This window comes from Ahaetulla prasina, chromosome 2, assembly GCF_028640845.1.
Source record: "Ahaetulla prasina isolate Xishuangbanna chromosome 2, ASM2864084v1, whole genome shotgun sequence".
Lineage (NCBI taxonomy): Eukaryota > Metazoa > Chordata > Lepidosauria > Squamata > Colubridae > Ahaetulla > Ahaetulla prasina.
This window is the reverse complement of record NC_080540.1, coordinates 94,991,511-95,063,599: the sequence shown is the minus strand read 5'-3', so window position 1 is coordinate 95,063,599 and position 72,089 is coordinate 94,991,511. Positions and strand designations below refer to the sequence as shown.

General features: G+C 37.5%; 1 protein-coding gene across 1 annotated transcript; it reads right to left on the bottom strand.

Annotated features, from left to right (window-relative positions):
- Positions 1-28,623: 28,623 nt before the first annotated feature.
- Positions 28,624-43,391, bottom strand: CXCL14 (C-X-C motif chemokine ligand 14). The gene is made up of 4 exons (XM_058171275.1): positions 43,060-43,391; positions 42,046-42,151; positions 35,439-35,549; positions 28,624-29,711 (listed from the first exon to the last, which is right to left on the bottom strand). The coding sequence occupies exons 1-4, from the start codon at positions 43,121-43,123 to the stop codon at positions 29,696-29,698; spliced, it is 297 nt and encodes a 98-aa protein (XP_058027258.1). The 5' UTR covers positions 43,124-43,391; the 3' UTR covers positions 28,624-29,695.
- Positions 43,392-72,089: the final 28,698 nt, after the last annotated feature.

The following is a 72,089-nucleotide window of genomic DNA, read 5'->3' as shown; positions in this document are numbered from 1 at the left end:
CTCTAAGTGGTTTACAGAGTCATCATATTGCCCCTAACAATCTGGGTCCACATTTTACTCACCTCAAAAGGAGGGAAGGCTGAGTCAACCTTGAGCCGGTCAGGATCGAACTCTGGCAGTAGGCAAAGTTAGCCTGCAGTTCTGAATTCTAACTACTGCACCACTATGGTTCTTATAGTTGAGTTTTATTCCGTGATGTCACTCACGGTTTTCCACAGTGGTACTTCTCTTTGAAGATGCTATAGCCATGATGGCGAACCTATGGCATGCGTGCCACAGGTGGCACGCAGAGCCATATCTGTGGGCACGTGAGCATTGCCGTAGCTCAGCTCCAGTGCACATGTATGCGCTGGCCAGCTGATTTTCGGGCCTTCCGAGCCCACTAGAAGTTGGGAAATGGGCTGTTTCCGGCCTCCAGAGGGCCTCGAGGGTGGTGGAGAAGGCTGTTTTTGCCTTCCCCAGACACCAAGAAAGCCTCTGGAGCCTGGAGAGAGCAAAAAATGGGCCTACAGGGCCAACCGTGCCATCACGTGCCAAAAGCAGGGTGAGGGGTTCGCGCGCGCATGCGCAGGGGGTCGGACACATTAAATTATGAGTTGGGCACATGCGTGAGCGATCCCCCTGTGCTCCCCCCACTTTTGGCACATAATGGCAAAAAGATTAGCCATCACTGTGCTATACCATCGAGTTCTGTCAACAGCCACATCATCCAGTTCTCTTGGTTGAATGTCACAGTAGTCTAGGGTTTCCTTCACGGTGTCTTAGTAACACTTGCATATATGACTTGAGAGTTCCAGTTCACAAAAAAGCAATTGGCAAAAATATGATGGATATTCATTCTAATGACATGGCCCATCTACTACATATGGACTCTGATTAACCACCTAATTCTGGTGAACTTCACCTGTTTCAAGACTTTTAAGTTAGATACACTTTCTTGCCAATGAATTTATTTATTTATTTATTTATTATTCATACTTTTATACCGCCCTATCTCCCTAGGGACTCAGGGCGGTGTACAGCCATATAAAAACACATAAATATACAAAGTAAAACATTAATCTAAAAAACTTATTATGCCACAGATGGAGCAAAGGGTGTGTATGTGAAATTTCTCCAGTTATTTGATTTGTTGTCAATATCTATATCTATGTAAGAGAAGGGATAACCACAGCTCTGTAGACTTTCGCCTTTGTGGAGGTACGGACACTGCGTTGATTGACCACTCTGGTATGCAGCCATGCAAGAGCCTGCCTGGTCTTGCTGATCCTAGAGTCAATTTCGTTGTCCAAAGACCCATCACTCGAGATGACCCTTCCCAAGTATTTGAAGCTGTTTACATTTTATCAGTTGGGTGTTTTCAACAGTGATTTTTGGTTCTGTAGAGTTAATATATGGCACACTCTAATAAAGTAAAACTATAATAGGTAGTCCTTCAGATTTGCAGAAGACACACTGTTGTCCAGTTCTTCTGTAAACTCAGAGGTGTCTCTGCAGTCCCAGTCTGGAAGCACAGAATCTAGCACAATGGGAGCACTTTTATAGTTCTATAATATAACTGGAAGCTTATAGTTTTATATACGGTTCCCCACTTAGTTTATGGAAGTCTATAAATTATGGATAATTTTTAATTACAGGGGAAAAATTGTAATAAGGTAGATATGCAGGTGATAAGGAAGCTTTTAATGGACAGGTTAACTGAACATTTGGGGTGAATTTAGGGCCAGAAGAGGTGACTGACCTATTCTGGCTCAAAAGAGAGGGGGTAGGAATTTTTTATTTGGTTGTTTGTCAGATGGAGGTCATTATTTTTCCCTTTCTCTCTGTTAAATTTTACATCCAAATATCATCAAGATTTTAAGGAATCATGCCATAAAGTTTCAAATGCAAGGAGAAGTAAACGATCTGGAGAAGCGTGGCCTATTTTGAAGTTTATTCCCATCCAAACACTTCAAAAAGGTCTTCATACAGCACTTCTGTGTATTTCTATTAGGTTTTATCAAACAAGATAATAGGTGCATGCCTGTAGCTGGCTATATCTGAAGAGAAGGGGAAAACCCCTCTTTAAAATGCACATTAATTTCTCTGTTAGACAAAAATGCTAGTTTTCTACTGCAGATTGTTCCTTTGAAAGGTCCTTTTCTCTGATGAATGGAACGTACATTGAGAAGAGACACATTTTGGTCTCCTCTTGTAATGTGTATTTGTGTATGTGTAATGGAAATGGAAAGTGCCCTGCAAAAATGAAGGTAAAAATCATGGCTTATGGAACTGTTAATGTATTTTTGTTATTTAAGTCTATTAATTCTGTTTTGCTCAATTAGGGTAATGGGACCTACTATAGCTTATATCAAACATTCAAGGGCAAGACAGTTCTTTAGCTGGTGTCGGCCTACATATGCATCAAATTCTTATCCAGAACCTAGGATGTTGTAATGTGTTGGTGTGATACTTGTGTGGATTGAAACAGTGTGGCCTTTTGTAGCACTAGCAATAGCACTTAGACTTACATACCTCTTCATAGTGCTTTACAACCCTCTCTAAGTGGTTTACAGAGTCAGTATATTAACTTGGTTCCTAATTTTATCAAGCTGGGAAGGATGGAAGGCTGAGTCAGTCCTGAGCGGGTCAAATCAAAATCCTGGCAGTGAGCAGTGAGTTAGCCTGCAATACTACATTTTAACCACTTTGCCACTATGGCTCCTCTTATAATTGACAGATGGAAATTTTCTTAATGTGCATATTTTCCAAGTGCTGTCCAAGTTTTTTTGTATGGCATATAGTGTGCCAATAAGAGCACCAGCGTGCCTACTGTTCCTGTCCTAATGTTCCCTTTAGTTGTATTCATTTTATGTTTTCAATTTATGCTTATATATATATTATTTAATATATATTTGACAAAATAAATAAATAAATAAAAATAAATTAAATAAATTAACTACTGGGGCCTGATTTATGCTATAATATTTCAACTTCAGTTTTCAGATCTTAACACTTTGTGATCTTCTCCAATTCTCTGTCTTCTCTTCTAATATCTTCTGGTAGTGCCACATCAATTATCCACTCTTTCTTTTTTTCAATTATAGTTAAACCTATTATTATTATTTACTTTATTCATTAAACATGAAACTTAGTCAACTGAACATTCAAAAATGCATCACAAATACCATTGACTGGTCCTGATGGTTGATACGGGTTGCTGCCAGCGTCCTACGTATCAACCAAGTACCTTCTTAAGATATATGATGTTCCAAATAGCGCAGTTTTTTACAGTTCTACTGATGTTATTGCAGGAAGCTGCAATTTGTTGATGTATCTTATAAAATTCTTGGACATGGTACCAAGTGCCCCGATGACAATGGATATCACTGTTGCATGTTTCATCCATGTTGTTGTTGTTGTTGTTGTTGTTGTTGTTATTATTATTATGGTTGGTTGCAAGTCAGCCAGATATTTATACTTGACTTGACATTTTTATCCACCTATTGCATCCTTCCCAAGGATCTGGAATAGACAGATGTTGTTTGATGAACTTAAATTTACATCATGGGATGTAGGCTGTTTCAAGTAAAGCTGCCTTTTGCAATTGAGTGATGATTGTCAATGCCAATGATGTTTAAGTAGTGCTCTAGATGTTTTATGATTGCATCCAAGGTGTCTATTACTACTGATACTTATTACTAAGTGTGGGTAACTTATAGTTAGAGTCACAATCTAAGACTAGTGAAAACTGAATTCATGTTCTAAGCATGCACATCTAAAAACCTCCATCTTCTTCTCCTTCTCCTTCTCCTATTCTCCTTCTCCTATTCTCCTATTCTCAGTTGAAGATTAGATTTTTCTATTCAGAGAAATTTCAACTAATGTAGAGCTTGTGCATTGAGATTGAAGTAAGCCAGTTTGTAAGCAGGTGTTCAAATTATTTATTCCAGAAATGTAATAAACATTGGAATAATATGAATGAATAGACATTCTTTCTCTCTCTGTATATACTGCAGTCAGAAGTATTAATAATCAAGTTGTGATGATGTTCTTTTGGAGTTGTATGTGTGTGTGCTTTCCCTATAAAATCCCTATTCAGTCCTGGGTACTTTAAATCTCAATTAATTCATGAGGTGGTCTAATTCACAGCTGTGCCACAGACCAATGCTTCCAATAAGATGTGGATTAAATTTCCATTAAACTAAGACCAAGGCAACAGAATTGATGCTGAAATCCTTTTTTATGCCTGTTATTGTAAATTTGGCTATCTTGGTAGACTGTGGCAAGGCTGGTAATCTGGATTCTTGAATAATCAAGAATTTAAGAATTCCATGAGTTTTCCAGTTAGCAGAGATTGGAAGATGACAGTTTCTAGACACAGAAATTGTAAAAAATAGACAGTTGGAGGAAAAGAACAGAGTTTAATTAGAGATAGCTCAAACTGGGTGCAGTTTTAACATTGGCTTAACGTATTCACATTCTGGGAAATTGTTACAGGATTAGCTGTTCTGCTTCATTTTTATGAATGTGCCATTAAACATGACTCCATAACTGCATTTCTTTGCAGTATCCTCTAATGAAAAGATAATTAAAATTGATAAAAATGCCATCAGATTTTATATTGCTTTGTGGTAGTAAATAGCACATAAAAACCAGGTCTCTTTTAATTTCACTTTCTATAACTGCACTTTTAAGATTGCTTTATGGGTTGCAAGATGTGATCTTGAGCTGTAAGTCTCAAAATAATTTCCTTCAAAAAGCACCTGTGACAAGACCTAGAGATTTAAAGTGAAGATATTAGGGTCAAACGGGCAACTGAATTTTACTGAAATTAATGGCAAGGTCTCCAAATTGCAGCGTTGCTCATTCTTGCTCCTCAACAATGCCAAACATGGATTTTGTACAGAATAAGAATCAGAATGGATGATTAACAAATATATTTGTCCTGCTAAACTCTTGCAAGGTGGGTAAAGTTTTCATACTTGCACTATTGCTGTAATATTGGGAGGGTTCATATGTTTAGAGATAGACAGCTTCAGACAAAAGGAGCCCCCAGTTTCTCTGTGTTAAGTGACACCAGATCTGTGCAGTAACAGTGTGTTTGCAGTTCTAAATTGTGTATGAGGCTTGGAACATTCCCAATTCAGGCAGTGTGGATCTTTTCCTCTATACTTATTTTTTTTTTAATCTTCAGCTGAACCATATGGTATGGAGAGTAAGAACTAGGAATGGACAAACAATAGGGAAATTGAGAAGGAGAGGTCAGTGGTGCTGAGCGGGTGGGGCTTTAGGCCCCCCTTCCAGTCTAATGAAGCCGTTGTCTGGGGGTAATGAGGCACACGCCTCAAACCCTCTGCTTGGTGCGAGAGTCTCTCTCCCCAGGACGTGATTTGTCATACAATCCGAAACTTTGCGAGGAAGGGACCCGCCTTCTCAAGATGGAGATGAGCCATATGTCCACTTGCTTTGCATTTGAGAAGGGAGGGGGGAAGAGAGAGAGAAAGAGATTCTTGAAAAGGTTCAGTTTCTGGCAAAGCTTCAGGCATTATCTCCATTATCTACTCCAATTTCATGTATACCTTATTGGTGTTAAATATCAACTCCTACTGGTATATAAATCAGAAAGCGTTTTGTATTTTTATAGATCTAATCTTTCATATGGGCATGCAATTGTTTTTATTTAATAGTCACAGACTGTGTTCTTTAGCATCAAGGCTGTTGGAATGCCATTTAATATCTTGCCACCAGAGACGTGTCTGTTCTGCTCATATGGGATCTAAAAGTATAAAAGTATATTAAATCTATGTGTTGGAAGCATTCTGTGTTGTAAAGAAAAAAAATGTAATTAAATTCCACTGATTTCAGTATATCGGATCAAGACTGAATGCATTTTCATATTTAATGCATTTATTTTGCACTTTTTATATCTGAATGACCTACATGGGAACACACACCAGTAGCATTATTAGTATGCTCCAGCAATAAATAAATAAATAAATTTCCTAGTACTGAAATACAATTGATACAAAAGATCCATCTGTTTAATCTGAAAAACCGTGGCAGGAAAAAAAGAAAGATAATACTAAATATGAATTAATCATTTTTTGGTAACCCTATATTGAAGCATCCTTATGGAAGTTATAAAGAAAAATGAAGTGCAACTAATGCATCAGTAGAAGCCAGAACCACCTTTTTCTATATCTGCATCTTCGCTTACATTCGGTTGGACAACATGTGTCATAAACAATCCTTCTATTGCCTCTGGGGTATTTAAAGAGAAGGAGGTGCCATTGGATCTAAGTGAATAAAAGCAAGCTGTTGTTTGCGTGTCACCTACTCAAAGAAAACATTCCACATCTTTCATTGGCAAGGAAAAAGAGGGCTGGTTTCTTTTTACCTTTCTGACAAAGAAGTTCTCCTCTAGGGCTCCTGGTGCTGTCCAGGGTCTAATGCTGAAGTTTCACTAACTGAGCTCCTCTGACAGATGACCAGCCGAAAAGAAAAGAACTGGACATGATAGTGCCTTCAAGCAGTTTTCCCCAACTTTTGTGGACCACTTGACCAAGGACTGAAATCAGGAGTGAAATCCAGCAGGTTCTGACAGGTTCTGGAGAATCGGTAGCAGAAATTTTGAGTCGTTTGTAGAACAGGCAAATGCCACCTCTGGCTGGCCCCAGAGTGGGGTGGGAACGGAGATTTTGCAATATCCTTCCCCCAGGAGTGGGGAGGAAATGGGGATTTTGCAGTATTCTTCCCGTCATGCCCACCAAGCCAAACCACACCCACCAAGCCACGCCCATAAAACCAGTAGTAAAAAAAAATGGATTTCACCACTGACTGAAACGACTAGAAAGCAGCAAGCATTTCGATGATGTAGCATTAGGATTTATAAAACTGAGTGGAAGAGGTGATTGCTTCATTTTTTGAGGTATCATCATGATAATAAGATAGAAATCGAAGTACCCAGTGTGGTTTGGTTCGATCATATGGTTTTTGGAAGATCTTTTTTCAAAAAGAGTGACTGTTAAAGATGCAATAAAATTGTCAGGTATCTATTTCTTTGTTTAAATTTATATGCTATTTCAGTCTCAAACAACTCTAAATAGGTAACACTTTGAAAGAGATAAAACAATAAGTTTAACAGAACATCACAATAAAATTCTCTTATGATACCACACTAAAACACATTCCATAAATCAATAACTTTGCTGAAAGTGGGACTCCAATCCTATTAGTCTACAAAGATCTTCTGGGATATAGGTCTTTCCTAAATTACAATGAGATTGGTGTCAATCTAATCCCAGGAGAATATTGTTCCAAAATAAGGTGGACAATAGTGAAAGATGCCCACTCTTGTGGCTTCTGATAGCAATACCACCTTGGAGTAAGGACCCAAAGAGAACCAGTCCTCTCTTCTAGATCTTAGGTTGTTTCATGGATATTCATGAAACGATTAAAGCCTCTTTAGCTATGTTTGGATACTATATTTCCAGTTGTCTGTGCAAAAACCGGTGTATCCAAGCTACTAATTCTGGAAAGCTAATGGTACAGTACTTTCTTCCTTTCCTTTTCTACCTTTGCAGGAAGTAGTAAGGTTCCTTCCCACTCCCTCAATGTCTGCAGCAAATTCTGAGAAGTCCTCTAATGCAGTGCTAAACTATTTTTAGTTTCCCTTCTACAGTGAAGGCCTTTCCTCATACTCTCTTTTTCTGCCTTCATCCCTGGAGATGCTTACGGTAAATAGAGAGAACTTTGTCAGTGGCTGCAAACAGAAGAAATAAAACTGGAAGATTTGAGGTGATGAAGGAAGAAGTTTTAGACTATAAAAACTGAATTAACAAGTCAACTATTACAGTTATAATATTCCTGATTACAGCAGAGGGGTTTCTTTGAAGAAGTAGAAAGAAGCGGGAAGAAAACTTTACATATTGCAGAAGTGGGAAGAAAACTTTGAATATTTCATCAGAATTCTTTAGAATAAGGTGCAAATATTGTTTCCCGCTGCTGTTATTTTTCCTAGCAGACTTCCACTTTAATTGTAGCATTTATCCAGTTTTGATTCATCTCAAATTAAGATGGCAACAGAGGAACTGAAGGCTAAAGATTACACAGTGAATCTGTGAGTCTGAAAATTTTGGTGTGATATTACTAGTATGGTCCCCAAAACATCTAATACTTAGATCTCTTATAGAGAGGGCCTGAAGAGATGGAACTCACTTTTTCTTTCCAAATTGATACTTCCCATGTATTGTTTATGTAAAGTCAGAATAAGGGAAAACCAGACTGCATTTTTATAATTCCTTACAAGTCATTAGGATGGAGGATGTAATCCTTAAACCGTTACTGATTAGTTGGCTGGACCCAGTACAAAGTAGGTGGAGCATTGTCTTAGCCAAACAGTTTCCTTAAAGAAGCTAGATCTCTCTTATATTCCTACTTTTGGTTAAGAATGGACATATTGCTCAGGAGATAAGAAAAAGAAAATGAAGGGGGAGTAGGGGGAAGGACAAAAATAAGAAGGACCTGCCTGTGAACAGCCAAAGACAAGGCCCAGAAGATCTCCTGTCATGCTCTCTGCAGTGAACTTGTGCTAAAACAAAAAGTCTTCTTCAACGAGGCAATAATACATTTTGGAGGCTAAATGTAAAATCTTTATTTGGAATTCTGTGTATATGAGTCTGTGTTTTCCTGATATTTCTCTTTTTCCAATAGCCTCCTTTTTATATCTGTAGATTTGGGCTCACCAATTTTATAAGGGAAGTGCTCCCTAAAACTCCTCATGTATCATGATAGGCACAAGACTTGTTAATTTCTGTCTTCCCAGGAATTGGACAGCAGGAAATCTTTCTTTCTTTTCCCCTAGGTCTGGACTTAAGGAAGAAGTTTTAGATAGAAGGGCTAAGGACTCCTTAGCTGAACAGACATGCTGCTGTCAGGAGATTCTATTATAATGATCTTTTATTAGAGAAAGCTTGGAAGGAAGGGCTTGCCTGGATGTTTTTAAAATTATTCCCCTTCCCTGTTTCTAACAACATCCCAAAAGAAGCAATGGCAAACACTTTTTGTGTTGTTTGTAAGACAACTACATGGATATCTACCAGTTACTATCAAGTGTTAGGAAGGAAAGGAAGGAAGGAAGGAAGGAAGGAAGGAAGGAAGGAAGGAAGGAAGGAAAGGTTTATATTTTATCCACAGTGATTCCAAGATCTTAGTCATCATCAGTCCAAGCCAAATCTCTACAAATAAAGCTGGAAATCTTATGCTTATTGAGTCAATGTTGATTGACTTCATAATAAATGACTTCATAATAAACAACCATTTGTGCAATCACAAAATGGCTGCTGTAGGAGAGCTCATTATAATTTAATTAAATTGTATGTGCCTAGTGACAAAGTACCCATTTCACAAGAAAGTCACTTATGTGATGAAGGCTAGATGACTTGTTCAAGAAATAGAATGCAAGGGAGAGTAATAGTTTAGTACAAAACAGAAACCTACTTTGATTATTTTTCTCAATCAGAGAGCCCATCAATTGTCACTTACATTTCACACTCCCGTCTGGGGAAGATTCAGAGGAACAACTGTTCTTCAGGCTTGATTTCAAAAAAATGTCCCTGGATTCACCTGTGGTCCAGAACTACTTTTTAGGATACCGGTGACAAGCATCTGGAATGCAACACTTTGCAACACTGAAAAAAAATGGTCAATCAGAAAATCAGGAGGGACCCAGGAAAAGTGTCTGCAGGTCTTTGGGCTTTCTCAGGATTTTTAAACTATGCTATTTTCTGGGTATTATAAATTATATTCATAAGAAAAGAACTCTAGTGATTTGGCACGACGGCTTACATTGCTTTTGACTTGCAAAGGTTTCTACAACTAGCTATTTTCAGGCTCTTGAAAGCCATACGTGATCAAGCCATCTGGGTTCATATCCTTAAAAGGGCCTTCCTCACTAGACAGTAATTTGTATTGTCAACAGCAAAGCCAATGCATTTAAGTGAGTTGTGGTCCAACACATTTGAAAGTATCAGGTTGGCCAAGTCTAGCATAATCAAAATTGCTACTGAAGGAGAAGAATTCAAGCACTTTACTCATAACAATAACTCATGATAATAACTCATAATAATTTACCCTCCAACAAATAGAGATGTTAGGTCTATGATACAGCAGAACAAGCACATTCTTTTGCAATCCTAAACTAACACATTTGTTATGACATAAATAAGAAACCACATCAACAGATTCATAGAGTTTAATTCTCATTTGATAGAGAATTAAACTCATTTGTCACCACCTAGCAAACATGAAATTTCAGGGAATGAACCTTTCATCAAATCAAGATGGCTTGGGACCTGGGTACTTACGGGACCGCCTGCTGTTACCTCATGCCTCCCACCGACCCGTACGCTCGCACAGAGAGGGCCTTCTCAGGGTGCCGTCCGCCAGACAATGTCGGCTGGCGGCCCCCAGGGGAAGATCCTTCTCTGTGGGGGCCCCTACTCTTTGGAATGAACTTCCCCCTGGTTTACATCAAATACCTGACCTTCGGACTTTTCACCACGAACTGAAAACATATTTGTTTGTTCGTGCGGGGCTTTCTTAAATTGTCTGGTTTTAAATTTTAAATTTCTTTTTAGTTTTAACCTGGGGTCTTTTAGTTTTTTAACTATTTTAATTTCGGCCACACGGTATAATAAGTTTTTAAATTTATTTTAACTGTACATTGTTTCTTTTTTACTTTGGCTGTACACCGCCCTGAGTCCTTCGGGAGAAGGGCGGTTTATAAATCTAATAAAATAATAATAATAATAATAAAATAATAAAAGATGTCATCACTGGTCCCACCTCTCCTCAGATAATGGATCTCACCTTGCTCATGACCCATTGTGATTTGTACAGAGACTGGAAAAGTCCTCCTAAATGAGATAGGAAATTACAATGAATTAGGCAGATCCCAAATAGATCATTCGATTTTCCCAAAGCTAGCATGTTTATATGCTTTGTGCTTTGCCAGTTGAAAACAATACATGGAGCCTCTTCCAACAGGACAATGCCTTAATCACTTGATCAAAACAAAGGTGCTTGTTTTTAATCTATTGATTAATTCATATTGCTCTTTTGTCAGCATTTCTATATAGTCAAAGACTGTGTAGTTACTGTGCTTGAGCGATGTTGTCACTGATATGGAATTATTGATGATGAAAATGTCAGTAACTTTTCATTATCAGTAAAACACCTGTTATATCCAGCATGCTGCTATTTCAAAGCATTTTTATGTGCTTTAATTGTAATGATATGGGTACAATTCAGCTTCTCCATTTCTCTACTTGGCAGAGGACACCGCCATCTGTTGGTCTTCCAATAGCTTGCATTTAATAATAAAGTCAACTAACTTTAATTTTGGCCTTTGGCATTTTCAGAAATCCTGTGAGAATGTGTTTTGACATTTTGAAATGATCTTCTGCCATATTCTTTAACTACTTGGCCAATGCAGAATGTTTAAAATATTACTTTAAAAAACCCCCACACCATTCTGTAGACTTTTTGAGTGACAGAATTTTGTCCCATTTTCAAAGAAATAAGTACATAGGTTCTGAAAGATCTATGTATAGATTCCACCCATGGGTTTTACCAACAACGAGACAAAAAAGCACCATTTCTTGCACCGCAGATTTCTTGCACAAGAAGCAAGCAGCACAAAGCCTCTTTAAAAGAATAGTTCAAACTGATAAAGGCTACATAAAAAAAAAATCAACCCAGTAGCATTTTGCTTGTAGGTGCTAGCATCAGTGAATGTTCACCCTGTATAGGTAGTCCTTGACTTATAACAGTTCATTTAGTGACCGTAAAAAGTTACAACAGCACTGAAAAAAGTGACTCGTGATCATTTTTCACACTTACGACTATTACAGCATCCTCATGGTCACTCCATGGTGATTGACATTTGGATGCTTGACAACTGTCTCACATCTATGTCGGCTGCAGTGTCCCAGGGTCATGTGATCATCTTTTGTAACTTTCTGACAAGCAAAATCAACGGGGAAACCAGATTTTCACTTAACAACACTGTTACTAATTTAAGAATTGCAGTGATTCACTTACCACAAATGTGATGGGAAAAGTTGTAAAACGGGACCTCACTTCTGTAGAGATTCTCAGTCATCCAGGTCATGGTTGTCCCAAAGGTGCTTTTTCAGGAGGCAATTGAGCTTTCTTGTTTTTTCTTTTGAAGACGTCTCGCTTCTTGGATAAGAAGTGAAACATCTTCAAAAGAAAAAACAAGAAAGTCCAACATAACTGTTGGTCTCAGTTGTGCTTGTGAATTGAGGGCTACTCTATTCCATTGGTCATTGTTTGTGAAGAGCCCCTCCCAATGCACTCTGCATCCACAGATAACACCCCACTCCCATTCCAGTAGGTGGGGAGGAAAACTCTGAGGTAAAAGCAGTGTTAGACACCGAATGAAGCAGGTTGAATACCCAGACTCAGAAACATCATGGATGGCAGCAACAGATATTCATTGCCACCATTGGCACACTATTTTCATGACCAATATCCCAACAAACCCCATCCTAAGAAGCTATCAAACTTGCCAGAATCAAAATAAGGAACAGAAACTTTTCCATGGGATGGAGAGATCTTTGTGGATACCAAAAGAGAGACCAAGTGGGGAAAAATGATTCTGCTTCTTCCACATCAGGCATAAAAAAACCTGAGAGGGGTTAATCAGCAGATTCCTAAGAGAGTGGCAGCTGTCACCTCAACTGGAGCAGATGAATGACAGGAAGTCCTAAGTGCTCCTGGGAAGTTGCTGGGAGAACACAGCTACATTTTGTTCTTACATTCCACAACCTACTCAAAAGCAAAAATGAGTATGAAGGGAATTATGCAATGGAATGTGTGTATGACCTCAGTGAGCAAGATATGCCTAGGAAACAATCAGACAAGAGAGGCAGGAGCTTCCAATGCCTTTAACAGTCAGTAAATAAACGCGGTGGCTTAGTGGGTAAGATGCTGAGCTTGTTGATCGAAAGGTCGGCAGTTCAACGGTTTGAATCTCTAGTGCTGCGTAACGGGGTGAGCTCCTGTGACTTGTCCCAGCTTCTGCCAACCTAGCAGTTCGAAAGCACATAAAAATGCAAGTAGAAAAATAGGGACCACCTTTGCTACATGCCAGCCACATGACCATGGAGACATCTTCGGACAGTGCTGGCTCTTTGGCTTTGAAATGGAGATGAGCACCGCCCCCTAGAGTCGGGAACGACTAGCACATATATGCGAGGGGAACCTTTACATTTACCTTTTAAATAAACTTTGAAAGGACCTACCCTAATGGATCAAGCAAGTGGCGATGGAAAGTTTGCACTTTCAGACTTGCAAGATTCTGTTAGTGTAGAGTTACAATAATGTTGAATTAGTTCATCTTGTGTTTCCTGGTTTATCTGGGAGGGCTGACACCATTAATAAAGTTAAATAGGAGAAGGAAAACATCAAAATCTGATGCAACCAACAAGTTAAGGGCTATGTATGTTATCTCTTCTCTCTCATCAACACCAACAAGAACCAAGGAAGGGGGCCAACTATTGTAACAGTATATCCCACTGCCAAGCCCCGCAGCCAGTTCAGAAGGCCAATGGTATTGAAAGTCACTGAGAGATCAAGCAGCAGGATAGATACACCATCTGTCAGAAGGATCTGTCAAAGGTCATCCACAAGCATGACCAGTGTATTTCCCCACTATAACCAATCTGATACCTGACTGACTAAGTCTAAATAATCCACTTCCTCCAAGATCCTCTGCAATGGCCATTACATGAAATGAAAAATTAGAAACTGGACAATAGTTGTCCAGAATAAAGGGGGTCTATATAGAACGTATTGAGGTGAAAAATTGTCACCTCATTGTTTGATTGGTGGTATTTATAAAACAATAGATATTGTGGAGTGAACTCTTGATAATAAATCTCTCAAATTATAAAAAAATATACAGGATTTGACAGCTATACTCCATAACATACCTCCCATTCGCATCATTTATGAGGAAAGAATTTTTTTTTCAGACATTAAAAAAAACAAAACACCCCTGTGTTTTTGTTATGCTTGGAAGCACTGAACTGTCCATGGAGATCCTTGATGGCACCAATTTAGTCTAAGTCAGTTCATATGTGGGGATTCTGCTTTGCTTTGTGAAGTCACAGAAAACCCAATCCAGAACAGCTTGATAAATCTCAATGGATTTGGCTAAATCCATTGCAGGATGGCCTCCCCTTCCCCTATGCCCACCATATCATAGTCCGACTGACTTTCATTCCCTGGGTATTCTGTTTCTGCATTTGCTTAAACAAAATAAAATGAATGTGTTGATAGAAAAAAGAGAAGCATATTTTGCTGCCACCCACAGCCCAAACCTTTATAAACATTCTATTTTTGTAGCTTTAATGCCAACAATCAAGTTATTTGCCACCATAAAAGGCTAGTAGCAGAATGAATTCCCTGTAAATTCTGCACACACTTTAACAGACTGGATAGATCACAGCTTTAAATGAAGCAATCACTGACAGATCTCAGTATGATGTTAAGCAGAGAGCAACCAGATCTGCTGCTAGGATCCCTCTGGAAACAGACAAGGAGTTATTTGCTAAAATGACATGGGAAGTCGGTAAAACACCAAAGTGTCTCTCTCAGGCTCTCACAGAGGCAGTTTGGCACCTGGTGGGTTAGTAAGATTTGAAAATATAAATCTTAAAATGGCCTACAATCTTACTCTTATAGGAGTTGCATGTAATAGTAACCTCAGGTATGCCATGCCCTCATCTCTGCTCTGGAGGAACAGACATTTATGGACATACTTTAGATTCAGAGCAGGGGTGAAATGCTCCCAGTTTGGATCGGATCGGCTGATCCAGTAGTGATGGTGATGAGTGGTTCAGAGAACCGGTAGCAAAAATCCCGGCCCCCCTGCCCATGCCCAGCCAATCGCATGGTCGCCCACTTGCCCGCTTGCTGCTTCTTTTAAAAAATGCTTTTAAAAGGTAAAAAAAGAGGCTCTGACGATCACAGCTGAGCCACACGATCATCAGAGCCTTTTTTTACTTTTAAAAGCATTTTTTTACAACCTATTCACCATAAAAGGTTGTAAAAAATGCTTTTAAAAGGTAAAAAAAAGGCTCTGACGATTACAGCTGAGCTGCCTGATCATCAGAGCCTTTTTTTAACTTTTAAAAGCATTTTTTTACAACCTATTTGGCAGAATAGGTTGTAAAAAAAATGCTTTTAAAAGTAAAAAAAAATCACGTGCCACAGCTGATCACCCCCTGCGCGCTGTTCTACTTACCCCATGCCTCCTTTGGCATACACTGCACATGCACATCTCGCATTTGGTACATGGTGCACACTGTTCATGTGCATGCACAGCACACATGCACAGCCAGTGAACCGGTAGTAAACCAGTTCAGATTTCACCAATGAGCCAGAGTGTTAGCTGAGGACTAGAAGATTGACTTTTTTCGCAGTGGCCCTGCTTTATGGAAACCTCCTCTCTTTGGAGATTAGAATGGCCTCAACCCTGGTAGCTTTTTGAAAGGCCCTAAAACCCTGGTTATGTTCTTGTGCCTGGGGTGCTGAATGTATCAAAGGCTCTGTATCCTGGCTGTATTGATAACTAATGCAAGAATCTCGGTTTCTTTCTATCTCGGTGCATATTTATTTTGGATGTTTTTATTGTTTTAAAATGTTTTTAGTGTTTAATTGTAACTTATTTTTTGAATTGTAGGCTGGCCAGAGTCGTTCACTGAGATAGGTGGCTATAGAAGTTGAATAAATAAATAAATAAATAAATAAATAAATAAATAAATAAATAAATAAATAAATAAATATTGTCTATTTCATTAGAAATTGCGCACATTAGTCACTAGATGGCAATCTTTACTACTTAAGTGCAAATTATTTTTGCCTTTTTGCTTTCAGAAATGGCAAGCAATCTCTTACTTCTGCTAAAGAAATGGAGTTTATTAAGTTATTATCCACCAGCAGGATGCTCATGTTAATATTTTACATATACTCTGGCAGCAGAAAGTGTCATAATAATAATAATAAAAATACCTCCCTTTTTACGATCCTGTAATCCTTTAATTCAGGGTAGAGTCGGGCTGGATGGATGGAGCCGAGCATTAATTGGTGGATGCCCTTCCATCACACGGAGTTCACAGCAAATATTTTTCCTTTGCGCCTTAGGAGAAAAACATCTACTGCTATCTAGGATTGAACTCTCAACCTTCTGACTGGTCTTCACCGCCATGCCACTCAAAGTCTCCTGTCACGTAGATAATTATTTCTGAGTAAACATACATGGTCTTATGCTCTAAAAATGATATGCAATTGGGCCTGCATTCTGTTAGGCTTGCATAAATCTATATGACTACAACATCAAATCATCATTTCAGACATTCCATTTAGCTGTTGGCTACTAATACGTTTTCAGGTAGAATTGAATATTGCAACCATCCTCCAAGAAGCCCTACATCAGGGGTGGGTTCTACTTACCTTTACTACTGGTTTGCAGGCAGGCGGTTGCTCTGCTCATGCACTCTCTTCTGCGCATGTTCAGAAGAGTTTTGATGACATTTGGGTCAGTGGGTGGAGCCTCCCACCGGTTTTACTACCGGTTCTATAGAACCGGTCCGAACCGGGGGCAACCCACCACTGCCCTACATGGCTCAGCCTAGGTTATCTATAACATCATCCATCTCACATGAACTCCTGCTCATTCAGTCTGAGAACAGAAAGATGGCTGTTGAAGATCTGTAGTGATGAAGAATGTGATGGGAAGGGGCCCAGGCATTCACTGTGGGGACTCCTCATCTCTGTGTCACGTTTGTTCCCTGAAGTAAGGGTTGCTCTCACTCTCCAGGGAGTCCAGAATTTCTTAAAGATTTGGCTGTTCCAGAAGGAACTTGCAGTTTTGAAGCATCCCCAGTGCCTGGAATCTTACACACTGATGGATCAAACCTCAGAATATTGCCAGGCTTTCCCTTCTAAAGATGGAAAAAATGGTTAGCCAAGGCTGGGGGAATTCTGCAGAAAAAAGAATATCCTGGGTTGTAGATGACCTTTTGTTTAATGACATCTGAATTTTCACATAAAATAGCTGTCCTAAAAAGACTTCTGTTGCCACCCACTTTGCTGCCTTTTAGATACAGTACCAGAGGCAAACTATCTTGTTTTCTCCAGAGAAGAATAGTGTATCTTTGTGCTTGACTTGAAGTCTGTGATTTCATTGAAAACCCTGCCTTTGCATGCCCTTGCTACTCAGACATCTGAACATTGATTTCTGAAATTTAACTGTCTTACTCTCTGGATTTTTGCCTGATTTCAGCCTGTTGGTTTTTGACTCCTATTTACATATTTAACTTCCTTGCTTTGAAACTTGAGACCTTGGACAGATATAAATTTAATTTTTTAATGGGAACAATATAAGTGATAAAATACATTGTCTGGCTCAAACACAGGCATTGCACTTTAGATACAAACTCAAGATTAAGTATTGTATTCAACTAACTTTTTGTTGGGGATATGCAACTTGTAGCTAAAGGATTGAATGCAAGTGTACCAACCCAAAAAAGAAAAAAAAATAGTTTTGGCCTTCAAAAGATGCTGCTCAATGATAACTTTTAAAATGACAGAATGGGCAATATTAAGCATTTAACATATTATTACAGTAGTAAACAGTGAGATGTATGAACATATTTAATGACAATTTTTTTAATTTTATTTTTTTCTGGCAGCCTCATTCATAATTCTATCAAAAATGCAATCTCTCGCCCCACCAACAATTGCACACATACGGCTTTACACTATGGATATATGATACTATCCAATGCTGAATTGGAATCAGACCACTGTTCAACTATTGTAGTATAGCAGCATGTAAAAGTTTAGGAAGAGATCATTCACTGAAAAAAAAGTCTGCAGAGACTCTACTTTTCTACTATATCATACTCTGCTGGAAAAGAGTATGCCAGAGAGAAAACAAACCAATTTTATATTGGCAGGGATCTTCACTCTTCCTCTGAAGAAAAAAATACAAACTATTATTATTTTATTTAATAATAATAATAACAGAGTTGGAAGGGACCTTGGAGGTCTTCTAGTCCAAACCCCTGCTCAAGCAGGAAACCCGATACCATTTCAGATAAATGGTTGTCCAATCTCTTCTTAAAAACTTCCAGTGTTGGAGAATTCACAACTTCTGGAGGTAAGTTTTTCCACTTGTTAATTGATCTAAATTTCAAGTCATCTCAATCAGTGTAGAAATTGGATCCACCTTCTAGACTTGGAATAGTTATTAGATAGTTCAAACAACACTGCAATCGTTATGTATTCCAAAGGAAGCCCTTTGGTGGTACTTGTCAGATCTATGGTTATAGAGTTTCAGCCTGAGGCTTCAGTCTTTTGCACGGACCCGTTATTGACCTGGGAGTCATTCTCACTTCTTGGCAACACCTCACAGAAAATGTCTCTGATTCTATTCCTTTACACACCTTATTCTTTTTCTAGAGCGCTTACTAGAAGCTCAAGCTTCTTTTAAGGTAAAGTTTTAAAACATTAGATTCTGTCTGATAGAATGTAATGTAAAGATGAACTGTTTTGGATTAGTTTACAAATTCCTGGTAATTCTTAGTTTTTGGACTAAAAATTCTTATCATTTTGGCTTTGTCAGTTTCTGCTTTGACTTTAACACTAGTTCTTAACATGCCATACTGTATATGATTATCTTTATATCTATTCCACTTTAATGCTGCTTGTAAGAGTAATAGCAGAAGGCTTTTCCTTTTTATTTCCGTTCCTATTTTTTATATTTTGTAAATCTTTAATTTCCTTCCTTCCTTCCTTCCTTCCTTCCTTCCTTCCTTCCTTCCTTCCTTCCTTCCTTCCTTCCTTCCTTCCTTCCTTCTTTCCTCCCTTCCTTCCTTCTTTCCTCCCTTCCTTCCTTCCTTCCTCTCTCCCTCCCTCCCTCTCTCTCTCCCTCTACTTTTCCCCCTTTTCAATCTGTAAGCAATTTTAAAAATAAATAAGAGTACAGGCTCAACATACAAATGCTTGTGTTGCCAGTAGATGTCCTTCTAAACTTCTGATTTTCTTGGAAATGTTTAGAAATGAAATGGGTACTTATTTGATGCTGCTTACTTCTGTCTATTAGAAGCTAAGAAAGACAGTTTCTAACTTTAATTGGGCTATCAGACCAGGATGACCAGCAAAGAATTGGAATTTTCTCTACCTGCTTGCTTTGTCTAGTAGTTATCCAGCTCTGGTAGCCCAACTTATGCCAAAGAGAAGTGAGTTGAGATGCTTTATATGTCTACAACAGTGTTATCAAACCTTCTGTCATCTCTCCTCTCTCTCTTTGAAACAGTGTTCACTCAGCGGTGGAATTCCAATTTTTTTTTACTACTGATTCTATCATATTATATATTATTATAATATATTATATATTATATATATTATATATATAATTATATATTATTATAACAAATTCCATCAACACTGTCAGACTATTTACTGAATCTGCACTACTATTAATCGTCTCATAGTTCCCATCACCAACCTCTTTCCACTTATGACTGTATGACTATAACTTGTTGCTGGCAATCCTTATGATTTATATTGATATAGTGACCATCAATTGTGTTGTAAATGTTGTACCTTGATGAAAGTATCTTTTCTTTTATGTAAACTGAGAGCATATGCACCAAGACAAATTCCTTGTGTGGCCAATCACACTTGGCCAATAAAATTCTATTCTATTCTATTCTATTCTATTCTATTCTATTCTATTCTATTCTATTCTATTCTATTCTATTCTATTCTATTCTATCGGCGTGGCTTGGTGGGCGTGGCAGGGGAAGGATAGTGCAAAATCCCCATTCCTGCCCCACTCTGGAGCCAGCCAGAGGTGGTATTTGCCGATTCTCTGAACTACTCAAAATTTCCGCTACCGGCTCTAGACATGCAATAGAGAATATAAATATAGAACAGAAACAGGAAATGATTACTTATAAAGAACTTTTGTATGCTGAAGGAGGTAGATTGCAATTAAAATCATTACAGGTATTAAATGAAGAAGGGAGGAATTATACTTGGTTTCAATATGGGCAAATAAGTGCTAGATGGAAAGAAGATCAAAAAATTGGTATAATGCAAAGGGAGGAAAATTTAATAAAGCAAATTAGAAATCAGACCCAGGAGCATATAAAGAGATTGTATAATGTGTTGCTTGAAATAGATTCGGAAAAGGATTTGGTAAAGGATTGTATGATAAAATGGGCACAGAATATTCAGGAACCAATAATGTTGGAAACATGGGAGAAAATTTGGGTTAGAAATGTTAAGTTTACACAAGCACAGAATTTAAGGAAAATTTTTATAAGATGTTTTATAGATGGCACTTAGATCCCAAAAAATTATCATGTATGTATCCTAATATCCAAGCGAAATGTTGGAGGTGTGATTGTGATGATGCTACATATTTTCATATTTGGTGGACTTGCAAGAAAATTAAGGTCTTTTGGATAAGAATTTGGTGGATTATTCAAAATGTACTGAAGAAGAAGATAAAGTTCCTGCCACAATTTTTCCTTTTGGGAATTATAACGGATTGTACAGGGATTGAGACTAAATTGATTCTGAATTTAATAACAGCAGCAAGACTGTTGATTGGACAATACTGGAAGAAAGAAGAGTACCTACAATAGAAGAATGGATATTGAAAGTTATTAATTTGGCTGAGATGGCTAAAATCTCAGCGTTTTAAAAGACAATACGCAGGAAAGATATTTAATTGAATGGAAAAAATGGATTGATTATCTACAAAACAGATATCAGATTAAGAAATATCAGATTGCCTTTGAATAATTAGAAAGTTATTTTATGTAATGGGAGGGGTTGGGAGATGAAAAGCTTTGGATGTGGTTATTTGGATTGGAAGGAAAATTTTATTCTATGTTTGGTTTATGTATAACAATACCTTGTGATTGACCGGGAAGCCGGGGGAGGGAGGGGAAGGGTTTTTTGGGAGGGGGGGGAAAAAGGGGGAAAATGTTTTTGTTTTTTAAAACTCTTTCAATAAAAAAAAAAAAAAATTCCGCTACCGGTTCTCCAGAACTTTTTTTTTAATTTAATTTTATTTATTTTGTCACAACAATATATATAAGCATCACACAAAAAGATTATATAGTATATAAACATATAGATGAGGAAATATTAGGAGGTATAAGCATATATATATATATATGAAGAAAAAACAAAACAAAAAAACAATAGGACAGGAATGGTAGGCACATTTGTGCTCTTATGCACGCCCCTTATGGTCCTCTTAGGAATGGGGTGAGGTCAATAGTAGAAAGTTTTTGGTTAAAGCTTTTGGGATTGTTTTCACTCCTGATGACTGCCTGTACTAATCCTTTCAGTTTTCTTGACAAAGTTTTTCAGAAGCGATCTGCCATTGTCTCCTTCCTGGGGCTGAGACAGAGTGATTGGTCCAAGATCACTGCGGTAGCTTTGTGTCCAAGGCTGGACTAGAACTCATGGGTTCCCAATTTCTAGACTGGTAGTTTAACTATGATACCAAACTAGCTCTTAGACTGCTACATAAATGTTCAGAGGATTCAGGAATTGGAATCCTCATTCCAGGAGAAAAGTGCCACAACAATGAAGGGCACTTTTTTTTAAAAAAAATTGAATTTATATCCCACCCTTCTACGAAGACTCAGGGCGGCTTACATTGTGTAAGGCAACTTCTATGGCCCAGATTAAAATGACACTGTCTGATTGAAGGGAACTTGAACTCACCAGCGCTATCAGATTGAACTGTTCAGGCTGATATTACAGAGACAGGTGATTCCTCAAATAATTAGGCTCTCTACCACATAGGGATTTATAAATCTTAAGCAGCATCTTAAATCACAAGGTTGAATGAATGGGGAATTTTTAACCCATCTGAGGTCAGAGACAGAACATCCCTTGATTTAGGTGGCCTAGCATTCATAATAATTTAGTATTGGTAAGATTGGATCAAAAATAGTTCCAATTCAAGTCTGCAGAATGTCCAGGCACTGGGGCAGAACCTAGGTAGCTATTGACACTAATACTAATATTTCCAATGTGCAATTGGCCTATGATTCTAAATGTAGCTTATATTTTAGTGGCTTGATTTATTGCCTTCCCTCCACAACTGAGCTTCCTTTTCATATCTTTTTTGGCTCCCCTGAATGGCTTTGTGGAAGAACGCTTAAGAGGCTAATGTGAACTACTTTGCATGATGTAATATTCTTTAATAAAAAGTGGATTAATGAAATCAGATATAGCTTCCAAATTATTTCATCCGAAACAAGATTCTTAGATTATTATCTAAACAGTGAGTAATGAACAAATGATAGTCACAAAATAAATAAATACAATTGAGGAAGCAAAATTCTACTGTATTTTCTTTCATTTTCTGCCAGTGTTCAATTTTTGATTGTGTTTGTGTGTGTGTATGTTTATTGTTATAACTACTTGAAAAGGAAAAAAAAAGAACTGGGAGAGTGAATACTAATAAAAGCAACGGAGGCTCATTAGGCAGCTAGGAATGTATTGGGGGGAGATTTCACTGGGAGGGGGTGGTGTGGGGTTTTAATTAAACCAGAAATTCAGTAGAACAAAATTGCCAGAAAAGAATAAGCCAGAAGTCCAAAGAAGCTTTGAGCTGTGTTGGTGAAGAAAAGCAATGGCATTTTGGAATGAGATGAGGAGTTGATCATTTCATCACTGTGTAGATAGTTTTGCTCTCCCCCACCTTTTTTTGTTACCTTGTTCATACAGGATGGGAGTGAAATTAAACCATGGGGATGATTAAAATGTTTTTAATAGGTTTCAGTAGGGGACAACAAGAGAGATGCTTTTAAATGCAGGATGTGATTAATGGGTTGTCTGACTATCCGTCCAACTGTCCACCTCTCTTTTACTTCACTTTTTTTAGACATGTCCAATACAAGCTACAACACTTTGAACATGTCCCACATTTATTCATAATCAAAATTGTTTGAACTCCCCTCCTTCTTACATCTGTAGATCTGACCTGCTGATGTTACTATCTCTGGAATTTTAAAACAAAAAGAAAGACAAAGACAAACAGACCTGTATATAATAAATGTAAACAATCTTTCTTCTAGATTTCTACTGAGTGGTAAAGCCCAGGTATGATACAAATACATTTTTGCCCCTGTTTATTAAGCCACAGAGATAAAGGTGGACCTCTTGGTGAATTGTAGACAAGTTGACTGATACTAGAATCATCTTTGTTTGTTTGTTTGTTTACATTTAAACAATCTTTGAAGATCCTCATGTGAAAAGTATCTGCATTAAGGTAACAAAAAGTTTTCTACACTATTTTAAAAAAACCACTGCATTTCTGATATTTGAGTCCATGTGCTCTGTTCACATCAGAGCAGGCAGCAATACCAATTGATCTTGAAAAAGCAAAGAATGACTGGACCTGGTTAATACTGAAAGGGAGATGAACATGAAATCTCAGAATTAAACACTGGATGCAAGATAACAATAACCACAACAATAAGATTTATTTATTTATTTATTTATTTATTTATCGTATTTGTATACCGCCCTATCTCCCTAGGGACTCAGGGCGGTTCACAGGCAGATAAAAAAGTACAGATAAATACAGAATAAAATAACAATTAAAAAACTTATTCTACACAGCCAAATAATTAAAAAAGCAATATAAATAATACAACCCATTAAAACCAATATAAATTTAAAATCTAGTCCAGTGAGTGATGTCAACTCACAAAGTATTCCTGACCTGCTCAGCTTCTTTGGAAGCTTGGCTTGAGGCTCATGATTTAATTCAGAACCCTGATAACAAATCTTAGAAGAAGGGAATGGTAAACAGTGTCTATAATTCTTCCAAGACTTCAATCTCTACATGAAGCCATTAGGAGTTAAGTTCAACTTGCAAGAGACTTTACTGCTCTTTTGTACAAATAGTCCTGTTGAGCTAATTTTTAATTCAGTTGAGTATCAAATGATAGCCTATATCACATTAGAAGATAAACCATTAAGAATACCGCCAAAATAAATATGAAAATAGAATTAGCATTTATCCCTGTTGCCTATCTGAATTTACAGTTACAATACTAAATATTAAATTTCTGTTGCATTTCTTTGGCAATATTTAATCTCTAGTAAGGGTGCACAAAATACTGTAGCCTTTTTAAAGTATAATTTGACAAAATGACTATGTTTCATTGGTCCAGTTGAAGTTTGGTTTTCTTCAAGTTAATGGTAATTAGACTTGCTATTCTGGTCTTTGTTATGTCTGCCTTTTGTTGACTCTCTAAATGAGATTTAGATTAGGTTTTTATTTATAGAGATTTGAGAAAAAGCAAAGCCATCTACATTCCTATCCTATGCTGCATATGGAAACTGGCTGTAATTTCAGATTTAAGAGATGCTAATACAATACTACAGCTTCACCTGAGAATGTTTTGCAGGAAACTGTTGTGCTTTGAAGGACTGTGCAATTTTTCCTTGGGGGAACACTTCATTGAACCCAAACACACATAAAGTAGGCTAATTTAGAATGCATATATTAATCATTCTGGTGTCCTGAAAGCCACTTAAATTATATTAAAATGAGGGGAATGTCCTTGCCATTGCCCCTTGGGTGGTTCTAACCATCAAGGGTACCTTGTCTCTTACAAATGCAATTGTGGCTTGTAAAAAGAATGAAAAAACAAATCCTTGCTATACAGGATATTCATATGTTAGTTTAGATCTGGTTAAGTGTTGCTTATATTTGTTGCAGGTAGTCCTTGACTTATGGTCACTTAGTGACTGTTCAGAGTTACAATGAACCCCCTGCTTTACAGGTAGTCCTTAACTTATGACCTTTAATTTAAAAACAATATGTTCTAAAAGCAGAGATGGGTAATGAAACATCTGTTTAAAAAAGGCAACCAAGCTCAGGGAGCACCAAGGACTTCGTATTGAAAAAAGTGGTTTACAACCACTTTTTTCAATATGGACTCCTTGGTGCTCTCTCAGCTTGGTTGTTTGGTCCCCACACTTATGGCTATCGAAACATCCCCATGATCAAAATTTGGACACTTGGCAACTTGCATGTATTTACAACAATTGCAGAATCCTAAGGTCATGTGATTGTCATTTGTGAATTTCCCAACCAGCTTCTGACAAGCAAAGTCAACGGGGAAAACTGGATTCACTTAATGACCACATGATTTGCTTAACAACTGCAACAAAAATATAAAAATAGACGTGACTCACTAGTGCCTTGCTTAGCAATGGAAGCTCTAGTCCCAATTTTGGTTGTAATTTGGTTGTAATTCTTTCTCCTTTATTTCTGACATTTCTAGCTTTTTCCTTGGCCAGATGCCAAGGCATCTGGGCTAGGCATCCATTGGCTGTTTAGGGATGATTATTTTAGATTTGAGTACTGGATGTGGTTCTTAAGGACTAGCCCTCAATGAGCAGTTTCCGTAACACTTTATAATCCAATTTTAATGTTTTTCTCTGAATCCTCAAGCCGGATCTGACCCATTTTCAAATTCTTTATTTTGCCAGCTTCAACCTCCATCAAATTTGGTCACACAGTCTTCAGTTTCCAGAGTGTTAGCATGCTGATGGGCAGATAGCCAGAGTCCTCTACCCCTGTACATAGCCTCTTTCCAACATCATGTCGGGTCAGGAAGAATAAAAACTTTTGAACCATGTTACAATCAGCCAACTTTGCTTCTTGTTATTTGCTTCTGTGCAAGCGGTATCATAAAAGCAATGAGCCAGAGGCGAAAGGATTGATTGAGGGAACTGAAGAAATACAGTGATGATTGTACTCTGAGGAAACACAATGGTGATTGTAGAAAGTGATGATTACATTATTCCTTAACAATATGACAAGACCTGGCCTGCAAAAAACATTTGTGTTGTAAATGTTGTACCTGATGAACGTATCTTTTCTTTTATGTACACTGAGAGCATATGCACCAAGACAAATTCCTTGTGTGTCCAATCACACTTGGCCAATAAAATTCTATTCTATTCTATTCTATTCAAAACCCCAGAAACTGACTATATAGCAGCAGACCTCCTATATCTCTCTGCTGCCATCTAGTGGTTGCCTGGATTTTTGCAGCACAAATCTATCAGCCTTATCTTCTGCCATTGATTATTCGTTAATCAATTGGCTCCCTGTTAGCAGTTAGATCTGCTATTAGTTATTCGGCAATCAGTTGGCTCCCTTTTATTCTTCCTATAAGTGAGGACAGTGCATTTCTTTAGAGGCCTGGACAGCAACCAGGGTTTGCATAGCACTTCACTATCTTCTGCATTATCCCAATACAGCAGTTACTGAATGACAGTACAGATAGTGACTGTTCGAAGTTACGGCAGAGCCAGCCCCCCAAAGCAACTTATGACCCAGTCACAAAGTTACATTGCCTGCAGCACCCTGTAGTCATTCGCTGTCACGACCAACTGCAAAGACTCTGCGGTGCGCGCATACCCCTGTTTATTTCCCTGCCACTCTGCCCTTCTGAATTCCCACCGGGTCTGCTTTGTCACCCCACTGGGTTTCCACCCTACCCCATGTCACAATTGCACACTTACTTTTCAAAGATCTTCACAGCTCAGGAGGTTCAGGTGAGTAAGAAAGACAGGCCGCTCCGTTGTTGGGCCAGTGGCACAATCCCAGAAGCGGCTGTATTTTTCTGAATGAAAAATAATGCTTGTGAAGCTAAGGTTAATATTAGTGAGGAAAGGAAAACTGAGAAGGGGTTTTTCCCTCACTAATGCTAGCATTTGCTCCACCAGCATTTAGCTCAGGGGTGAAATCCAGCAGGTTCTGACAGGTTCTAGAGAACCGGTAGCGGAAATTTTGAGTAGTTCGGAGAACTGGTAGCGGAAATTTTGAGTAGTTTGGAGAACCGACAAATGCCACCTCTGGCTGACCCCAGAGTGGGGTGGGAATGGAGATTTTGCAATATCCGTGCCCTGCCACACCCACCAAACCACACCCACCAAGCCACATCACGCCCACCAAGCCACACCCACAGAACTGGTAGTAAACAAAAATTGATTTCACCACTGATTTAGTTTCACTAGAGCTAGCTTCATTAACATTTGTGAGGAAAGAACAACCTCTCGGTTTTCCTTTCCTTGCTACCATTAGAGAAGCTAATGCTGGTGGAGCTAAGGTTAGTAATTGCAAACGAGAGATTTTCTTTCGCTCACTAATGCTAGCCTTAGTTTTGCCAGTATTATTTTTCACTCAGAGAAAGCTGGCCACTTATGGAATTGTACCACGTGGCCCAACAATGGAGCAGCCTGTCCTCCTTGCCTACCTCAAACTCCTGAGCTCTGGAAATCTTTGAAAAGTAACTGTGATTGTGGTAGGGTGTGGGGTAGGGATGAGGCCTAAGTGGCTGCGTGGACCCCAAGGGGCAGGAAACAGCATGGGGTAACTCAGGGGCTGCAGGGGGGACATGAATCAGATGGGCTAGTGCCTATACTAGGCCCCCCCAAGTATCTGCCCCCCCGAGTGACCCTGTGTTCCACTTAATGACCACATATTTAACAAATGCTTTGTGGAGAGCAGGGACGGGGTATGTGTTTTAAATGAAATGGTTCACTTAACAGCCATCCCAACCCATCCCATCCCATTAGTCATAACTCGCAGACTACCTATAAGGATCCCTAGTGAGGAGAGGCTGTTGGTGAAGAAAATGGTCAGACCAATATTCAATGATAGAATAATAGACTTTAGCCTTGCACTTCTCTGATCTTATCCTGATCCCAAACTTTCTTGGCAGTAAAGAAAACTTATGTCACAAATGCCTGCAGGTCCTCAGGTATTCCAACTCCATTTTTATCTTCTTAGTTCCTTACTGGTTTCTTCTGCCTGCCCTCCCAACTGCTTTTACTCTGTTGAGTTCTCCCTTTTCCCTTAATTTATAAGCATTTGTACATGTGGCAGAGCAAAGCTAATATCACCCATTAGGTGTATTTCTTTCTATATTCTTCAGAATAGAGAGGGGAGGACTTAACAAGTTCTGCTGAATAGTTGGGCTATTGGGCTACAAGTGTGTGTACTACAAGCCTTTGGGCTACAAGTGTGTGTACTTTTGCCTCATCGTGTGGCCCTACTACCACTATTGGAGAGGAAGCTCCACATGAACTGTACATTATCCTCTTGATGTTGTAAAATGCAGTATTTGCAACATCTGGAATCCAGAAAAAGAGGATTTTATTTAGTTCCTTTGTGTGACTAGATAAACTTTGCAAAAGGAAAAGACAAACCAGGGGAACAAGGGAATGAAACAGAAATAACAGTTTAAAAAAATATGAATCCCATCTTTGGGATTGATGGCATTCTTTTTTAATGTCTGACCAGCTTTTTGAAAAATATGGGTAAGTGCACTTGAATGCAAGATACTTCTTTGTGAATATGGGGATTTCTCCAAATTCTAGTGGCACTAATAGCAAAGGATTGGCCTTTAATGTTCACCACAACCTAATCCAGAAATGGTTTATTAGAGCCCCAAATGTTGAATCCAATGAAAATTAGCCACCAGCCTTTAAAATGTATTTTATTCCTTAAGTTTCATTTGTCATAGAAAGAAATATGAAATCTGCATGCAACTCCCTAAATATTTCAAACATTTAAATAGTGTATGATAATTTAGCAGTACAATACATTATACAGAAAGATAATATAGGGAAATCTCCTATAGTATATTTACAATTGAAAAGGTAGTTTTGTTACTTGTATTTTTTATAAAGTGGAATGTACTGCTTACCAGTGAAATGATTACATTCGAAATAACAGATTGTTGCTTTATTACTAAAACTTAAATGGCCATTCCCCTATCAGAAACTTCATCCCTTCCCAATAATAAGGTACATTTTGGATAATTCTAAGCTACAAATCTAAGAAATCATACACAATATACCTGAAGATAACGCAAAATTGCAAACTTCAGAAGAACTTCAGGTAAGAAGAAAGTGTCTTTTCCATATTAAACTGCTTTAGAAATATTTTTATCCACCAAAAGAGAATGAGTAGTATATTTTATATTATCCCATCTGCAGGGATTAGAAAACAAACAGCTTTTATCAATTTTGTAATGAGAAACCTTATTTTCAAATTTTACAGCAGTAGATATCAATGTACAGAATAATCCCTAGTTTAGCCCCTCTCATTCCACAGAAAAGGACACACCAGAAATGTTTATTGTGGACTAGAAACTTGCCCTCCCCCTGCTAAAAAAGAATGATTGTTCTAGATTTTCTTTTTTAGAAATTAAGATTCATTTTATGAGCTTATAAAGCCCAATATCGAGTCATAGGAACAGAACAGTTATGAAATTAAGATTATAGAAATACATTTTAAATGAAGATTATGTTTCATGATATTTTTCACTAGAAAGGAGGCATGTATAGGATCTAATATATAAAGACACTTATGAAATCGGGTGGCTTTTTTGCAGCTATAAAATGTAAAAAGTGATCCTTGGTAACAAGAAAAGTGCTTTATAATTAACATAGATGTTGAGTTGTGTCTTGTGAGAAGTCATCTTTGTTGTCCATCTTTCTTATGCCCATCAATTAATCAATCCCACTTCTTCTACTAGACATCACTCTCTTATTCTTCATAAACTCTGAAAATGTAAAAGTAAAAAGTAAGAAGAAAATATAAAAGTAAGTCTGATCAAACAGTGAAACAACCCCATAAGCTATTCAATAAACTAAAATTCAAAGCACTGATCCGTCAGCCTTCTTGGGCAGATGAGATCTAACTTCTGTTCTCTTTCGAAGTCTTATGCTACTTAATCAACTTGCTGGAGATATTAAAGCAGAATTTGTATGGCCATTGGCCAGGAATGCTGTAGAAGTAAATTTGTGTATTGGCTAGAGGGTTGGACTAGATGGTGAAAAGTGGTTATGATGATTCTGTGAACAGCAATATCAGCTCCCACTATTGTCTCCCACTATTACTGTTCAATAGTTAGTATTATTCAGTGACATATTGCCTCTTAAAGTGGTGTTTAATAAAATTAGCTTTAGTATTAGTATATTACATATACTTAAACATTAGTATATGTTTAAGGCAATGCTAATATTTTGTGTTATGTCAATGTTAGATTAATTATGAGTTTTGTTATGTTGTTGTGGTTTATCATTGCATTGCAAATTAAGCTCTTCAGTTTCAATAGCAGTTGATTAAGTGTAGAAGCCTTCTTGTTTATAGGCAATTGCTGTAATTTATAGCTTTTATTTTAAGACCAGAAACCTATAAATACTGAGAATGGGCAAAAAATGTTTAATAAAACAAAGATGTAAATATTTTACAAAGTATAGCTGTGAATCCAAGTTCAGTGTTTGGACTGAGATCTCCTTCATATATTCTTGTATTAATTCATCGTGAAATGTTTCTTAGATTTGTTTGCTCTGTTCCCACAACATCCTTAACCCAGCCGGTCACTCACACAGCCAAATCTCTTGGCAGTTCTATTTTGAGAATGTCAAATCCTCACTCACTTTTTCTAAGGAGGGCCTGCAGAGTATGGGCAAGGCTGGATAATACAACCAGCCCTTCCCTGTTTATCATGTAGGCAACAATAGGTATGGTTTAGTCAGAGGCATCTGCAAGATTAAATGTTTTTGTCCAAATGACCAATGCAGTGTTGCACAAATATGATGCAAGATATACTCTCTTTATATACATGTATGAGATCACAACAACATAAAGAAGGAACAGAGCTCATGTTACAATGGCATAATATGGTTTTAATCTCTTCCTGCGGGCAGCTCTGGGCTTGGCCACTACAGGTAATCAGTATTTGGTTGAAATATTTGAATGGCTAGGCCTTGGCTGTGAGTGAGTGTTGTAAAGATCATTGCTTTTTCAATTGTTCCTTCTTTCCACTTCTCTATTTGGAGGAAGATATGCAAAACAGGCTAATATACTAATTTTTCTCACGGCTGGAATTACTCTACATTGGTGTCTCATGGAGCACATTTAGAATTGACCCTATGCTCCAGGGGGTAAATTGACCAAGTCAAACATTTCTATTTGTTGTTCCCAATTTGATGTTCCCATTGCCACAATATCTGATATTGTGGCAATGAAGTCACTATATTCTACGACACATGTCAAGTTGCCATCAGGCACAATACACGTTTATCCCTGCTACATATTAACATAATCTTACAAGCCTGAAAGTACAATTTTCCCTCAGAATACTTAGGGTTTCTTCTGAAGCTCTTGTTCCACTCACTATGCAGCTGCAGGCTATGTTGCCTCTTATCTGACCATTACCTAGGTAGCATCTCTTTGCCCTGTCTCCCAAGGTCTTTCTCATTACAGATGCCAATAATCTGTGACATAGCTGATAGAATCCAGCACTGACTATGTAACTACTAGTTTTGGTCCAGAAAGGCACACCAAAAATGCCATTCAGGACCCAGAATTTGTTATTTGTTAGTTTCAAAAGTGAAGTAACAAATGCGAGCTTATTTACCTCATTAGTGGGACTAAATTGTAACAAGAAGCAAATTTGTTACAACACACCTCCCACTGTTGCGATTATCCATTTACAAAACCAGTAAAATCATAATTAAAATAATTGATTATTTTCTAGATATAACACCTGCAGATCCTTAAAACCTTCAAAAGTTTCTAATATACAATTTAAACATTAATTGCTGGGCTCTGCCCAACTTCTGCTGATAAACCCCCTTCCCTCTCTTTTGGGGAGCAGGAGTATATTCTTCAGTGTTTTGCTTGTATTTTGAGCTTTTATCAAAGGGGAACTAGGTAGGCAATCGGGCCCTTTGTTCCTAGAAGTTCATCTGCTTCTGCTGTTTCACCTCAGGGCAGGTGTGCCAAAGCTCATTGAACCAGAATGATGAAGGAAATAGCTGTTTACCCAAGTCTCTATTCAGCTCTTTTATACAGAGAAGTAATCTTCTGGCCTTTTCACCTGGGAAACAGGCATTTAATTTGTTCTCTAACCACAAGGGTCTTTGTTGTGTGATCCTGGGGATATCACCCAGGAAGACGTTTTTGAAAGATACTTATGTTACATTGGGTAGCTGGACAATGCTTCATCGTACTGGTGCACAATTGCTAAGCCGGAGATGCAGTAAATAGATGGTGGTGATCAGTAGTGAAATCTGAACCGGTTTACTACCGATTCGTTGGCTGCACATGCGCACTGTGTGCCAAACGCATACTGTGCGTGTGCATGCATAGTGCGCACCGTGCACCAAATGTGAGGTGCGCGCGTGCAGTGTACACCAAAAGGAGGCATGGGGTAAGTAGAACAGCGCGCTGGGGGTGTGTGTGATCAAGCTGTGGCACACAATCTTTTTTTTTTACTTTACTTTTAAAAGCATTTTTTTACAACCTATAGGTTGTAAAAAATGTTTTTAAAAGTAAAAAAGAGGCTCTGATAATTGTGCGGCTCAGCTGTGACCGTCAGAGCCTTTTTTTTACCTTTTAAAAGCATTTTTTTACAACCTATTTGGCCGAATCTGAACTCTAATGTTAAAAGATTGTACTTGCAGTTATAATTGACTGGCCCTGCAGTAGCTGAATGGAAGGACAGATCCTTACATAGTGCATATTGTATACTAGAGAAAAGATCTTCTTCTCATGTTCAGGGATATGGTTGGAATTATTCTTTTATATTTGAGGCATCCAGACTGAACATTCCAAACTTCTTACCCTTTGCCAAAACTGAACCCGCAAGAAATCTTGGTTCTTGAGGTCAAGTATAAATAAAACTTATTTACAGTCTGTAAGATATGGCCAATACATGTCATGTCTGCAGGAACTAGCCAAACAGCTCACCAGGTAGATCACATTAAGTAACACAATTCCCCCAATATGAATATCCATATCAATGAGAACTTCCTTTTCACCTTGGACAAATGATGTTTTACTTTTTTTTAAAAAAAACCCCCAATCTGTCCCAGTTCTGTGACTTTTCCAGATATTATAACAACGTTCTGCACCTATGCTTTTAATTAGAATGGCCACTTTAAACTGATAAATTAAGCAAATTAAAGAATATCCCTTTTTAAAATTTCCATTGCTCTACTGCCCCCTATATGACCCTAGCTAAGAAAGATAATTTCAGGCCTCCTTCTAAATATTCAGGCTGATAATGTTTCACATGGGCAAATAATTTTCCCCTCCCAAGTTAGAGAGAAGGAGATTTCTTGCCGAAGTGCCTTTTCAAAGGCATTTATAAAATCACTTAATTCAGAGACTATATCGGGGTGAAAGCCAGCATGTTCTGACAGATTCTGGAGAACTGGTAGCGGAATAGTTTGGAGAACTGGCAAATACCATGACTGGCTGGCCCCAAAGTGGGGTGGGAATTGAGATTTTGTAATATCCTTCCCCCAGGAGTGGGGAGGGAATGGGGATTTTGCAGTATTCTTCCCCTAGCATGCCCGCCAAGCCACACCACGCCCACCAAGCCACGCCCACAGAACCAGTAGTAAAAAAATTTGGATTTCCCCACTGGACTATATATGCCTATTAATATCAGCTTTGATGGCTCCTCTCAGGATTCCAAATGTGATCCAGGTCTGGCAATTTTAACTATGTTACCTCTAGCAGGATTATGCCAATTAGTCCAAAGGGCTCTGGATGAAATGGGGGAAGTACCTCTCTTAACCTGCTGCTGGGAGCACTGAAGCGATTTGTTTTGTAACAAAGTTATAAAGTTCAGATTGATAGAAGACATTTATTGGCCAAGTTCCAAATTTATACAACTTTTAATTATCTTGGCCAATACTCTGTTCAGAAAAAATGCATTGTAGGTTTGTTTGTGTGTGTTTGTTAAAAAAATAAAAAACTTTTTTTTAAAAAAGAAGACATTTTAATTTTTACTTTCATGGTATATTTACATATTATCACAATGCTTTGCCAAAATCAATGCCCATCAGATGTGCCTGGTCAACTACCGCACATCTGGGAAGAAATGGATGACAACTTTGAAAACATTAGCCCGGCACATCTGAAAGTACTAGGTTACAGAAAGACTTTTAAAACATTTGATTAGGTGAAAGCTTTGCTTATATATGAAGAAATTCCAGATATAGGTGGATCTTTCCTGAAGCATGCTGTTTAATATGAATTCAGTCTGACTTTTGTGCATAATATAATCTGTAAGCAAAATACTTAAATCAAAATTGATCTCAATATTAGGTTAATTCAGGGTTGTAGCTAAAATTTGGAACTTGATTTTATTAAAGAATTTTAGCAAAGCATAAGCAGAGGATCTTTTTCAATCCACTACACAAGCATAATATGAAAAATAATTTAAAGGATAAGACATCTGTTTCCTAGAAGGTTTTTATTTTTTAAAAAAAATTCTCCCTAGGGCTGTCTTTTCTATTTGTGTAGGGGGTAGGATAAAAATTAAAACTGAGTGGAGCTCTTCTTTCCTCTTATTTTCTTTAATCTTTGGTTTATACCTCCCCTGCACCCACTGCAAGAGAGTAAGTAGTAAGACTACAGTCTTGTGAAACAGAATTATGAATCAGAAGTAAAAATGCAGAAAAACGCAACAGCTTCTGAAAAATGATAAACATTGCTTCCTACTCATTCCCTACACTTTGACCACTTATTAGACACACACACACACACACACACACACACACACACACACACACACACACAGCAGGAAAAGACAAGCATAATTTATGGTTCATATTGCATGCATAAAGTATTAGTGATCATCCTTATACAGTATTAATACTTTGTCATAAATTGCTTGTTGGATTTGATTGATTGATAGTTAAAATCTGGAGTGGCATGTTAGTCAGTAAGAAAGTAGGCAGGCAGGCAGGCAGGCAATGTTTAACACACTGGCTCCAGGCTTAAGCAGAAACTTTTTGTTAGTGTGGGTATGCGTTCAAGTCAGTTTTGACTCCAGACGACTCCAGGAGTAATTCCTGAGTTTTCTTGGCAAGGTTTTTCAGATGTGGTTTGTCATTGCTTTTATGGGCCTAAGGTCACCCAACTAGTTTTGGACCAAAGGCAGCGCTAGAACTCATGGTCTCCCACAGTTTCTAGCCTAGAGATAATTGGATTTCTAAGGAGAACTTACTTCAGCAAAAATATAGATACATTAACCAGTCATTTATTGTATTACACTTTTTCGAAGAAATCAACTAATAGCATGTTTTTTCAAGTTAGATTGAGCCTGTAGCTAGAGTGACACTTAGCATGCTTGTCACTGTAATTTGAATCAAACATGTGTCAGAGACATCTTTTTTCTAAATGAGTGAATTTGGTTAACAAGAAAGCCCTCTTGTTATAATAAGGCTAGATGGTTGCCCTCACCTGCATATAATCAATTACCCACCTTTCTTTTTCTTTCCATATTGTATACCACTTAAGTAATCTTTTTGTACTTGGGAGTTTAGGATGCAGGCAGTATTGATGGCCACCTCGGAATCGGGATTTCATTGAGACTCTGAAATAAAAACCAATTTGTCAGTTCAGTATGGAGTGGCTCCTACAATTTTAACAAACAAGATTTGTTAACACCATAATTAGTTTCTCATTCTTCAGCTGAAGAAGCTTCTTGGATGAGAAGTGAAACGTCTTCAGAAAAACCAGAAAGTCTTTCTGCTACAAGCATTGGGCAAACTGTCTTTTTAGGTGTTGCTAATCTACATTTCTCAAAACATCCTTTATTACTGACCACATTGGCTGGGACTGTTGCGATATATGGAGTATTGGGACATCTGGAAAGTCGCAGTAGATCATTACTCTCTTAAGAGCTATTTTGTGTAATGGCTGTACATGTTCTGTTTTTGTCTCTGCACCTGAAAACTTTATTGCATTGTTGCATGTGATTTTGGTGTTAGGCAGAACCTTCCATTTCAAGTAAGTCACAGTTCATGCACTGGTAAACAGACTGCAGTGTCATCCGCATTAATGCTGTTAAAATTCTGTTAGAGAATTGGAGTTGGGAGAATAGAAAATCTGGATGTGCTTAGTCCATCTTTCTGGCAATCAAGCTCTTAACTAGACAAATTGTTAAATGGTAGAGAAAAGGATAAATCTCTAAAGTAGCATGGATCACCACTGGCAAGACTCAGGTGCTAGATGGATCTATTTTTATATCCCACAAGCTCTCCTATGCATTACTTTCATTTTTGATGCACTAAATAACATTTCCCATATTCAGAGGTCAGAAATGGAAAATTTTATGTATGTATCTTGCTGTTGTATATAATGAAACTTCTTAAGAACCAGAAGTTTTTTCAGTAATCTGTGGCTCCCAGGTCCCAGCATAACTTTAAAGTGATAAAAGCTACTGTAGCATTCCTAATCCTTGCCGTAGCAACCACCTTGACAATATTGTGCAACTCTAGTTCTTTAGGTTTTTTTTCTGTCACACCAAATGCCTACTCATTCTCTCATGGATTTCTTTGGTGCACTATGGCCTCATTGCTCTTGGCCCCCTTTCTTCTCTAAGATTGTGTAAAATGTTAGAACATAACCATACCAAACAATCATTTTGTTAAAAAAACTTTCATGAATCCCAGCGCTTTGTGTGATTCTTATGTCTGAATGTGTATATATACATGTATACACACATAGGATGTTTCAGTTGTGCTTTGTAAAAACAACAAAAACTGTCGAGTTTCTTATTCATGAGCGATAGTAACATAGTTCATACTGCGTGTCATATAAAGTCATTCTGTTCTGTTAGGCTTAGTGAGCAGTATTATCTCTTTCTTTGTAAATTATAATCTTTGGTTTATAGAGTAGCCTGAAACTAGTAATCATGGTTATTCAATGAACTAAAATTAATCAATCTATAGATTGATTGGATTCACATATCACACGAATGTCTTTAGGACAGATATATCTTAACTTGAAGAGTCCTAACATATTTTTCTTTCTGATTGTGATTTAAATTACTTGTTATAAGAAACTTACTATTTATTTATTTCAAATCTGATTTCTTTTTCAAATGAAAATTTGAGGTTAAAAAAAAAAGGGAGGGGACTGAGAAGCATTGCCAAGCTCCAAGACATTAATATGTAATATAACTTTTTCATTTAAACATTTTCCTGAAGTATTATAATAACATTATAAATTAAATTCATAAATTAAAATGTACACTCTATACAATGACATTGAGTTAACATATAAAACAGTCCTAAAATTTTCAATTCTGTTGAATTTAGTCTGAGATTGCAACCTTATACATCCTATTCAAAACATTTTTTTTCAGACAAGCATAAATTGCTACAGAGAGGGGAAAAAAAGAACTAGAAACAGAAAGAAAGGGAAAATGTATCAGTCCGATAGGCAACTAAGTTTTAGGATGATCTAATAAAATAAACTAAAAACAACAACAGCAAGTGTTTTTGTCTTGTGAAAAGAGAAAAAATAGAAAGGATCTTAAGACCGCATGCTCAGAGGCTTAATCGTGAGAGATTTTTTTTATTTTTTGCTGTTTTTAGCAAAGAATGAAAATATTCTCTAATGGGCATTTCAGTTATATTTCTACCTCAGAACTTCTTCTTTTCCCTTCGACTGCCAGATCTAGCCGAGCTTCTAAAAGTCTGGCATTCACAGCTCCCTCAGACCCATCCTAAAAAAGCTTGTGATTGTTTTTCGGCTGGCCCTCCAACATCCCACTTCTGCTGGCATTTTGTTTGTGAGAGCACACTGTTGTTTGGTTTTCCCATCAGGCAGCCCAGACGAGTCCTTGGCAGCCAATGCTCAGGCAGGAAAGCCTCGCACTGCTTTTGTTATGCTGATGCACGTTTCTGAACCCTTTGTCAGCTTCAGGTCACTGATGTAATGGAGACATAACTGTCTATGCAGGCGGACTGGGAAAGAGCTACCTCCATACCTTCTGGAAGTTTGAACATTTCTCAGGACCTGTCAGAAAAAGGAGGTCACTGGCACACTGGACCACAGAAGCAGTTGGAACAGGCCTTTCCTGATTTTCACATGAAAGCTGATATTTGGGGGACTACGGAGCAGGGAGCAAGAGAAGAGGACACCCCCCTTCCTGTCCATGGAGTTATCTTCTGAGTTTATTTCTCATAAAAGGTAGTCCCCTCACCCCACATAATCCCAGAGGGTCAAGCCATTCCTTTTCTGATCCAAAATTTCACACTAAGCTCTTGACGATTCCATACTAACAAATGCCAACAAATCGCTGTTCTAAGAGAGCCAATTTTTTTTTCTTTATGAGAACTTCTAAAGACAACTTTCTCTTGTTGGGAGATTTGCATGAACCTTGTGAAGCAGAGTTGGTAGGACACACATTTTTGCACTGGCCCAATTGATCAAAATTTTATATGGCTTCTTCTATAATATAATTCTGTTATTTCTAAGTGCCAGTTTTTGTGTGATTATCATTGCTGTGTATTAGCAACAGAGTAATTCAACTTATGCAGATAGTACATTTGAATATTGCTTTAAGATTATGGCCACAGATGCATTGGATGGATTTTTGTGGTTCGTCTTCAAATATAATATTGCATTTATCATATATTTACTATCATATTATACCGGTGTTTGGATCACTGATTCTCAGCTCTCTTGCCCACAAAGGCTGGGTATATACAGCCTCAGGGCAAGGCAGTTCTGAAATTCCACTCTCCTCCATTTTCCCTATCTCATATCCATGTCCATTAACTCTCAGTTGATCATCATCCCTGTATTGCAGGTTTGAACAGTTATGCATAGATATATCCCTGTTTTTGTTTTGCTCTCAGTATACACAGAATGTTTAATACAGTCCACACACACAAAAAAATATCCCCAAGCTGCTATTCTTCAGATGGTTGTAATTCCCAGACTATTCCTGGTGGCTGGAAATTTGTGAAAGGAAAATCGCAGCACTTCTGGGATTGACAGGTTAAGGAAAGACAAAGGATCAAAGACAGCATACCCTGAATTTACAATTTTGGTAAAAGGAATTGTGGAACAACATGCTAGATTCAGCCTAAAGTTATAGGGTTAATATTCTTCCCAGAAGCCCATGCTATTGGATTAATTCCATCTGTATGCAAAGACCATTTTTTGTATGGAAAAGATTCTTTGTGCACTTAGCTATTTGTTTTATTGACCTCCGATCCTGCCATAAAACTGATTTTCACTTTGGCTTTTTTATTCAGGTGAATAAAATTTATACCCCAGCCCAGTTTCATTTTATTTTATGGATGTAATGTATTATTATTACATACTTCCAACTACAATTTTTGGCAGATGTTATTTTAAACAAATAATATATCAGAAAATCTTGAATCCGCTAATTTTGAATGTCTTCAAATTTACTGAGAAATTATGAATTGAAGGATTTACTTCCAAATGACTGAATATATAATTTGATTGTTATGAACTATCTTGAATATTTATGATCAGCTTATTTAACTGCCATATATCAGATCAAGTACAGAGCTGCAAAAGAAGTGATAGTGATTCAGAATAGAGTAGAAGAAATTGCTTTAGCAAGGCACATTCTTCCCTGCTACAAGAATTTTTTATATGGTGTATATTAAACAATTCGATATTGCTTGCAAAGAAGGAACGATGCATTACCAATCCACTGCAATTCTATTTTTAATTTCTTGATTTTGCATAAATCTCTGCATTATTCTAAAATCAGTACATTTTATCTTATGCCTCCTCTCACTCTGGTTATAGCAGTGTGCAGAAGTGCTTCACATTCATTGAATGAGCACAGAGCTAAAGGGGTTTGATGCACAGTGCATGAATAATCCAGATACCACCCACCTCTGAATTTTGAACTGTGATGAAGTGTATGTGTGTATATGCCAGTTCCAAAATTAGTTTTAAGAATGATCCTAATAGATTATAATAAAACAGAGTGCAGAGCCAATTTATTAAAAAAATGAACATCTGTTAATCCCTTTTTCGGTCCTGGTAAGAGTGGGTGGGTACGTTATAGAAAATGCTTGTGAAGTGAAGAACAATGCAGACAAGTTAAATGAAATGTCAGAAATGCTAAAAGCACCAATTTAAATAACTTTTATGGATACAGGAGCTCAGTTTATTTCAGTTTGATTCTGCCACAGGAGTCAGTTAATAAGCAGACTACAAATGAGTGTATTTCTTTGAATGTTGATATACTGAGTATCTTATGAAATGTTTAACTATTATTGTAAGTTAGTTGTATTGGTGTTGAATTCATTCATTTCCCTACCCCTCAACGGATTTAGCCTTATCTGTATATCTAACCAAAGGGATTCAGAAAGAAAAAGTTTAGTGGGGGGAAAAAATCTTAAGACTCTTTTTTTATGTTTGTCTTTCTTCAGACTTCAGTATTTTTTTAAGTTTTAAAGATTAATAGATTTGAAACCATATGTAACATATGGGTCTGCCTGAGAAACGTTTGGAGTTATCAATACGAAAAATCTGAAATTACCAGCAATTAAATCAAGCAAAGAAATTCAACTGGTTCTGAAGACAAACTAAAAGGAAGCATCAGAGAGTGTTGTTTGGAGTTTTCAAACAAGGGCAATGAAAAATAAAATTCCTCTTTGCTTAGAGAACATTGTTTCCTAGGACAAACTTGTTCTCTTCCTGCTAGAGCAAAAGAATCAATGATTCTGATGATAGTGTGGAAAAAAAATAATTCTTAAGAAGTGGAATAGTGTTTGCTTTTGCCATCATTCCAACACACTAGTGAGGTAAGCTGTGCCTTTCAGTTCATAGATAACTTATCATTTCAATGAGGAGTCACAGGATAGGGATAAAAGTGAGAAGACAATGACTCTTTTTAATATCTTTACTATGGAAACTATTTTTATACGATAGTATCCAGTATGGAAAAACATCATTCTGGCCATTCCTTTCCTCAAAATCTGATGATGCAGGTGAATCTTAATTCTACAAGAGAGCCTTTTTCCCAACTTCTGCCGACTTTTTCAAACTAATATCGGTGCTGTCCTGAGTTATATCATTGTGGTGCACTTCTAAAATAAAAGCTATTTGGCATTATATACTTTAGCTAGTAAACATTTTTGGGGAGAGTCTCTACAGAAACATACCAGAAGATAGATGTTATGGGATCTGAAAGTAGCTATTGCTACTTTCCTCCATCTCTCATTTTTTATTTATCATTTGGAAGAAAAGACAATATTGCTAGACACCTATGTAGAAGGGTCCTGTTTCTTGCATCAGTTGACACAGAGGAGAGTGAGCTGTGATGTACTACAACTATCCTTTTTTTTTAAAAAGTAGGAGCAGTTCATTTTATCTGTTACTTAAGTGGGTTTCAGAGCCCATACAAAAAGTTCTATGTGGGATTTTTTTTTTAAGAAAGATTTCCTTAGCATGTTTTTGATATGGCAGTCAAAGGGGTGAGGAGTGAGTATTATATAAAGTAGGCATGATTAACAATGACTTGGCAAGTAATGCTATTTAGCACAAATTCCCAAAGAGGTAGAGGTGATTTTGGGTACTGAAATCAGCAGCTTTATTCAGCTAAGAGAGATTCCTTATGTGTAGTCCAAATGTTTAGTAGTAGTACACCTCACTGAGCTTAATGGATTCAAAAATAAATGTACTCAGTATTATATTACATTTAAAGGTTTTTAGTCACTTAAGAGAATGGGATTGAAATAGTTGCATTGTGCTGCAGCATTTTATAATAAATATTTTGCGTTAATTGCTTCTGTGAAGATTAAGATTCAGAATATGGAAACTCTAATGCCCACACATACACAAATAAATAAGTAAACAACTGAGAAGATTTATTGCTTTTTTTAACTTCATATTTCATTTTTAGTTTACACTTAATAAATTAACCATGTTTCCTAAATGTAAGAGAAAAAACAAGTTTCCAGCTATTTTGCTACACTAAATATGATATGTAATAAACAGATTATTTTAATCATTTTAACATTTGCAGAAAAGCAGACTTAAATTAGATTTAGTTATAACACTGGTTTTTTAAAAAAAAAACTTACATGATCATTCGTTCCTTACAGTATGGATATTTTGGGCGCTCTTCAAGTTTCTGAATATCAGAGAATCTTATTTTCGGACCCTTTCTTAAGCATTTGCATTTTGATCCTATAAGACAAAAAGTATGTGTCCATTTGTCCATGGACTAAGTTCAAATATTATTTTAAAATCTACAGAAACACCTGATTTGTTTATAGTTTCACTTTAAAAAACAAGTGCTATAATTTGTAAACATTTTTATATCAAGGCTTCAATCCTACATATGCTTAAGCAGTTTACATTCAGTTGAAGTAGAGAGAAGATGTGTAAATGTCTCTGTTTATATACAGAAATTAGATCCATTAGATCTAGTAGGGCTAACTCCCAAATAAACCCACTGGATCGCAACCTCTGTGTATAACAAGCCATGTGACAACCTCATTTTAGTAATTTTGCACCTGCTGTGTTGAAATTTAATGACAAAGAAAAGCTTAAGGAAAATAAACAATATGACCCATGATTTTCATGGGTGTTAATTTCTTTCCTTCTGATAAATATTAAAAGAGTATGCCAAAAGTATTCCAAATTCAACATTTTACACTCTACAAACTGCAAAAAAATAACATAGTACCAAGCTGGACCAAAGAGAAATTTAACAACAAACAATTCAAGCCTCCCAACGAAACCAAAATGTTAAAAATTCTTGATACCTGCACCTGTTTGAGTTCTGTTCACTTTTTCCACTGTGCAAAACCATGAATGAGTTCACCCTTCAAAGCTGGTCCCTTCCAAGAAGTAAACTTTGGCTGAAAAATTAAATGCCAACTAGGGCTATCCATGGCTTTTCATGGGAACTTTGCTGATAGTTCTCATTTTTGCAAACCTATATTCTGCAGTCTCTTGTCGTTTTTCTTTTTTCTAAGTCCTTTCCAAGGACCACAATTGTATTTCAATCTGCTGTTTAGGTGAGGGATGAAAGGGAAAAAACTCCAGAGTGAGTGAGAGAGAGGGTGGTTAGTGAGGAACCTGTAACTTACCTTCTACACTGGTAAAGCAGATTACAAGGACCAATATGAGGAGAACTGCGGTCAAAAGCTTCATAGTAAAGACCTGAAGAGCCTAGAAATGGGTTCACTTAGGTCTCACCGGGTTAACCTGCTTTCTCTTTGCCCCCGGGATTGTTCAGATAGTGGGGGGTCAGATGGCGTTTGAGGGGTGCCAGGCCAAAGGACGGATCGTGACTGACTCGTCCGGTTTTGCTCTCCTGGTTTCTGTTGTCTCTCTTCCTGCACGTCCTGCCAGTTTCAGCTCCTCTCTGCCTGAGCACGGAGGCTTTCCTCCTCTTTTAAAACAGCTCCTGCTGCCCTTTTCGTCTGACTCATTAATATGCAGATAGACTCAGTTACTTTCAACAATTTCGCAATTCCCCCCTCCAAAGGGAGGGACTTACAGGGAGCAAAAATAGCTGATTCTGCTTCAGGCAGCAAAGTATCTCCGTGGGTCTCACAATGTAAAGAGAGAAAAGGAAGGTGAGAAAGACGGGGTGAAAAGGAAGTCTTCCTATCCCCTCTCCCTCCACTTTCTCTCTCCCCAAAGAAACCTGGGGTGAAACCTGTCGTAAAACCCCCTTTAGCTGAAACTCTTGGGAAACTCACTGGCTCTCAGGTCATTGCACCTCACAAGGCTCCTATTGAGAATAAAACTGGAGGAAAGGATAGCATTAACCTCACCCAGAGCTGGAGAGAATGCAGAATACAAGTGATCCTAACAGTGTAGTATTTAAATGTGAATGGCAGCTCCCAGAATTTAGCACAGAAATAACGTTGATGCTTTAGTTGTTAGGAAAAATTTCAAAGTTTTGCAGACATACCTGCTTCCTTTCAGAGAGGTTAGTGAATTAGTTGGCATTTCCCCTTTTCAGGAGTGCAGCTCTGGGCCTTGCCTTTTCTGCCACACGCTGAAATCTAAGCATACCGTGTTGCATATTCTGCAATGCATTATCACTATAATGACTGTCACTATAACTGGGGGCAGCTACAACAATATTTATCAGACTTTGCTGATGTCAATCTAGCTGAACAATCTGACCTTGTAAGGGAGATCACCAGAAAATCTCAGAGCTGAATTGGGAAGTTGAAAAAACAACCTAGAAAGAAAGCGATGGAAAAGCCATTTCCATTCTTGTGCCAAGAACCAACTCTTCAGTAATCAAGCTTGATTTGATGGAGTCATATTGAATTAGATGAATGAATGGTTTTGGTGGAGGATAACTTTCTGTTTTCTTTACGCTAACATGAGACTAATTTCAGTGGTTATTAGAAATGGAATTCCACCAGCAAGTCATCCCTTTGAAACATCTCCCTATGTGGTTGTAAACACTTTATCACGTTATTGGGGAGGGGGGAATTGAAATCATATGTTTCTCTAGCCTTTGACATCTAGATGATGTCATTTTTCTAGGAAACACACTGAAGTTAATTTAATGTCTACTGCTTAGAGTTGGACCAAACCATGGGACTACTTGAAGGGGGCAAGAAAGTCTGCCCACCTCCACTCAGAGGCTGCCTCACACTGTGAGTCAGAGGTCTGTCCTTGAAGATCACTTATATTCTTTGCCAATATATTTCAAACTGTGTTCCTCAAGAGTTTGATGGCATTCCATAAGAATTTGATGGGGTTCCCTGAGAGATTCAGGACAAAATTAAAAAAAAGAGCTTTTGGAGATAATTTTCTATCACTAGAGATTTATCTCTTGATCAAGGATTCCATTTTTTTTTCACTAACAGGTTCACTAGCTTGAAAAAGTTGGAAAATTGTGCTCTATAGTGAAAGTACAACTTCCCCAGTTCTAGTTTTAACGTCTTGAAACTTCCGTATCAAAGAGATATTGGAAACTGGTTGATTCTGGAAGTAACTGCTATTTGAAATGCTACAAATTGAATTCCTTGCTGTGATGTTTAAATTGCATCTTTCTGCTATGTATTGTGGTTCTCCAGTTGAACAGGGACCTACTTTCAAAGTAAAATGGAAGGGAAAAATACAGGTGCTTCACAATTCCATCTGTTGGCATAACTGTAACCCATTGAGAATCTTTGGATTGCCACAAGTGAAAAACAAAAGAATGAAAAAAATGGGCTTCTCTTCTAAAGGTGAAAGGGTCATTTAGGCCACTAAATCCAACCACTTCATCATATAGAGATACAAATTAAAAAATTACAAACATCTGGCTATCTAGCCCCCACGTAAACAAATTGAGTGAAGAGAAGGCCATCATTTTTTGGGGGTAATTGGTTCCACTGTCAAACTATTTTTACTATTTGGAAGTTTTTCTAGCTTTCCATTGGAATCTACATGAATTAAGCCCATTATATCTTGTATTCTTTAATAACATAAAACAGGTCTTGAGCTTCTTCTGTGTGACATTCTTTCACAGGTTATATCTGCAGAATGCTTTTATATTTCCTATTAGTCATATTTTCTAAATATATCCAGTTTCTTCAATCTATTGTCACAGACTTGCATTTTAACTTGCTGATCATCCTTCTTGTTGCATTTTTCCAAACCTCCTTGCATTTCTCTGAATTGTTCAAAAAGGGTGGTATCAAAAACACAGGTAGTATATGGCCAAAATTGAATAAACTGGAATGATTACTTTCTGTGGTTTGTGGAAATGGTACATCTGTTGATTCAACCCACAATTGGATTTGGATTATTATATTTTTTGCATGCAGAACACACTGCTGGCTCAAATTCAGCTGTAATCAATAACTATCCCAAGATCTTTTCCCCAAATATCACTATCAAACCAGATATTCCCCATTCTATACATGTGTGCTTGATTATTATTATTTCCTAAGGGAAGAACTTTTCATCTAACTCTGTTAAATTTCATTTAATTACTTTCAGCCACTCTCTCCAATCTAAAATTGTCTGTTTTTTCTCAAAGCCAATTACCAACCATCTGCAATTCTCATTTCCTCAATCTTCTTATTCAAGTCATTAATAAAAATATTAAAGAGTAGGAAATCTAAGCCTGAGCTTTGAGACATACCAGGTGATATTTCTATCCAGTTCCATAAGAAGCCTTTGATGAGCACTTTCTGAGTACAATTATCCTAAACTAGCCAGTTCATCATCGTTCACTTAACTGGCTTATTAATCAGGTTGTCATGATGAAGTCATCATCTACCAAGACACTATCAGGGGTAGTGCAAAATAAAGCGTTGATGTGGTATAGAATAGTTAAGAGATGCCTTTTTCTACTTACATAAACCCTGCCTGTGTAAGAATTCAATTTTCCCTTGTTTGTAGTGAATATGAGCACAGAGCATGGAAAAAGAGTGATTTTGATAAGTCAACATTCATGAATTAATTATTCAGCAAAAGAAAACCAGAAAAAAATGGACTGTCCTTCTTAATTAATTACATGACTATGAGAGCTTTCCTTTCAGAATCCAATATTGTTTCCAATGTCTGAAGCTGGCAATTTAAGGAGTACATGCATACCACACGCACAAAGAATATACTGAATGATGTATCCAATACCCCCCCCTCCCCAGCATGTTTCCCACTCATGTGAGACGTGCTGCTGACATGCTTGGAACATCTTGAATATCCTTGAGGCTTATTAATGCAAATCTCTGTGTTTCCTTCTTTCCCAAGACGTGCTTCTTCTGTACCTTCAAGTGCTTGTGTCTGTATCTGTATGCATGTGTGTTTCTCTCTCTCTGTGTGTGAGTGTGTGTGTTTCTCACAGAAAATAAGCACGCTTGGGTCAAAGGTCATGGCAGCAAACATGCAAATGAAATGCATCCCATACTGATCTGACAAAGCTCACCTAGTGACCATCAAATTATTATCTTGTTTTTTTAGAACATAGTTCTAAAAAACAAATTAAGGACATAAAAAATTCAGGCTAAGCCCTGCAAGGTTCCAAAGCAGTGGCTGGGTTGGGAAAGAAATCAGGAAACAATCATGTTTTACTTCTCAAGCTTAGCATATGAATTTAGAGATTACAACAGACAAATCTGCTCGTGATTTATTGTGTTGCTTTTGGTTGGGATTAATGTGCTACAAATCATCACTATTATTTATTCAATCTGATTGATGTTATGCAGAAACAGAATAGATGAGCCACTATGTTCCCTTGCTGGCTCTATCCAGAAATGGGTGACACACGGAAAGGAAAAGCAGAACAGCCTAAGCCGGAGCTACCAAAGAAGTAAAGGTTCAAGGAGACTTGTCTGCAAATTTCTATAGCCTTAAGTTCATAGGATGTGTAGAAAATTAGCACCCACCCTTCCCCTAGAAGAATGAAATATTTTAGGAAATATTAAAAATAGCAGAATATATTTCCCTGGATGAGAAATGGAGAAACATGTTTTAAAGACAAAAGCAGCTCCCTGCAGCTTCCTGCCTCCCCCCCACCTTCGTCAATGGTCCATCATCTGCAACACAATAGGACCCATCTAGCAACAGAAACTCACCACATGGTAAGACTCAAACAAGCTTGAGAGAAAACCAACAAAGTTAACTAAGACCCCTAGACCACCTGGGAGTTTGACAACCAATCACGATACATTTCTTATACAGGAATAGGAAACACCAAGGCGGGGTCCCACAGAGAGTATAAACTCAGGCACTCAGCATCTTGTTTTTTTCTTCTCCTTTCCTCTCTGGTTCTTCACCCAACACCTTGAAGCATGTGATCTCCTTTTCTACTCAGGAACTCAAGCCATGTGATTCCTGTCCACCATTAAACCATCTTTCCAAGCAGTCTCCATGTTTCCAGTGTTTTTTTCCCCACTTGGAACTGAACCTAGAAGGATATTTCTTCCAACAGATGGCAGATCACTACCTCTCTGCTTAGCCTGTCTCAAAAAATATATATATCACAAAATAGGATCATGGCAACTAGTCCAGATTCTGCGAAGCAATAAGTCTTCTTAGGTACTCTACTTCGAGAGCGAAGACAAACATCTGAGAGAGGAAGTGAGGAGGCTTGCTTGGAACCCAAACAATATTCTTTTGAACTCACTTATATCCAGGTTGATTATTGGGATTTCGATAATGCTGTTTGCATAATGGATATGAACACTGTGGATAATTGGCATCCATGGGGAGCTCTTGTATTTGCATCATCATATGTGCACCCAGAGATCTTTTATCAAAAGGTGAAAATCAGGTATCAATGGACAGACAGAATTCAGTGTTCACTGTGGCTGTGGATGAAGGAAGATAATTGCATCCTTTACATGCCCAAACAGGTCATCCAACTCTCTGTAGGTGATCCTATTTCTAAGGGACAGGATTTGAAATAATCTTCGGTTATTGCTGTCACTGTCTGGGTTGTAAATGAAATAGCTAGACAACAGGAAACAGGCTCTTTTATGATGGGAAGGCAAGTAAAGGGAGGCACTGATTTGGGGAAGAGATACGAAGATTTCCTGGGAGATATGCTATACTTCAATTAGTGCTAAAGGTTATAGTTTAATTAGGTTATAGTTTAATTAACCCTAAAGGCAATGGGGGAGGAGATAGAATGGAGGAAAAGAAGCTATTTTGGGAGAGAAGAGAAAGACAGCAAGCTAGCTCAGCACTGCAGATGGGATTCCAATTTGGGTGATATAAGGAGGAAGAAGGAGACAAGGCATAAGAGAAAGAAGGAAGAGATATGGAACTACCAGAAGTTCTCCTGGCATAAATACTACTTGTGGACAAGATGGAAGGCAATCTGGCTTTATACAAGGAATGCCGGAGAAACAATTGGCACTGAGAAATGGTTAGGAGTTATGACCTAAGAAAGATCCTCCAACAAGAGAGAGAGAGAGAGAGAGAGAGAGAGAGAGAGAAGTTAAAGACCCATATCAACAAGCAGGTACAGAAGATATTGGGAGAGAACTAAATTGGAAGGAAGTTGGGAAAAGAAGTTTGGTTATTTGACTATTCATTTAATAGCACACTATGAAGTTTCTATTGTAACTTCTTGGGTAAACTGTTCATGTGTCTGTAGACTGTTTCCTAATGATATTAGGAGAAGGTATAACAAGTTCACAGTTTCTTACGGCATAATGAAAGGAGGGAAGACATCCCTTAGCAGTCCTCCTGCTGGTAGAAGTTGGACAGAAGTTTGAGAATAAATGTTATAGGAGCTGGAAGAGATTTTGCTTGGCAAATTTCTTGGGGATTCAGCTCTTGAATCCAGGACCAAGTTGTGGCTGTACATAGTTTTCCAAGCTGGGAAAGCTCATAGTTTCCCAACATGCTCTGCTTTGCAGACATCTGTAATACAATGCAATAGAGGGAAGGTCTTTAGATTGTAATGAGTAGAGTCCACAGCAGAAAGTCACAGGCAAAACTAAGTTCCCAATTTGCCTCATTTTGTGCCCACGGTAAGATGTTAAAAGTGTGTTAGGCTGAGAGACTATTAATAGAAGCACCTGTAGAAACAGATTTAGGAATGGAAAAGAGAAGAGAAAATATATAATAATTGGATCATCATCATCAATTCTGCTGTAGCTGTCTTGGAGGCAGGCTGTTGCATAAGATTGTGTTTATGTGTGATCCAATAAGACATTCCACATTGCTTTTCCATAACTTTCATATAAATTTATAATACAACTGTTTTAGATAGTAAGGTGCTTGGTTTCATTTCTTTTAATCAGGGGAAATTAAATTATTTTAATTTAATTTCTTTTAATTGATATTTTTATTCATAAGAAATACAACTCACAAATTGATGGATTCTTACCATGAAGCAAATTTTATGTTTGGTGTAAACTTTGATTTTCCTGAAATCATTTTGGATATTCTCTATAAATTATTATAGAGACCTTAATGCTATGTGACGTTTCCCTACAGATAGAAATCAGTATTGTATTCCTGTTGTTAATATTGTTACTATTCTTTTCAGCTGATAGATATTGACAGATGTTGGTTTCATCTGTTCTTGTTTTCAACAAAAGTATTTCAATGCTAACTAGATGATAATCCAGCCAAAGTCTATACAACTACTAATAACTGCAACTTAATGTTTTTCTTCTTGAAAGAAGAACATAATGAAAAACATACCCATTCAATCTTTCCCTCACTGAAATGGATAACAAGCCTAACATTTATTCCAGTGAACTTTCCTTTCAGCTATTCTTTTCAAGAATTTGTCCTTGGGATATAATTTCTTAATGACAGTGCCCAATGGTGAAAATTAAACCATGAACATACTAGTGAATGAATGGATGTTTGGCTGTTTGTGAAAGAAAACTCTGTGCTAACAAAATGTCTGGTTTATCTGTCTTAACCCTATCTAATACAAGATAAAACCAATAATTAATTATTGTGATTGCTGCAAATTCCTTCAGGATTAGAAGCCCTATACCTTGCAGAGTCAGCTCCTGGAAAACATAGGTAGATAGGTTCTATTGAGCTCGTGGTTTGGGTTCATTGAAAAGCAGATGCTGAGCTAGATAGATCTCAGATTTGTTCCAGCACCGTTTTCTTTATGTTTTGTAACATGAGCAAATGCAGCATTCCATTATTTCTGCTGCCGATATTTTTACAATTGAAATTTGGTTTCACTAACTGTTTTGCCATGGGGAAAAATATTTAATAATTACATTTCTGTCATCAAGATCTGCTTTCATTAGTTTTAACATCAGAAGAAAGAGATTCCAACTATCCTTGCTTGAGAACTGCTGTCATTCATTGCTGGCAGCAATAGAGTGTCTCAGGATAGAAAGGCTTTTCTTTGCTTTACTCGATTATGAACCCCTAAATAATTTCAGAACGCCACACAGAAATCATTGGCTTTCTCCAGATGTGTTTTGTATTGTTTTCCTTTCCCCATGTGTGCAATCAGGCCATCAGATATTCATGTAGCAAATTAATGTTTTTGTGTGCATGTCTGTGAGATTCTTGGTGCTGTCTGAGATTGGTTGTTTACTTGCAGACGTTTCATTACCTAACGGGGTAACATCTTCAGTGATAGAAGGGAGTTGGGTGTGTTCTCTGTTCATTAAGTGGCTTATCCTGTCAGCGTTGGTGGAAGTGTTGTTTTCTTCGTGGTAGATGATGCTTGTCCTTATAGTTTGTGCCTGTCCTCATCTAGCTACAGTTTATCAATACAGCACACGAGAATCGAGATTCTTTAGGGAACCCTATATAGAAGAACAGCAATATCTGGAAATAAAATCATTGCCTGTCCATGTTGGGATGACCTCAGAAATCCCCCAAAGATATGAACAGACTCATTTAGCACAGGAGGCTAACTTGCTCATTTGGAACAACAAAAACTGTGGCCTGTCTGGGAATTTATTGCAAGACCCACTATAGTATTGGTCTGTCTCCTCTCAAGGTTTGTTGTTTTTTTTTGATCTGAAAGAGAGCAGGAAGTGGAAAATGAAGTCCAGGAGAAATCTGTAGTGGATGTTCATAACTTCCAGATGGAGAGGAAGCTAAACTAAGCAATGCTGTAAAAACTCCAATAATTGATTCAGGTGAACTAGTTGAGATTAAGGAGATAAAATGCTGACTTGAAATGTGCAGAAATGCCCTCTTGGGGGATCAGGTGCTTTATTTTTCAGGATCATAGCATACAATAAGTATTCCAGTCTCACCCCTAAATTTATAACTCTGAATTTCTGGAGACAAATCATTGCTTTTTACTTTGTTGTCAGGTTTCTGCCTTGCTGCGAATTTTGATAAGTTAATTTTTTTTGGGAATTTTTCAGGTTAAGCTCCTAGACTTTTCATGGTTATTAGTTGCAAAGCCAGTTGGCTTGAAAACTGGACCTAGGTTTTTTCTATGCTTTTAACCCTTGATTTCGAACACTGGCATACTAGCTTGTTGTCCTTAAGATCCTGAACTATTGGTTGCCTCAAGCATTTACTGCTGATTTTGCAGATATATATTATTTATTTATTCATCAAATTTATATGGTTGCCCATCCCATAAAAAGTGACATAATACCTTTTCTCATAATAAAACCTTATTCTGACTAGCAAGTACTGAATTATTGGTCACTGAAGTCTGTTCACAGCTTCTTTTCTTTGGTTTTCTACCAAAGCAAAAACCACTAATACTGTAGAGTTGACCCTATTCTGAGACAAGTAATTAGATTGTTTAATGTGGATTGTCCTTGATGCCTGTTTACTTTTTAGCTTAAGTTTAATTGCCACTGTATTGCTGTTACATTTAACACAAGGGGTGATCCCATTTCCCTAGTCCCAGAATTAGTACCTTTCAAATAAAACACGAAAAGCCAAATCTATGTAAACAGCCATCATAATGTATTGACTAGTAAATGATAGAAACAAAATAGTTTTTTTCCCAGAAAATAAACTTTATTGAGGAAGTCTAGCAAATTAGCAGCAAAATGAATAGCTAGAAGGCTTTTCATGAAAAAAAAAGAAAAAAAAAGGAAACTTATGAGTGTAAAAAGAACAAATGGAGGAAAAAGATAATTTACTCAACATCATATTTATCTTTTTTTAAAAATATAAACATGGGGGACAATTATCAGCACTGACAGCTCTTACTGCATTGGCAAGAAAAGAAAGGACAGTGAATCAAGGATTCATGGTGGATACAAACTGAATTATGGGTTTCTCAAGTCTGAAAGAATTTAGGGAGAAGAAGAATCACCCCATGAAAAATACTAATGACTCGGAAGCCATAATAGATTTAGTTATTAATTCTAATATGATAAAAAGGGAGTGGTTAGAAAGGTCAATTTATTGTTATTACACACCTAAGCAAATTGATTGCACACTGGTAATAGTGTTTACAGCAGTATACTTTAGCCTGTCTAGTACAGCGAAGATAATTTTGGATAGAACATAATTTGAGAATTTACAACCTCGACTATTCCCGCACACTAGCTGAATAATATGTTGAACAATGTCCTCATCCATGTCAGTAGAAAATCTGGAGTGCGTGTATACGATAAAAGAGGATAGATTAAAAGATTTTGGGGGAATTTAAATGTGGAACTGCTCACCCATCGACATCTTGGCTCCTTTTGAAAGACATTTTGAGTATACTTTGATTTGACTTATTCAACCTAGATTTGACTTGGCTGAGATTTCTTGGGAAATGCAAGACCTTATAGATACCAGAGTGCTAAGAAACATGTAAAAGGATGACAGTATTCTGAACTTCTAGCAATATAATCCATTCTAATCTTTTGCATGTGACACAATAGAACTTAAACTTTTATATAATATAATTAGTTGACTTTTGTGAAGAAATGAACTCTTGTCTGTAAACTCTGCATGCAAAGTTTGATGGGCTCCTGCCTAGAATGGGTGTGTATCTTCATATTCATAGGTGTGGTTTTTAAAGACATTATCTTGCTTGGGAAGAGAATCTAAATATTTATAGTTGACTAGTAACCATGGACTTTCACCATACGCAATACAAAACGTGAAGGCAGTTCTGTTACTATAATTTAGTATTAAGAAGAATGACTAAAAGGTCTCATGCAAAAGCAGATTTATTCAGGGCAAAGTAAAGATCACATCAGAACACTCATTACTTTAATCAAGCTAAATACATATCCATTCACCACTGAAACACCTTTTTAAATGTCTCAAAGCTGCTTTTTCAGGAGGCAACTGGACTTTCTTGTTTTTTGTTTTGAAGGCGTTTCACTGAAAAGCGAAACATCTTCAAAAGCAAAAACAAGAAAGTCCAGTTGCCTCCTGAAAAAGCATTTTTGGGACAACCGTAAACTGGATGACTAAGAATCTCCATAGACATAAATGGGAAATTATATGGCATTTTCTTTTCAAAGTCTTAGAAATTGCTTGCCAGAGGAAAGAAGAGATTGCTATTAAAATCAACATTCTTATTTGGGGCATCAGATATCATGGCCCACTTTTTAGATTATTGCATGTTTCTAGCATGCACAATTCATGAAACTGATCTTTGAGGAAAATTGTTTCTCTCACAGATACTTTTGTAATCACTTAATTCTCACAGTTCTTTCTTTCTTTATGCTTCATCTGAAAAAGCTAGAAAATAGATATGGTTCTACTCTTTTCCCCTAAGCATTACAAGGTATGGTCCCATTTCTTGCAAATCAGCTGAATGTGGCTTTCATGCTTAAAAGTATATTAGCATGATTATTATTTGGGGGAAAATATACCCTGGTTCTAATCATAACTGATCACCTGATATCAACCTTATTTTGTAGGGCACCATATACATCACAAACCCTCTGAAAAGGTAGAAGAAAGATATACGGATGAAAGATGGGATGGACTAATATAGTACAAAGTCCTACGCCTATCAAGAAGAGCTTTTATATCCTAGAGCCGTGATGGCGAAATTTTTGTTACTTTAATATCTTCATTGATTCATTGACCTGGATGACCTAAAATCATTTTTCCAAATAGATATCCATGGCAGAATGTTAAAAAAAGCTATGTTTAAGATAACATCTTCTAGGGCAGTGTTATTGTATAGTTGTAAAGAGTTGTAAAGAGGGACCCGGTAGCTCAGTGGCTAAGATGCTGAACCTGTCAATCAAAAGGTTGGCAGTTCAGCGGTTCGAATCCCTAGTGCCATGTAACAGGATGAGCTCCCGTTACTTGTTCCAGCTTCTGCCAACCTACCAGTTCGAAAGCATGTAAAAAATGCAAGTAGAAAAATAGGGACCACCTTAGGTAGGAAGGTAACAGCATTCCGTGGGCCTTTAGCATGTAGTCATGCTGGCCACATGACCACAGAGATGACTTTGGACAGTGCTGGCTCTTCGGCTTTGAAACGGAGATGAGCACTGCCAGAGTCGGGAACAACTAGCACATATGTGCGAGGGGAACTTTTACTTTTACCTAAAGAGATTTACCACATTTCAGGAATTTACTTCCCCCCCGAAATCAAAATGTCATGGTGTGGTTGAAAGCAATCCTACAAACTTCCAGGGATGTACAAATTATTTTCTTCTAATAAACACAATGCATCTTGAAAAAATTAAATACATAGGTTCCATTTAGTTGCTTATTTGTTACTTGCTACTTGTTTTGAAATGTTTATCCTTTTATCCTAAGTGCAAAACAGGTTACCAAACATTTCATAAAGTACCGAGAAAAATTAGCTAAAATCAAAGTCATGCAGTAAACATTACAGAAGTTTCCATCTTGGGGGAAGGGAATTCGAATAAAGGTTGAAAGAAACAAACTCATTCTCAGATGACAACTTCAGGACCCATCTTACCTAAAAGGCCGCACAATTCTAGTAGTACTTCTGCTTTTAAATCTACTCTTATTTTTCCTAGCAAGTGGCACCTAGTGATAGAAGAAACTATGTTAATGGGTGAAATAAGAGGAAGAATACTAACTCTTCCAAACATCTTCTAAGCCATGTTGCTTAAAAAAACCACCAGGCTTTGGGTCACAGCTCCTTATTTCTCACAAAGAGCTGGTGAGAGTGGTCACGTGCGGGAAGGGACACCAACAGTTTAAGCTAACCTAGTACCATGAATGTATCCTTATGCCACTTGCATATATTTTTTAAAACTGGTTTTCTCCAGGTAACCATTTTTTCCCCCAGTGAAAAAGAAGAGGAACAGTAAAGTAAGCAGATTATGGAGCATTAAATAAACAGAAAGGAACTTCTGCTCTTAGCTGTGATGATAAAGATCTTATCGCAAGATGTATCTGCTAAACTCTTGGCAGCTGCAATCATGTTCTAATTCTGCATATATAAACATGATTCAGCATTCCTTCTTCCTAAACCTTGCTTCACTTCATATGGTGATGGATCATGTGGCCCAAAGATTGTAGCGAACATATAATGCATCAGCTGAAATATTCCTTAAAGCTGGTTTAAAAGTGCTAAATTATGTCTTTTAATTATGCCAGAAGAGTATGTCTGGTAACCACAGTTTGATTCTGTGAAATACAATTATTGTTATTTTTGTATTTATGAACAAAAGAGGAAAGGAGTTCTTCCCTTACCTCTATTGTGATCACTGTGGTACTGTTGTGTAATTTCTGGACTGCACTGTGATTGTCCCTCTCCAGGTTACACATCTCGGCTTTCCAAGCTATTATTTTTTATAAATCATTCAAAACTCAACTATTCTAGTAAACCTAACACCATTCTTTTATTTCTCTGGATACAACAAGTTTACTTTTCCAGAAGTAATTCAGCTGCCACTGAAAACCAAATTAAATTCAGTCATCGGGCACAAACTACAAATAAACTTTTGATTAGGTTAGGCTGTAAGTATTGTAAGTAAATAAACACAGCAGAGTTTCTGATTAATTTCCTGGAGTCCAATTTAGTTGAAGATTTCTCTGTCTTGGTAATGTTGGAGGTTCATAGACTGTTTATCCATCTGCAGGGACTTCTATCTCTAGTGACCACTTTTTCCTTTTGGGCAGAGAAGAGGCAGTGTGACCTCCCACACTATGTGAGTATGTGATTCATTCTGCGACTTGGTTGCTAAGAGGCATGTCCCATTTGTGTGCAGCAAAGGAGAAAAGATTTCTTTCAGTTTTAATGTTTCCGTTTTTCCATTGATTTAATTTTCAACTTTCTCTGAACAAACCCATTCAGGAATGAAAGCAAGATAAGACAAGCAGGTCTTTAACATTCCTTACTATTGACTTCTGGGCTTCTAGAAATCTCTTTAAAGATTAATGCAGAAAGTTATTTGCACATATTTCTTTTATATTTCTAGATCCAGAATTTGTGCTGAAGCAGTTCACTGTTTATCCATGTTAAAATGAGAAAACAGGACAAAGGATTTGTGTGCTGTAAGTCACTGCCTAATTCAATGTCCTTAATAGGAGTAAAAAGTTCTTTTAAAATTGGGAAAATGTAGAATGGGAAAAATATAGAGAGTATTAGAAGTCAGGTCCCATAGAGAATTTGTTATATAAATTATATTAAATGGTCAAATTGGTTATCATTTCCTTATAAACACGTCCTTACTTGTTTAATGCATGACCTTTGAGCATTCCTAAGAACAGTAACACTTTCTCTGAAAAAATACTAATAAAACATATTATAGTTGACCTAGGGCAGTGTTGGCGAACCTATGGCACGCATGACGGAAGTGCCATGTGAAACCATCCCGTGATGAATGTGCGGCCTCACCGGCTCCTCTTCCCGTCCCTGTGCTCAAATGGCACAGCTGGCCGTCGCATGCGCGGTGCCAGCAGACCCCAGAAGAGGGCCGGTCCATCGCGCATGCACGAGCTGGCACTTGAACTTCCGAGTTGATGTCTCGCGCATGCGCGATGGCCCCCACTCTTCCGAGGTCACCGGCACCGCACGTGCGATGGTCAGCTGAGCGGCGCATGTTTGAGCACAGGAATGCAAAGAGGAGCCGGCAAGGCTGCACATTTGTCGCAGGACGGTTTCGTGTGCCACTTCCAGCACGCAGGCCGGCACGCGAGAATCCCAAAGGTTCACCAACACTGACCTAGGGGCCTGACCTCTGACTTATCCTGAATAGATGGATGGACAGATGGCTGGCTGGAGAGATAGATGATAGATATTTATAAGAGTGAGAGATGGATACTTGTGACTCATCCCAGCATATGTTGAGAAAAATCTTATCTGCAGATGATTGTGGGATATTGGAGAAAAAGACATATGTTAACGTAAAAATCTAATTTTCACTTTTATTTTTTGAACAATTGTAATAGTGGGGTAATTGCAAATAGAAAAAGAAGATGGGGTGATTTGTTCATTTTCTTATTGTATTTTCTCGTTCTATATTCATATCCTCTGAGTAGCAAAATGGAATTAAAAGCCCATCAAAGAAAACCTGCTGGGTTTCATATGTGTTCTAGGTTTGTCACTTGAAGTAAAATTACCTTTTTCTTTCCTTGCTGCTTCTTCCATCTAAATTGTGTCTTCCTATAATAGTTTATCTTATCATCATCATCATCATGCTGGAGCTTGTCTACCTGTAAAGTAATGTTTCAAATTGCTTAGGATTTTTCTTTTTGGATATGGAAAGCATGGACCGATCTGAACCCAAAAGCATGTAAGAAAAATCAGACTTGTACCTTTAGTCCAGTCAGGAAACTGGATATCCTGTATGTGAAGATCTCATCATCATCATTGATCAATCAACTTGAACCAAAAATGTCACTGGATGTGAAACTGTAATAATGACTCACATCATTAACATTTCCTGCTCTTCATAGTGTCATAATCTCCCATAAAGCACCGCTTATCATGCTTTCTCTAGAGAAATTCAGATGAACTAAGTAAAAACAATCTTTTTGCACATGCATCATATATGTTACCCATAAAATTTATGAAAATGGCTGGATTCCTAGTTGTTCTCCTAAAAACTCTCTAGGGATTAATAAGCATTCAATTTAATATCCTCAGGGGAAACCTCTTCTAGATGTTCAGTTTCTCACGCTAAGACTTGTGTGTTTGGGTGGAGTTGCTCATTAATTTTTGAAGTGGTCTAAACTAATGGAAGGTGTCAGCAATCATAAATACTGAAATAAATTATATATTGCTTGAGCAAACACAATGATATGAAGGTCGGAATATATAAATTTCAATAGGAAGATTATAAAACAATGAAATGTATTAAACAATGGAACAGGTTTATTGTTGTTTTTACCATTAAGTTGTCTGACTTTTGGGACCTTATAGGCTTAAGTGTTTAAGTGTTGTCCATACTACCCTATCAAACAGTTGTTGGATGTTCATCTTTGTATCAGGTTTGATGGTTTCAAGCCAGTGTCTTCTTTGCTTAGCCCTTCTTGTTCCACTAACCATTCCTAACATCAACTTCTCCAATTTATTTATTAGAGGATTTATTAGAGGCAGCATATTATTGTTTTACTTGTCTCCATTCCTTACAAAAATATTTTTACTGTTAGGAAGTGAATGTGTTTATTTTCTTTTTCCATAATTTACTCAAATTCTAGTTCTGTATTATTTTTGTATAATGAAGACCCATCATCTGGAATATTATATACAATGGCAAATTTATATTAATATAATAATAATAATAATAATAATAATAATAATAATAATAATAATAATAATAATAATAATAATAATAATAATAATAATAATATTTTAATTTGTATACCACCCTTCATTGATATATCTTCAATTTTTCCTTGACATATACTGCTGTGGACTAAGTCTAGAAGCAGACTGCAGAGAAATGGGGTCTAATAGAAATTAATGGTGAAATGTATCAAGAGATACCATATTATGTGATGCCTAAACTGGAGAGTAACTCTGATAGATTCCAGGAACAACATCAGAGCTCTCTGTCCAGAAGAGTGCAGTACTTGGAACAACTAAGATCCTGTACAGAATCATCACTCCCAGGTCTCTGGTAGACAACCTGAGATTGAGAAAGACACATACCACCCATGGGGGTGAAAAGAGAAATTGTGTTTATATCAAATTATAGTAGAGTAGAAGTCTACCCTAGAGGCAAGAATATCTTGTACCGGGTGGAACAGGAGTCCTCCACACCTCTGCTCGCAACAAAATACCTTATGCCACCAGACTTGAAATTCTGAGTTTAGAAAATTTAGAACTACGCCACCTTCGGTATGACCTGAGCATAGCTCATAAAATCATCTGCTACAATGTTCTTCCTGTCAATGACTATTTCAGCTTCAACCACAACAATACACGAGCACACAATAGATTCAAACTTAAAGTGAACCGCTCCAATCTCGATTGCAGAAAATATGACTTCAGTAACAGAGTTGTTAATGCCTGGAATGGACTACCTGACTCTGTGGTCTCATCCCAAAATCCCCAAAACTTTAACCTTAGACTGTCTGCTGTTGACCTCACCCCATTCCTAAGAGGCGTGCATAAGAACACCAATGTGCATAAGGGGCGTGCATAAGAGCACCAGCGTGCCTACCATCCCTGTCCTAATGTTCCCTTTAATTGTATTCATTTTATGTATTCAATTCATGCTTATACTTATATATATTATTTAATATGTATTTGACAAAATAAATAAATAAATAAATAAACATGCTTCTCAGATTTCCAGATCTGCTGAATCTGAATTAGAACTTTCTATTAGACTCCGTTCTGACACAACCAGCGTTCAGTCTGGTTCACCTGAACCAGTAGTAAAAAAGGCTACTGGTTGACGAACCGATAGTAAAAAATGTAAAAAAAAAAGTTACGATGATCAGGTGAGTGATGTGCGATCGTTGGAACTTTTTAAAAAACTTTTTTAGCATTTCTTTACTATCGATTCTCCGGAACCAGTAGTAAAAATGCTTTAAAAAAAGTAAAAAAGTGGCTCTGACAATCACAGCTGTGGCGTGCAATTATCAGAGCCTTTTTTAATCTTTTAAAAGCATCTTTTTACAATCTATTTTCCTGAATAGGTTGTAAAAAATGCTTTTTAAAAGTAAAAAGAAGGCTCCAATGATCACAGCTGTGGTGTGCAATTGTCAGAGCCTTTCTTTTACTTTGAAAAGCATTTTTTTACAACCTATTTGGCCAAATAGTTTGTAAAAAAATGCTTTTAAAAGTAAAAAAAAAAGGCTCTGAAGCTGATCACCCCCCCCATGTGATGCCTCCTTTTGGTGTGCACTGTGTGCATGCACACCTCACATTTGGTGCATGGTGCGTACTGTGCATGTGCACACATGCGCAGCCAGTGAATTGGTATAAACCGGTTCAGATTTCACCGTTGGACACTACCTAACTTCAGTTGCTGCTTAAAGATGAACAGTCCATAACTACAGCACAGGTGGCCAGATTCTGTGCAGCAGCACTGGGGATCTGTCACAAATATGTGTCTTCTCCACCATAGTGATATATGTAACATCGCTATGGTGGCTAACCCTTTGCACATCCTTTTATGGATTTTAGTGGGGGCAGAGAGATATTGTATATCATGTTTGAAGAGAAAATGGATTCTAGAAAAGCTGCCGTGGAATGCAGAAGTATTAAGTCATCTGCTTGCTTCTGTGGGAATTCTTTGCTAATGTTAATAGCCATACAGAAAAAGTCACTTGGTTCACAAGAGAAGTTGAGACAGGTGAGTTTTTAAAGAAAGTAGTTTGAGATGCCATCCAGGCCATCTTTGATTTGGTTCTAAGAAAATTATGTAGACAAAGTTACAAGATATGTAAAAAAGCAAGTACCTGCAGGTTTCTTAGACAATTGTCAGATCATTTAGTGAACCACTATTCGCACAATTGACATTCCATAAATCTGTTTATTAAATATTCCTCTCCTTTTTTTGCAAAGGAAAAGATAAGAGAAAAGGGTGAGGTGATAATTTTTTGGGGGGGAAACCTTTAAAGCATTATTCAGAGCTGTAGCAATGAAGGAGAAAGATTTTGCTATACTGAAAATAAAACCAACTCTTGGATTGGGCATGAGTGACCGTGTGTAAGGAGTCCCGATCAAGGAAGGGGCGCAACTGGTGAATCAGGTGCACCTGATAAAATGCTCCCCTGGCGATGGTCATCAAATGTTCTTCTAAAGACAGCCGATTGTCCAGGAGAACACCTAAGTTGCGCACTCCTCCCCTGGGGGGTCAGTACTTCCCCCCCCAACAGTCAGCAATGGCGTAAGCTGACTGTACCGGGACGCCGGAACCCACAGCCACTCAGTCTTGGAGGGGTTGAGCTGGAGCCTGTTCCTCCCCATCCAGACCTGCACGGCCTCAAGACACCGGCCCATCACCTCAACGGCTTCGTTGGGGTGGTTCGGGGTGGAAATGTACAGCTGCGTATCATCAGCGTACAGATGATAACGAAGCAAACGAACTACAGGGAGTCTCGGACAATCGGAAGCGGGCTTACTTCCTAAGTCACTGCGGACCGGAGGTTTTCGATACCGCCGAATCGCTGTCGGAACCAACGCCGGTACAGTCGGTGCCATGGCAAATGCTGCAGACAACACTGAAGGCACACTACGCTCCGGTGCTGTCGAAGTTTGTTCAGCGAAACCACGGATAACCTCGCCCAGCGTCTTCATGTAGATGTTGAACAGGAGAGGCGAGAGAACAGACCCCTGAGGCACCCCACAAGTGAGGTGCCTCAGGGTCGATCTCTGCCCCCCTGCCAACACCATCTGCGAATGGTCAGAAAGATAGGAGGAGAACCACTGATAAACGGTGCCTCCCATTCCCAATCCCTCCAACCGCCGCAGCAGGATACCATGGTCGATGGTATCAAAAGCCGCCGAGAGATCTAACAGGACCAGGAGAGGAACATCCTGTCCCGCTCCTCCTCCTCCAGCCAAGTGGCGAGACTCAGCGCGCATGCGCAGCCCCCCCCGTCAATGGTGTCCCGCTTTGCCATCGCTGACATCTGGTCACTTTAGGTATAAGGCCTCGTAGATGTGAACCCTCAATAATAGAAGCTCAGTGTACATTTCACCCCAAGTTGCTTTGATAACAGATCTCACCTATCTTCATCAAGATTATCTTCCTTATTTTCTACACCAGGTGTGAAAGGGGAAAATAGAAACACAAAAGAGTTCCATAACAATTTTCCTCATATGTTTTTATAACACATCTTTTTCTTGTATCTTGATCAGGGTAGAAAGGTGTACATTTTTTTCCTTTGTTTTTCTTTTTTGGAACCAAGGTGGAGCCTACTGTGTATTTTTGGTGGAAACAGGTTTTTTGAATAAGCAGCATTTGGCAACAAGAGACATGGAGCACATGAAGATGTGCATGTATCCTATTACCAGAAAATCCATTTTAATAAGCACATTTGTACTTTTGGGGGTGGAAAAGAATGCCACTAAAATTAAAGTCAGCTGAAGGAAAAATCAGGAACAGTTGCTCAAAGTGCTTTTTTACAGAAGCGGATGTGAAGTGTTTTGAAAACAAGAGTGCCGGTCTGCTTGATTTCTATTTGTGTAGTGTAGTGTATAGGCTGAATCGAGAAAACAATCACTAAGAGTAAGTTTGAGAGGGCATTGCCACTTTTCTTCACAGCAGGGCTTATCCGCCTTAACAGCTACAGGGTAGGCAACAAATGCAGAAAACGCTACCATTTGCAGAATTTTGCAGTCCGCATCTGGTTGCTCTATTGCTTTGATCTTGAAATGTGAGAATGGGCAGAGAGGCTCATTAGCAAATCAGTTGTCCTTCTAGGTCACGGCTGGCAAACTTTTTATTTATTTTTTATTTATTTATTTATTTTGTCACACAGTATATATTAGCATAAGCATGAAATAACTAAACCATATATAAGCATATATATAAACATGAGTATATAATAACTATATTAATTGGATATAACGAAAGGAAACAATAGGACAGGAACGGTAGGCACGCTTGTGTTCTTATGCACGCCCCTTACAGACCTCTAAGGAATGGGGTGAGGTCAATAGTAGACAGATTTTGGTTGAAGCGTTGGAGATTTTGGGAAGAGAACACAGAGTCAGGTAGTGTATTCTAAGTATTAACAACTCTGTTACTGAGGTCATATTTTCTACAATCAAGATTGGAGCGGTTAACATTGAGCTTAAATCTATTGTGTGCTCATGTATTTTTGCAATTGAAGCTGAAGTAGTCTTTGACAGGAAGGACATTGTAATAGATGATTCAATGAGTTAAACTCAGGTCATGTCAAAGGCGGCGTAATTCTAAATTTTCTAAACCCAGGATTTGAAGTCTGGTGGCATAAGATATTTTGTTGTATTCAGAGGAGTGGAGAACTCTTCTTGTAAAATATTTCTGGACACGTTCAATTGTATTGATGTCAGAAATGTGGTATGGGTTCTAGACAGTCAAGCTGTATTCAAGAATTGGTCTAGCAAATGTTTTATATGCTCTGGTTAGTAGTGTAATGCTTTTGGAGAAGAAGCTACGCAAAATTTAGTTTACAACTCTTAAAGCCTTTTTTGCGATGTAGTTGCAGTGGGCTTTGGCACTTAGATCATTTGATATGAAAACTCCAAGGTCTTTAACAGGGTGGGGGTCATCTGTAAGGTAATGTCCATCAAGCTTATACTTAGTGTTTAGGTTCTTTTTTCCAATATGTAAGACTGAGCATTTGCTGGTTGAGATTTGGAGTTGCCAAGTTTAAGACCATTCAGATACAAAGTCAAGGTCTTTTTGAAGGGTAGCTGTATTGTTGGTGGTGTTAAATAGTTTGACATCGTCAGCAAAGAGAGCACAATTATTTGTAATATGGTCACAGAGATCATTAATGTATAATATGAAGTGTGTTGGTCCAAGAACCAGAAGGGTCGTGTGCTGGCCACACCCATGCCGAATTTAGCAAAGGGGGGAAAAGTCCTGATACGTAATGTGACACCATGACAACGTGAGTTTGACAGCCCTGTTCTAGGTGATCTAGGGGAGGAACTCCATGCCCTGTTCTTTTAGCAGCTCCCAGAGTAATAATAATAATAAATCACTTTGTTTCCATGTTATACAAAACATTAGAAAAGTCACATACTAGTGACTTCTTCCATCCACAATTTTGATCCCATATTAGGTGCTTGCAATGGATGAAGCAGGTTTCAGAATACTGTATTTGTGCAGCAGAAACAACATGCTCCATCTTGAGGAGAAACGACAGCCTCAGTCTTAACGCTGGCTTAGAAGTAAAGAGATGAAACTAATTTGCCTCAACAGCATCCTCATTTCAAAGGAAGTAGCTTCAGTGCATTTGAGCACCTCATGTTTTCTTGAGCAGTTAGGCAACTGCTTTGCTCCTCACTCCTCACTCTATGAAGGACTTCATTCCTTTGAGCTACTTCAGAAGAAGCTTCAGTCAAATGTTCATCAAAATGAAGTGCTCCATCAAAACTTCACATAGTCTTATTTTGTACATGATTGTGGCCATTTGTCAAAAAATAACAATTGGAGAGTTTGCATTAGGAGAATTTATCTAGCTGGAAAATTATAATTCAGGTTTTTTTATGAGACACATTGAAGTGTTGCAGCATTTTAGCATTTTATATTCTATTACATTTCCCCCTATTCTTTTACTATTACGAGTTCCTATAAAAAATCTTAACTTTTTAATATTATGGTATTGTGTTGGTAATGCTGGCTTTAAGAGCCTTTTCTTTTCTTTTTTCTTTTTAGATTTCATAGGCTTCATTGTTATTACTGAGAAATACTAAATATTTTATTTCAATAGCTAAAATAAAAGATATGCATGTATTGGCATTTTTTGCAATCATTATGCTTTTCATAACAGCTTCTACCATGTTTGTACTGCCGTGATGGAAATTAGAACTGCCATGTGGGACTGATCCAAGCTATTTCCCCCATTTCATGTCCATCTAATTCTTCCCAGGTGCACAGTAGCTCAGGCAAAGCATGCTGAGGTAAAAATGGCAAATTTATGTCTGTTTTTCCTTCATGTTGATTCAAAGTCCTAAGTTGCTACTGGAACTTTTTTTTTCTGGGGGCTGCCTTGAAATGGAACCCCTTAAATAATATATGCTCTAAACTGGATCCCTCTTTGTGTTTGTGTGTGTGTGTTTAAAAATAGTTGCCTTGAATTTAGGAGACAAGAAGTAGGATGAGCAAACTGGTCCTACTTATGGGAAAAATAAATCATTTACAGCTCACCATTTCAAACTTCTGTAAAAGAAAATATTAACACGGTTGTAGTTTCAAATACAGTGAGCTGAGCTGAAAATAAATCAGCTTATTTCTTGAAGAGAAGCAATGTTGTGGGTTCACAAAAGTCTGGAGCTAGTTTTCAACCCTTTCCTCCACTTCTCCAGTCCCATTCACTTCACACCATGTAAAATATTTTGTACAGATCTGGATATAAAAGTTAACAGAAGTTACATTTCTAAAAATATGGTAGTCTAACAACTGATGGCTGCACACCAGAAGTGCTGAAAGCATTGCCAATCAGTTGCAAACAGAAATAACTTTCTACCCCACCCCCCACCCCCATTCTACAAATATTTCTGCTAAATTATTACCACATTATTTTCTTGACATTTTTCCCTCTGAATTATGACAGACTCCTTTCAACTTCCCCACAATTTATAGCCCAGAAATTAAAACAGGGCATATGTTTCAGCAGTTGAGCCCTGTACATGTCCAAATCCCTTCCATAAATTTTATTTATATGGCAAGACCTGATTTCCAGGTTTGGCCCATCAACTGAAACACAGAGTTTATATTTTTGGTTTTTATTGCAGGAATGCTGATTCAATATAATAAGATAGCCATAAGATACTTTGAGCAACTAGAAAACACTATCTTAGGTTTTATGCTGCAGATTGTACGCACATAGTTATACATCCTATGCTTCCATTTAAGAACAGAAAAATAACAAGGAAATTCCTATTTCAGCTATATGGGTCACTGTGATATGAACTGAAGCTAAATGAATTGAATTCTCAAATAAGGGAGGTCTGAGTATGAGCTGAATGTAGCCATTATTTTCAGGAGAAATGTTACTAAGCTCCAACTAGAATGTATGTAATATCTGTCCTTCATTTGGGCAAAATCCAAAATCCAAGGAAAGAGCTAAAAATCAAAAATAAACAATGAGGATGAGACTGTTGTCTAGTCGCTCAAAACCAGAACAGAATGAAGGCACTTGAATTCTATGAGAAGCAGAGCCTATGCATGCATTGTGATCTTATTCCAATCATATGGGATGAATGTTCTGTAAGAGTTTACACTTTTACTCCTGTAAGACGTAAAGGCTTTATAATTTGCATTTAAGCAGTGGAAGAGGAGAGGTCTTATACATGTTGCCTACACCCTCCAGGGAGTTGTACAAGTAGTCCTCGACTTATGACCTGCCACTTAGCAAATCACCCAAAAGATACTCATGACTCAGTTCCAAATGATCCACATTTTATAAATGCAGCATGCTGCAATCACATGACCACAATTGCCAAAAATTAGCTTTTATTCTTTTTTAGAGGAAAGGAGTTGAATTTTCTAGTCTCTTTGACAGCCATATCTATGACCATAGAGACAGAGAAACCAGCAGCCAGAGAGAAGGAAACAGTCTTATAGCAGTCCTGTGGGGCCAACTGGAGTGCAGAGATCACCAACCTCTGGAGATTCTTCCATGTATTGTGAGTTGGGATCTTCAGCCATGATGGCAAGGAAAACTTTCATTCTAGATAACTTTAGTCTGGCTTCTGCCTGCCTCAGCAGCAGAATGCCATTAAATTGGAGGCTCTGATATGAGGAGATGTCATCACCAGATTTAGTTGGATATCTTCATAATGTGGCAAGTAAGCTGGGAGGAAGAACCAGTGGTACAGGAGGGATAAGTGAAGGAAGTTTTTCATTCCATTTTGGCTTTAATAAATCAATAAACATACCATGGCATCCTGATAAATGTTTTTGGAGCAAAATTCACAAATCTTGCTAAATTATCTGCAATTTCATAAGAGAACTGAGAACTAGAAAGTGCTATGTTGTCAAGGAGAGCAAACTTAATGCTGCTTAATATGCTGATAGAAATATTACAGTACAATTGTATCCATTAAGCAACAGATTACTGAATTAATCCATCACTGTAAATGATACTTTACAATGAAGTTTGCAAGGTAGAGATTTGATCTCTAGAGCCATATCCAACTCATTATGCCCTACTGCATTGGGAAACAGATATAAATTAATGCATAGAAATCACAGACTATATATTTTAGGGATAAATAACAGTCAAAACCACAACCAAATTATTGAAAGATTTATTTACTTTCTGCACACTCCTGATATGAAGCACTCAAGAAATTTCTACAGAAAAAGAAAAATAAGAAATTGTAGGCAGAGGAAGTTTGTGGAAGCCCAGGTCAAAATATTAACTATTGCTATCTGCTGTTATATGGTCTAGCTTTAATGATAAGATCAGCAATTGAATTAATTCTATGTACAGTAAGAATGTACCTTACGGAGCTTTCTTTTTGTAATTTTTTTCTGTTATGTTTAGTTTAATTATATGAACTATTTAGGTTTTTCTACTCCATTATCATCATTCAGTAGAATCTTTTTTCTTTTATATTTCACTATTTTAGCAATAAAAAAGGTAAAATAAAAAATGGCTACGTGTGTGTATTGATGAGACTTTATACGACCTTGATTATAGTGCAGCCTACAATCCCACAATATACAATGTGGGCATTGTAAGAAAAAAATTTATATTTATACTGTTTTATTAAAACAGTGATATTGGTTTGGATTATTTATGATTTATATGGCTGCCCATCTCTCAGTTGCAACTCTGGGAGACTAGCAACACATTAGAAACAATAGACAAAGCAGTATCAACAGAAGATGTAAAATACCCCTTATAATGTTCATTCGTTATGTTGTATCTCTTTCAATTTTGAGGTCCCTGACAACCTTTAAGAATGATAAAGTTTTAAGGAATCTCTGCAAAATCCCAAGGAAGAATCTCCTTTTGGCTCTGGAGGTAAGTTGGCCCCTAGGAAAATGCTTATTGATGGATACAGTTATGAATGCAGATCAATCCACCTTCTAAAAGGTATGCCTTATTTTTACATGTTTAGAATAATGCACATATTTTTTTCTGCCCTTTCCTTATTATGTATACTCTTTGACAAACATTATTGTGCCTTAATTCATATTTCTTTGTGGGCCCTTTTATCTCAAGTGGGGGGGGTATTTGCTTTTAATTCTAACCCAAGTCACAAGACTCTTAGGAGTGAAGTTATTTGTTCAAACACAGATTCTAGTTTGGCGATGAATGTGGGAAGTACAAACGGGATACATTTATTTAACATTTGGCTCCAAGCCTGAAGACACCAGCGTGTGAGCCAAAATGGAAGAGTGTCACAGCTGGAGAGCTAATGGTGCCTCAGGCTCCATTGCCAAGTCTGACTACATTGTTCCTTTAATTAAAGACCAAATCCTGGATATGACAACCAAGCACTTAATGGAATAGCAATAGACAAATATATGTAGAAACAGAAAATTCCCATATTGTTTTAGAAGAAAAAAATAATCTACCTATGTTTCTCTAGGACCGAAAGTTTTTTGTTTCCTTTTTGAATTTTTTATTTTTTTCTCCAAAGATAAAATACAAAATAAAAACAAAAACAAGGAAAAAAAATTGCAAACAAGATACAAAAAAGGAAGAAAAATCTTGTACATAACAAATATAAATTTAACAGTAAACATATAACCTCCACCCTGGTTGAATGCTGATACTTGTATCTCAGACAAATCTAATAGGTTCCTCCCTTAGCATTATGGGTCTACAGATAGTTATACATTTCCATCTATGCTTGCTAAATTACTATTTTACATAACATTCTCTTAGCAAATATTTCAAATATACAAATCTATTGTTTGTTAATCAATTTGACCAAAATATTTGTTTACTGTAAGAAAGCTGTTAACTGATAACCCTTCTGCAAAATAAAAATAAATTCAAAGCCCTCTGTGAACAATCCATTATTATATTCTATTTATGTAACTCATAGAAACTCCACAAATGGTTCCCGATCTCTTATAAACTTGTCCAAACCATTATCTTTGATCAATCCAGTTAGTTTCACCATCTCTGCCAACTCAGTCAATTTCAAAATTTGAAGTTATTGCTATGTTCATTAGTTACAAACGTTTCTGAAGAAAATAACATAAGTATATAAAGGACTTTCTCAATCTAAAATTGAGGCCTATATAAATTTTATGGAAACTATTGTTTACTATCACCTTCTAGAATATTCTAGAAAGTTCTTTCAGTTTTTCAGATAAGCCTACAGTTCTTTTTTTGCCCTAATAGCCAATTAAGTATCTAACTATCAATCAGCTTTTATTATCTCCTTTAGTTACCTGGAGTTGAGCCTGGCTTCAAGGACTTTAGCTTGCTTTTTAATTTGTTATAGATTCTCAGCATATTTGCATTATACACTAACTAAATCAAGTCAAGGACTTGACTCACATTCCTTTTCAGGAAAAAAAGATTGCGTATCTCAAATATTTAACATTACAGAGGCTGCCCAAACTTTTTCAGGAAAGTTCACCTGATCCCTCTAGAACCATTGAAATCTGGAATTATTTTAGTCATTGTTATCAATCATTTATATTTTCAGGGTTGTGGGTTTTGTTTTGTTTTGATAAATTATTTTATAATATTCCATCAGTCTAATTCTTCTTGAAATGTGTTGTTCACAAGCCAGTGTACTTAATATTTGTTTTCTTCTTCCTTCTCTGCCTGCAACTTTGGGTCACCAAATAGATAGTATGTATTATTTTGCCATTAGTGATAACAGAATTCTTTATGCAATTCAAGAATGCATCATCTGATGCCTTAATATCAGGAAATCAGTCATTTTTGCAATTCATGTCAACAGCCATAGAACATTTAAAAAATTATGGATTCCGTACAAGTTTCAACATATTTTTTTCATAATGTAAATCAACAGATGTTGTGTGTACATAGATTTTGTGATCAGAATAATATTTTAAACAATGGACTAAGGTTCTTGGTAAAACATTAAAGTTAATTTTTAAATCATTCTTTGACACAATCTATCAGAACTCTGGATATGTTTTTTATGAATGAAAAACTATCTATTCTATCTTCACAAACATTTGGCCTCAATCCATGGTTTATAAAAGGTTCCCAGTGCCAGAGGGGAGGGAGGAGGGAGTGGGGAGACAGTAAACCATTATTTCAGTTTTAGTCTTTTATGAAAAGAATTGAAGATTATTAATCAATCTATTACAGTCACAGACCAGTCCAAAATTGAAAATCATATTTTTAGGGATTTTCCCCCCTTCGATTTCAGGCAGGTAATGCAAAAAATAAACTGCTGAAAATTATTTGAGTCTGCAGTTCTAAACTTACTTATCTGTAAACTAATCCACTGAATCTGAAGTTTTTTAAGAGAAAGAGAATATATGTGTGTGTCTCTACATATATACTGTACATACATGCATGCAATACCCATTTTCAAACTGGAAAATAATTTTCAGGGAGTGTATAGGATTTGTCTATAGTGTTATGTATTCTCAAATTAGAAAAAGGCTCGATAGCATAGACGTACTGTATGTAATTCATTTTGTGCTGGTATGCATCAAACAAATGTGTCTGTTCTGTTGACAGCTATTGATTTATGATGATTCACATATAAATGCATAAACGTCCCCTTGTGCAGCTGCAGATATTTCTACCAAAAAAATAATAATAAGAAAACAATTGCACTCAAAAACTTGGAAAAACAAGGTGACACTTTTGTCTCCAATAACCTTCTCTAAGGGGACTTCAGACTTATGGCCCTCGGTGTGTTCAGCCTTGCAGGCATTTTTTGCAACCTGTGTTCCACACTGAGATACTGTCACAGTTTAATCCAGGCCTGCTAACTCACTGCTGGCATGGCTGGCAATGGCTGCTCTAGAAGTGCCCTGGCCAAATTTATCTGGGTTTGCTGACAAATACTGCACTGCTACTGTTTTCAGTCTCTGCTTTTCTTTCCTGACATTTCCTGATGTTCTAAGTGCTGCACAGTGCCAGAAAGCCTGAATGGGACAACGGTCTCGCCTTGCCTGATCTGCTATTCTCCTCTCTCTGGTTAAGGTGGGCAAAATGAAACCATGGGGAAAGCGTTCAAGATGAACCACTTGACCTGCTAATATCAGGTGAGGAAAATTTCAGCAGCCTCACCAAGAGGATTTGAATTGATGACATTCTTTTCGTCTTGCCCTTTCCGCATGAAAGACAGGCTGTGATCATGCTGGGCTTCAAAGGTGAGGCCTAGATAATTTTATCTAGGCAATATCTGGAATGTACAGCGTACTGACATATTTCATCCCTCCATTTTATATATATCTATATGCAATGTCCCCTCCTTGAGCACTACCATCCACAGCCATCTTAGGGATGTCTGTATCAGAAGAGAAGAACATGTCCTGTAGGGCCTCAAAACCATTGGATTTTTTTTTATTCCCAATTTTGAACCAATGAAACCCATATTTTTCCAGCTACAGATGGACCAGTGAACCAGTGAACCATGGACCCTTTTTTCCTTTATTGAACATGGTAAAACTGACAAGTACTCTGTCAGCTTCCCTACCCCAAGTAACAGAAGAAGAGTGAAAATGTGGCCTTTGATTTTACTTTTTCACTAATCACCAAGAGACATGCCAGGTGGAAG

What these genes read in the sequence shown, in the direction of transcription:
- CXCL14 (XM_058171275.1), bottom strand. Translation starts at nt 43,123, where the DNA reads ATGAAGCTTTTGACCGCAGTTCTCCTCATATTGGTCCTTGTAATCTGC. An exon ending in CTGCTTTACCAGTGTAGAAG is followed by an intron (nt 42,152 to 43,059) that starts GTAAGTTACAGG and finishes TTTGTCTTATAG; the next exon opens with GATCAAAATGCAAATGCTTA. An exon ending in TGTAAGGAACGAATGATCAT is followed by an intron (nt 35,550 to 42,045) that starts GTAAGTTTTTTT and finishes TTTTTATTTCAG; the next exon opens with AGTCTCAATGAAATCCCGAT.